The sequence below is a fragment of the Podarcis melisellensis genome (assembly GCF_964234715.1).
Source record: "Podarcis melisellensis genome assembly, chromosome: 2".
Lineage (NCBI taxonomy): Eukaryota > Metazoa > Chordata > Lepidosauria > Squamata > Lacertidae > Podarcis > Podarcis melisellensis.
The window spans coordinates 74,414,710-74,486,798 of record NC_138529.1 but is presented as its reverse complement, the minus strand read 5'-3'; the positions used below and the strand labels follow the sequence as shown (position 1 = coordinate 74,486,798).

At 41.3% G+C, this 72,089-nt stretch overlaps 1 protein-coding gene across 3 annotated transcripts; it reads left to right on the top strand.

The window, feature by feature from the left end:
• The first annotated feature begins 21,243 nt into the window (after positions 1-21,243).
• On the top strand, positions 21,244-48,822 carry RFT1 (RFT1 glycolipid translocator homolog). 3 transcript variants are annotated; one of them, XR_014165797.1, is made up of 14 exons: positions 21,244-21,377; positions 23,750-23,835; positions 24,731-24,847; positions 26,293-26,482; positions 27,779-27,880; positions 29,444-29,578; positions 33,056-33,134; positions 34,934-34,984; positions 35,761-35,891; positions 37,310-37,454; positions 39,904-40,009; positions 44,360-44,609; positions 45,265-47,002; positions 47,038-48,822. XR_014165797.1 is itself a non-coding variant. In XM_081901208.1 (13 exons), the coding sequence occupies exons 1-13, from the start codon at positions 21,315-21,317 to the stop codon at positions 45,430-45,432; spliced, it is 1,623 nt and encodes a 540-aa protein (XP_081757334.1). In that variant the 5' UTR covers positions 21,244-21,314; the 3' UTR covers positions 45,433-48,822. The 3 variants fall into 3 exon arrangements, 2 of the variants coding, with proteins under 2 accessions (XP_081757334.1, XP_081757335.1); XM_081901208.1 differs by having other exon boundaries at positions 45,265-48,822; XM_081901209.1 differs by having other exon boundaries at positions 21,319-21,377; positions 23,750-23,830; positions 45,265-48,822.
• Positions 48,823-72,089: the final 23,267 nt, after the last annotated feature.

The window sequence follows — 72,089 nt, the reverse complement described above, 5'->3', positions numbered from 1 at the left end:
GCTTTCAAAGTGCAGTGGGTGAAACAGACTTCTGTGTGCTTTAAAGGGAAAATGTGAAGATACTGTTGTGAGTTGAGGGGGGGTCAGTCTGCATGATTCTCTGAGTTCCTTCTACTTCCAGAAGGGTTAAAATCTAACGGGGGGGGGGATTCCATTGTTGTACTAGTCAGGCATGTTTTTTTGTGAGGTAATGGCTGCACTTGTCACCTAAGAAGTGCCACCTAAGTTAGCATTGTTAATATAACAAAATACGTTGCTCTGTGCCAGAGGGCAAATGGGTGGGCCCCTTCCCTTGCCTGGCTGGTACAGTGGTACCTTGGGTTACAGACACTTCAGGTTACAGATCCACTAACCCAAAAATACACCTCGGGTTAAGAACTTTGCTTCAGGATGTGAACAGAAATTGCATGGCGGCGGCAGTGGGAGGCCCCATTAACTAAAGTGGTGCTTCAGGTTAAGAACAGTTTGAGGTTCAGAACGGACCTCCAGAACGAATTAAGTTCTTAACACGAGGTACCATTGTAGTTAGAAGACAAAAGCAGAGGGTGTGAGAACTGAGCTGGGAGACAAAGGCCAGCCTTGATTTCTGCTTGATTCCAAGGCTGTGACTATGGGAGAAGCAAGACCCTTCAGGCTGTTGATGCTGTGAGCCCCTCCATCTTAGGCTCAGGTTGTTTGTTGTTATTGTTGTTGTTTAGTCATTTAGTCGTGTCCGACTCTTCGTGACCCCATGGACCAGAGCACGCCAGGCACTAAACCCTACATCAAGAAGACAACACAGGCTCTGCAAACTGAATCCTGGGTAAGTGACTGGAACCCCTGCAATCACTTGCCAATTGGAGATTGGGGTGGCGTGTAACAATACTCTCTGTTTGATTAATCACACTTGCATTGCCATAACTGCAGTGTTTCCCCTAAATGCTAGTGGAGGTTGAAACAGAAGTTAAGCCTAGGGTGGAGAAGGTACATATAGAAATCTATTTTTCTCCTTCTCTCATAATCCTCCAATTCAGCTGTAGCTACTGGGGGAGGGGGGTAGCTAGCTAGGGTTTTTGCCCCAGGTGAAGCCTCCATAGGGCCACCATTGAAGCTGCCAGCCTGTGTGTGTGTTCGCAAATGTGTGTGGGCGTGCCAAACTGGGTCTTTGTCCCAGTTGAAATAAAGTCCAGTTTCATCCCTGCTCAGGGCCTTCCAGTGAAGCTGAATGTTGGAAGATTCAAGACATACGAGAAGAGGTACCAAGTTATACTATGAAATTTGCATCCTCAAATCATGCTGGCTGGGGCTGATGGGAGGTTTGTAGGCTAAAATATCTGGACGGCATCAAGTTGGTATGAACATGCCCTTTTCTCCGCTATTTCATTCTGCGTCTTCTGTTTCAACATAAATTCAGTTGCCACCTGTAATCTTAAAGCCTATTAAGAGCAAGCCTATGAAAACCATAAGGACTACTCTGAAGTAAGAGGCTTGAGGATTGTGGCAATAGTTTAGAATGCAGCGAGGACTTTCAGGCAATCACATTTTGTGAGACTCATTTCCTGAGCCAACGCAGAACTCTGCAAATCTCAGATTCCGAGAATGGCAATCCACTGGGACCAATTACTCCCAGCCACTTTACCATTCATATCCACATAGTCGTGTCACTGGCTTAATAGCTCCTTCCCTTGCCATACGCATGCTGCTTTGTTTGATTTCACATATAGGCTTTATCAAACAGATAATCTGTTTGTTTTAGCAAGGCTATTGTTCAGGAATATTGTTCGGCCAATAAAGCAAGATGAGCGCCGCAACCCCAGAGTCGATCATGACTGGACCTAATGGTCAGGGGTCCCTTTACCTTTATTGTTCAGGAAGCTGCAGAAATAAAGGAAGGCTTCAGGGGTGTCAACTTTATCGGAGATATTTTTTTTTTTAATAGATATTTATTGGAGTTTTTAGAAAAGAAATACAATAATAATAAACAGTGTTGCTTTGTTTTTACAAAATTTCCTAACATCCTTAGACTTCCTCACGTCTCCCGCTCCCACTTGCATCATTAATAAATTTTTGTCAAGCAAATTATCATCTTATTTCCAAATTTATAACCACTTATTTAAATACAATAAAAAAAATTCTCCTACAAATTTTGTTTCTCTTAATCTCTCTTATCATCAAATTCTGATCTATTTTAATGATGGCCAATTATTTATAACCAAGCATCCTTCTTAACATTCCACTAAATCACAATGTTTTTGTAGATAAATCTTGAATTTCTTCCAATCTTCTTCAATCCTTTCTTCTCCCAGGTCTCGGATTCTGCCAGTCATCTCCGCCAATTGCATATAGTCCAAACTTTATCGGAGATAACTAGTCCAGCTTGAATTATGGGTTTTCTTATTTAATCAAACCCACTTCAAGTGACATGCTTGAACCCCCCCCCCCAACCCCCAAATCTTGGAACAAACCTCATTCTGTACCTCAGAGCATTTCTGTATCCATTAACTGGGAAATCAGAACAGAACACCACATAGACATCCAGCAGGATTTACTTACTACTGGCATTATATTACTGTGGTGTTAAGTCCTGTAACTGAAGAGAAGCAGATGTTGTTTGTTTAGCAAGCTGGACATGATGAGACATTGCCCTGAAAGCTTTAAACATGGTAGAAAAGTCTGCACAGCACGACACTGGAGCATTGTAAAACTACCCATGTGTAAAGTCTGCTATTGCTTTCCCAGGACACTTATTTCTGGACTCCTCCTCCCTCCTTTCAATTCGAAGAACAAATTGGACTTTTCTTTTTCCATTCAACCTCATAAATTTGTTTTCGTGAAACAGTTTAACCGAGTTTCAACAGCATTGTTTTAGAAGTATATAGTTTAATAAATGGCTGGCACATTTATTTCTGGTGTGCTGCTGTGGCCCAGCCGCTTCTTCTGAATCTGAATGGCTTCCAGGCAGCAGCTGGTTTCATTTTTAGCTGGGTCAGTGTGAGCCTAATTCACAAGGAACAGTATAAATGTTCTTTATAATTGTTTAGCTTTGGATTCTTTAGGAATACTGTGGGGTATGGTTGCTGTTTTTAGCTGCACGGTAATATTTAAAAGGGGACGCAGGTGGCGCTGTGGGTTAAAGCCTCAGCGCCTAGGACTTGCCGATCGAAAGGTCGGCGGTTCGAATCCCTGCGGCGGGGTGCGCTCCCGCTGCTCGGTCCCAGCGCCTGCCAACCTAGCAGTTCGAAAGCACCTCCGGGTGCAAGTAGATAAATAGGGACTGCTTACCAGCGGGAAGGTAAACGGCGTTTCCGTGTGCGGCTTTGGCTCGGCAGATGCAGCTTTGTCACGCTGGCCACGTGACCCGGAAGTGTCTCCGGACAGCGCTGGCCCCTGGCCTCTTAAGTGAGATGGGCGCACAACCCCAGAGTCTGTCAAGACTGGCCCGTACGGGCAGGGGTACCTTTACCTTTACCTTAATATTTAAAAGTGATGTGTATTTGTGTAATAGGATTATGTGACGGGAAAAGGGTTTCCCATGATTCTAACTTATGGGATTCATCACTGGGAGATTAGCACACATGCCCTCCTTTCCCCTTTGCCTGGATACCTTCAGAGGAAGAAGATCCAGCCACGATACCCTCCCTGGTTGCGTATGCTGCTCCACCCTGCTCCTCTTGAATAATGACATATACCATATACATGTCCATTAAAATGCAGGTCTTCAAAATTTGCTCGGCACAGTTCAATGAATATTATTACTCTAATGACTAGAGAACACAAATGCAAGGTCAAAGAGAGAGAAAACAGACAGAACTGATTTCTAATCCTATGTATTAAAATAAAATGACAAAACATCACAAAGTCTGTTCCTGAGCCCACGTTTGCTAACTTAACTTAAAGGTTCAGGGGAGGATTTGGGTGTGCGGGGCAGCTGTTTAACTTCTGGTCCTAAATCTATATATGTCGCTGGGGGTTAAACCACAGAGCCTAGGACTTGCCCATCAGAAGGTTGGCGGTTTGAATCCCCACGACGGGGTGAGCTCCCGTTGCTCGATCCCAGCTCCTGCCAACCTAGCAGTTCGAAAGCACGTCAAAGTGCAAGTAGATAAATACGTACTGCTCCAGCGGGAAGGTAAATGGCGCTTCCGTGTGCTGCTCTGGTTCGCCAGAAGTGGCTTAGTCATGCTGGCCACATGACCCAGAAGCTGTTCGCCGGCTCCCTCGGCCAATAAAGCGAGATGAGTGCCACAACCCCAGAGTCGGCCACAACTGGACCTAATGGTCAGGGGTCCCTTTACCTTTACCTTTACTATCTTTTACTGGTTTCAAGTTAAGTATGCTTAACACATAGTCACTACTAGGAGCTTTTGTACCCTCCACCAACTACAACTCCCATCAGCCCTAGACAGCACCACCGTAGGAGTCCAAAATTTTTGGAAGAAACCCAGTTGGAGAAAAGAATCTGTAGAGCTCACAGATTTCAACCCCTGTGTCTACCTGCCTGAAGTATTTATTTTCCTTGTTTTTAATTTGTGCTTTGATCAGCATTTTCCACAAGGTTCGCCTCATTCCAAATTGTATATATTGTCTGGTTGGCAGCCTAAGAACACACATTTTTGTTCTTTTTTTGTGTAATCCATAAATGTATGGTTGTACAGTGAAATGACACATGTTTGGCCAAGCACGACAGTAACAGTATATGTTGGGAGTACAGGTACAGTTCTGGTGTTACACATGGGACTGAATAGATGAGACAGTTTGTTTCATTTGGCCTCATGCTAAGCAGTTTCTGTCACACCAGAACTCATATAGAGCAAGAAACAACAAAGTATAACTCCCAGACGGGTAGCCATGTTGGCCTGTGGCAGCAAAAACAACAGTCCTGTAACATTTTAAAGACTTTTAAAAGACTTTAAAGATTTCTGAGACAAAGAATCTCTTTTATCCATTCGGAATTCTTTTAAGCATGACTAAAGAGGTCGTATGAATGACTTACCAGCAGGAGTGGGGACTTATTTGAGCCTGGGGGCTGCTGTACCTTCCGGGCATCATTCCAGGGGTCATGCCCTAGCAGTGTGTAGGGCCATAGACAAAAGCTAGCAGGCAACAAGTGTACATTTTACCTTTGTGCAATAGCCTATTTTGATGAGCCTCTGTAGAGCTTGCTCAGAGTGCGCTGTCAAGGCATACAGCATCTCTCCGATAAGGACCTGCCACACTTTTTTCTTGGTGTGTAGACGTGTCAGGTTGAGCAAACCCCCAATTCCTCTCTGGAATGGAGATACACTTAGTCTTCTGGCTAAGACAGGGAGAAGAACATGCCAAAGAGAGTTGGGGTAAGAACACAGCTCTGTTTTACATCGTTGAGAGTTATGAGTGCCAAGTAAACAAGGCTGGGAGGCTACCTGTGATCCCTGGGTCTAAGGTCCCCCTGCCCATTTAGAGATACACCAGTCCAGGATGCTATACAAGAACTTTATCATCTCTCTCTTATACAAGATTGGAGCAGCACCATGCTGCATCTACAGGAGGCACTGCCGGTCTCTTCCTACCCTTGCCCCCAGTGGAGATCTTAGCTCACCCTTCTTCCCTGGTCTGTGTGCCATTTCGTGGTTCACCTCAGGTGCCAAAATGTATTGGGTCAGCTCTGTGCATAAACATATTTAATCATACTTATCACCAAACTTAAAACCATGGAGAGACCTGGTCTGAACAAATACCTTGGATTCTTATCTCATTATACATGACAAAGCCATTTTTCACCTTCTCACCCCTTGCTTTTTCCTGTAAGACCTATTGCAGTCGTTAAGAGTCGTCAACAGGCTCATCACAGCTATCTGCCAATCACCCATTTCCACCACACTTCTGAGTAATACCCCTCCCCACCTTCTCACTATATAGAAGGGTCTGGAAACTTCTGTTTCAGTGTATCTGAAGAAGTGTGCATACACACGAAAGCTCATACCAAGAACTAACTTAGTTGGTCTTTAAGGTGCTACTGGAAGAATTTTTTTTTTTAATTATTTAATCATGTTCCTATATACAGGATTCCTATTGCATAGTTATAAAGGCTTTAGAATCCTCTCATGCTACCAAAAGCAACCTGAAGAATGAAGTTGCTTTTCCCCTTCACTTCCTTTGTTTCATGTTATTCATTTAAAGAGGAGAGGCCTTTTCCCAGAACATGCTCTCCAGGATGAGCGTCAGGCCTCACTGCTGTTAGAAATGTTGCAAAGCCTTTGAAAAGGGTTCTTCATTTTCAGCCTTTTGTTGGGGCAAAAGGCTCTTGTTGAATAAATCCGATCATCCCATTCAATTAGGCTGTTGCTGGCTATCTATTATTCATAAAGTGCTTGATTGCCTTTTCATTGTTGAATGTGTAAGGTTGGATAAGATACGATTTCTGACTGTATTCTTAGTCTAACATTGCCCAACTCCTCGGAGTGATGCAAAAAAGTCCCCTAGCTGGCTCCACATTAAGCTGTCATCACCTGCCTGCCCATTTACCAGTGATAATAGATACTGGATCATAGGAATGTTCACCATGTGCCATCAAACAAGTTCACCAAAAGCTTATCAGGTGGTAGCTTTCTCTCCTTGCTAATTTTGTGCTAAATCTGAATTAGGAAACAAGTTACTATGAGATATCAAGCAGAATAGGTTTTATGTGCACCTAATAGCATTCCTTTGGGGTTCAGTCACCTGTTCTGACACTGAGAGTTGCTGTCTACCACTGGCCCTTCAGATGTGGAGCACAGACCCAACAGTGCTGCAGGAGTTAAATGTACAGTGAATCACCATGTCTGACACTGAAAATCTTGAAAAGTGTGGCCCTCAAAATAGACTGAAGACCAGTTTAAATGTCACACTTGCCACACCCAAAGCACACATTTAACGGGTGCCATTTTGTCTGAACGCACCAGCCACTTACACTCAGGGCTGGCCCTCCCATGACGCATGGAGAGGTACACACCCATCTATTTTATTTGCCACATATTTTGAAAGCGTGTTCTCCCTAGCAGAGAGCACGTGTTGCGGTTGGGGAACAGGCCGACCTCCTATGACTAGGCAAATTAGCAGCAACCCTGGTCTTAAGGGTTAATTTGGGTTGCTGGGGGAATTTGATAGTTACCAATTTGTAGGTGGAGTCAGAAGCTATAAATAGATGAGCCGGACGTAGGGACGTCCTTCTTGGCCGTTTTGCATCGGATCACCCGCCCTCCCTCCCTTTAATAGGGGGGTTTGTTATTTAAGTTGATTGCTTGACCTTGCTATGCCTGTCATGGGGTCGTTCGCCTTGGAGCGGGGGCCCGGTAGGAATTTGGCCATCTGGCAGATTGGCTGGTGCCATTTGGTTTTTGCCTACTGCGTAGCAAATCGTCACAACTTGTAAGGTTGGCGGTTAGGCATTGGTTAATTGGTGCTTGGAGGGGTAAGTGCCTATCCCTCCAAATGATGCGGAAAGGGAATTCCGTTAAAGGAATCCAGGGGCTTGCCATTCTTTCGTCCTTGTCCGGGGAGCCGGACTTGGGCCGTGCAAGCCCCACCGGAACATGAGGGTGTGAAGCGAGGGTCTGTTTCCCAGCCTCGCTTCTCATCCAATACTTGTTTCCCACGCTGGCTTCCGGGGGAGTCCGGAAGAACCAGCTCTGTCCTTGAGGGCCAGGACAGATAGTCATAACCAATGCCTAAGCAACCACTCACAATTTTTGTATTTTGAATAAAAAAGTTGTGGCCAAAATTATGCCAAAAACCTTAAACAAAATTGATGTGTGAAGTGTGTAATTATTTGGGGGGTGGCACTGTGGAACTCAACACGCAACACACATTTTACATGCTAGTCTTCAGAATGATTTTTCAATGCATGACACTATATATACACGTTGGCCAGCATATTCCTAAAATAAAGGTTTTCCCTAGAGATGAAAAGTTTACAAGACAGGCATCGAGATTGAGACAGAGAAAAATGCCTTATTGGGAAAGAAAATAGCTGCAGTCATCAGATACATTAAGATAATATGTTTTTCTTGTGCAGGGACCTTTTCTGGATTTTATATCTGGAATTAAAGAGAAAAGCCTGAAGATGCAGCTTCACAACTAATATACACTAGTGTAATCATATTCAAGTCAATAGAACAACTCTATTTTCTTATCCTCCAACAGGCTTCAAATAGATATTAACTGGGTCAGAGTTCAGCAGAGAAGTAATGAGTATTAGCTTAAAAAAATGAGATGCACAAACTTCATGGGTTTGCTGAGTGGCATTCAATTTGTGGCAAGCCGTCCAGTTTTTCCAAACATGCTGAAAGGTGAGCCTTAGTTTGGAACAAACCATTGAGCTGTCTTTCTTGAACTACTAGCTGCAGTTCACTAAAGAGTCTAGATCCTTAACAAAACGATTGCCTTAGTTTTCAAGTGAAGTATAGCTGAGCTTCCCAAGTAAAGTCATGTGCAAGGCTTCATTTAAGCCAGCCTAGAACTGAGGATGTAAATCTGCTTGCAAATGGTTTGGATCCAGAACAGCCGCTCCTGCTGGTACATGGCCCTTCTAATTCACTCTGCTTCACAAGAGGAGCGGTGGGTGTAATCAAGATATTTTGCTTCTTGGGGTGATGGACAAGATGGCAGCCCACCCCATACCACAAAGAGAAGCTGATTTGACTGGCAGCTGAATCTTATCTCCTTGGTAGTGATGGGCCAGCATTGTCCACTGCTCCTGAGGGTAGCAAGCGAGTTTTAGGGGTGCAGGGCAGTCTACGTTACCCACACAGCACTGTCCTCACCTCAATGCTAAGTCCCCACAACACTCAATGCCTGAGGTGGCTGCCAGACGCTAGGTTCTTTCCCTGAAATTCCTTTTTTAGGGAGCCCCTTTTGACTATCTCTGAATTTTTAGAAAGGTTGCTATGGCCTTTTTAAAAAGAACAACAACAACAAACCAATACCATTTAGGATTCTGGGTTGTTTTATTGCACTGCTTGTTTTCCTTTTAGCAGCTGACTTTAAACAATAATCTTAGTGTTTAATTGCGTTTTTTATTGTACTGAAGTTATCTGATATATGCTGCTTTGAGTGATCCCATGGGCTAGTTAAGTGGGATGAACATGGTTTAATGAACAAATAAAGAGAACATTGCCTTGAAAATTAGAGAGAAAAGAATGTCTTTTTCTAGTCTTAGGGCTGGTTCACATATTCATATCAATTCATTTGGTAACTTCAGAATCATGTGTAGAAATTTGACTCTGGAGTTCTTACACATAGGGTGGCTCTCAACTGGAATTGTACTTCTGTGTTCAAAGCAGGAAGACAATAGAGCAGGGATGGGAGAATATGTGGCTCCTCCCACTGTTGTTGGGCTACAACTTCCATCATTCCTGATCTTTGGTCATGTTGGAGTCTTACTAACATTTGAAGGCCACAGGTTCCCCATACTTGCACTAGGCAGAAGAGCACAATCAAGAAACATTCAGGCAGTCTGAAATTACTCAGCAAAAAATGTGTAGAATGGCCAAAAGCAATTGAAACTGACAAGTCCTTGGCACTCAAATCACAAGCCCTATACTTCCCCGCTTATCAGTTTTGTTCAACTACTACTTCACTCAAGGTGCCGCTGCTTTCGAACAGCCGGCGACATCTGCATTGCTACAGATAGTGTTTATCTCTGTGTTGCAGAAGTAGCAGCACTAAGAGTAAGAAAACCTTCTGCCCTCTTGTTTTGAACAATTAAATGAGAAGGGGGCCAAGTACTACTCCACATTAACTCAATGCCATCCAAACATTTCTTTTACTGCCTTTTGAATCTGATAGACAAATTTCAAGACTTCTGCTGGGACCCACTATTTGCATTTCCCATACCTGTGACAGTTCATCAAAACATGGATTCCTTTAACTGGAGTGCAAATTAACATTGCCAACCATAACACTGATCTTTTGCACTAGCAATGTGAAGGCCAGGATTGGGGGAGTACATGTGTTCCCCCAATTTTTCCATTTTTTTCTGGGTCTATACCATGGTCCCTTTTAACAGGACTTCTTTGCAGGATCCTTTCTTAAAGGCAGGCTCTTTAAACACCACATGTGAGAACACACCTAATTATATACTTTGAGGATTGCTAGAGATACAAACGAAAGGAACAGTTCGCTGATTGGTGGTTCTGCTTATTATATTGCAGTCACTGTGTTCCTCTAACTGCAATACTAAAACTCCCATCATCCTTGACTATGGACCATGTTGGCTAAGGCTGATGGGAGTTGTAGTCCAAGAATATCTGGAGGACACCTCAGCTAACCAAGCTGTACTATTCTTAGAAATCCATGACACAATGAGGAGCTCGCTCCAATGAAATGGGAGTTTCCCAGTAGATTTTGAGGGAATCTTCATAATACACATGTTCTAAAGACAATAACTTGAAAAAAGCATATTTTTAAAAATTACAAATGAGAACCTTTATATGAAGGATATACAGATGAAATAGGCATCAAGTGGTGGAAGACATCAAGTAATTGAAGTTACAAAAATAACTACTAGAATGGAATTCAACTGAGCAGTTCACCAAGGGAACAGGAGAGCATCTGAGAAGGAGGGTAATTGGCAGGCATTCAAGCATTCCATTCCTTTCAAACAACCACCAGTCCCAGCATGCCTTTTTTGGAAAATGGAGTGTTTTTTGTTTCCTTATTTGCATGAATTGATCCATTCCCATCATTTTGTGTAAATGCTGAACCAATGGTGTTGACATTGCAAACGTGCCATGAATCAAAATAAATATTTTTTCTCACAAAAATATAGATACTAGAAACAAATTATATTTTATTTTTCCCTTTACACAGATTGAAGTCTGATTCACACAATTGCTTCTTGCGCCAAATCTATGACCACACAGTATGTATGTATTTCTATATTTTGGTATGCACAGATGACTAATCTGTGTTCAGGTACCTAAACAAATCATACAACTACTGGATCACAGTACTCCAGAATGGACTGTGGCTCTGTACACATTAAAGGCATAAAACACAGCGAGTTTGCTCCCACCCCCATTGCATTTTAACTTGAATTTGCAGTGTTGTGCACATCAGAGAGGGGCAGGGATGTCTTCACCCAATGCTCATGGCCTGTTTTGTTTCCCTGCCCCACCAATGCTCCAGAACTCATGAAGTTCTTGTCTGTGCATGTGCACTCCTCTGCACATGTGTGGCAGCTGTCTCAAATGTACATGCTCAGCTTAAGTACAAAGTGAATGTGACTTAAGTTTTCTAGTCAGATTGAAGCTCCCTTGAGCGGAAAAAACTTCAAAGAGCAAGAAACTACAGGATGAGTGTGGATTGGGGCTAATGTTGTGTGTATGTGGCTTCAAAAACTAGCAGTTGAAGTGCGCCGGAGTAAGCAATAATGTATACAAGGCCTGAAAATAAGCCCAAGAGCTGCTTGAGTGAATTATCCCTAAATTATGATTTCATTTGTGTGATGCGTAAAATATTAAGCTTTAGAATAAGTATCAATCTTCTCCAGGACCTGAAAACCTGACTACAGCATAGTTTAGGGTCAAAACACAAAAAGCACCCCCCAATTTTCCTGTTCAGATTAATGATTTTCTTGGGGTGGGAGGGATGACTAATAATTTCCAAACTTAGTGCTTGGAAACATTACTAGCTATCCATTGCAGAAATGAACTTGGCTCAGTTATTATCCAGCTGCTACAGACTGGAGATTGAACAAAGGGGAAGGCTTTTGCATCTAGTATTTCAAGAACAGAATAGCTGGCCTAAAGTCAGCTCTCTTGGGGAGAATCTTTCTGCTCCCCTTTGAAACTAAAACTCCTCAAACAAAGAACTGTTCTCTCATGCAGTTTTTTCCTTCTTGATGGAGAAATGAAACTTCTTGGATCTTTTGCTTGCTTTTTCTTTATGCACCAGCAGTTTCTTACTAAATATTTTAGTGCAATTTCTGTACAAGTCACTTATTATTAATTGTATTATTAATTGCAAATTTAATTGCATATATGTATAGCCCACATTTTGAACCAAAAGTGATCCCCATTCCAGACTTATTGGAAAATAAAACTCCAAGGTGGCTCTCACCTTTGGAAGCTAAGGCCCGAAAAAGACCCAATATGGAAGCCTACTGGCCAAAATATTGGGAACTGCTAGAAAAAGATGGAAATAATTGGAAATTGCAGAGTATGGAGAAAATGAAGGATAAAGTGCGAGACTGGTTACACTACGCTCAGATTAAAGAAATTTTTAAAAGTGACAAAAAGTTAGGGTTCCAGGTGGAGAAATCGAAGTTGGAAACAGAATTGTTAGAACCTAAGACTAAGGTACTTTCAAGAATGTATAACTTGCTGTTGAAATGGAATACACAAGACGAAATGGTTAAGTCGGCTATGATAAGATGGGCACAGGATTTTGGGCATAACATTATGTTTGAGGACTGGGAAAGGTTGTGGACCACTGGGCTGAACTTTACTGCATGTAATGCTTTGAAGGAAAATGTAATGAAAATGATATACAGATGGTACATGACCCCAGTTAAACTTGCCAAAATATACCATTTGTCTGATAATAAATGCTGGAAATGTAAAGAAAATGAAGGAACATTCTTTCACCTCTGGTGGACCTGCCCTAAAGTGAAGGTCTTCTGGGAAATGATATATAATGAGTTGAAAAAGGTATTTAAGTATACCTTCACTAAGAAACCAGAGGCCTTTCTTCTGGGTATTGTCGACCAGAAGGTGTTAAAGAAGGATAGAACATTTTTCATGTATGCAACAACAGCAGCAAGGATACTTGTCGCTAAGAACTGGAAAACTCAAGATCTACCCACACTGGAAGAATGGCAGATGAAACTGATGGACTATATGCAACTGGCGGAGATGACTGGCAGAATTCGAGACCTGGGAGAAGAAAGGATCGAAGAAGATTGGAAGAAATTCAAGATTTACCTACAGAAATATTGTGATTTAGTGGAATGTTAAGAAGGATGCTTGGTTATAAATAATTGGCCATCACTAAAATGGATCAGAATTTGATGATAAGAGAGATTAAGAGAAACAAAATTTGTAAGAGAACTATTATATTGTATTTAAATGAGTGGTTATAAAATTGCAAATAAGATGATAATTTGCTTGAAAAAATTTATCAATGATGTAAGTGGGAGCGGGAAACGCGAGGAAGTCTAAAGATGTTATGAAATCTTGTAAAAACAAAGCAATGCTGTTTATTATTTTTGTATTTCTTTTATTAAAAACTCCAATAAATATTTATAAAAAAAACCCAAAAGTGATCCCCATTCCAAGATTCTTCACAAATTTAAAGTCCAAATACATACATACATACAGAAACTACCACAAAAAAAATGATAGCAAAACAGAAACAGACTTCTTCTTTGGCGATCCGTTGAGACTAAATTACTGCAATGCACTTGCTATGGGGCTGCCCTTTGTCCTGGTTCAGAAGCTTCACCTGGTGCAGAATACGATGGCTAGGTAGCTGACAGCATGTGACACCTCTGCTAAAATATCTGTGATAGAAAGAAAATTTACATACCAAGTTTATTTGGTGTCATTTCACTATAAATTATTACCTAAGCTCTTTTAAGTTTGACTCAACATAAACGCGGTGGCGCTGTGGGTTAAAGCCTCAGCGCCTAGGACTTGCCGATCAAAAGGTCGGCGGTTCGAATCCCTGCGGCGGGGTGCGCTCCCGCTGCTCGGTCCCAGCGCCTGCCAACCTAGCAGTTCGAAAGCACCTCCGGGTGCAAGTAGATAAATAGGGACCGCTTACCAGCGGGAAGGTAAACGGCGTTTCCGTGTGCGGCTCTGGCTCGCCAGAGCAGCGATGTCACGCTGGCCACGTGACCCGGAAGTGTCTCCGGACAGCGCTGGCCCCTGGCCTCTTAAGTGAGATGGGCGCACAACCCCAGAGTCTGTCAAGACTGGCCCGTACGGGCAGGGGTACCTTTACCTTTACAACATAAAATTAGACACTGTAGAATGCAAATAAGTCAAATTAGGGAAGACATATTTATGGTGTCTTTGTTGATTATTTTTCATTCTAGTCATATAGTTCAGGGATGGCAGAACCACCATCTGAAAGCAGATCTTATTTTTAAATCTCTCTAGTTTGAATAAAGACACAGGTTTGAATAGATGATCTGCATCAAGCAAAAGGGTATGTCTTTTTTCCCCCTGAGCTGGCAAATTCACCTAATCTGTCGAAGAGAATTTTTTCCTTTTATCATTTAGCAATCTGGACTACTTACCACATGAAACAGTTCCCTGTTATTTGAGCTGCGTGATCTAACCAAAGAAAGAGTCATCGCTGACTTATCATTTTTATTTGTTCATGTACTACCTAAGAAAGTATTGGAAATAAATTTATTGTGCCATGGCACCATGAGCATTTTCCAAAGGGGTATTATACATTTGCTGCTGATTAAACTCACCGAGCATGGCTACTTTAAAAAGAAAAGAAAAAGACCAGTGTTTTGATATCCAGTGCCCCAAGAGCTTCAAAAGATTACATCGTAGTTAAATGAAGGTACAGAACTCAAACAAAGGCAATGTTTGTTTGACTACATTCAAACTGGCTCAGTTTCAGCTCCTGTTCTTGTTCAGCACACTGCATGTTTTCAGTAACCAGATAGAAAATCTATGTAAAAATGAAGAAAGAATGGATGAAGGTTATAGTTAATCATCTTTTTACTCTGGCTTTAGGCACCTGAGGTGTATATTTTTAGGACCCACCTTATTTTTGTGACTGTAACTTGTTTTTAAACTGTTTATTATTATTTAATGTTGAAACCTGCCCTGGGACCTTAGGGTGAATGGTGGGTAATTAACAACAACAACAAATGTCCAAATGCCTGAACTATCCTGAAGTAGATTATGAAATTACTCTTAGTATATAATATGCAACTTCTTACTTGTTCCCCCATGAAAAATGGGAAACCATCTTTCTTTTGTACATATGGCCAAAATCGCCCACTGCTTCTGTACATTGTCAATCCAAGTATCATAGCTAAACAAGGAAGAAAGGTGCTTCAGAGTGGTGAACAACTCGGCATGAGGCTAGGAGGTGCATTAAAGAGCTAAAGCCTGCGAAATCTCCAGCACAAAAGCAAAGTCCATGCTTCAGAATTATCATGGGTTTTAAATCCAATCTCAGAGCAATGCCCTGATTAGAATGTTTTATAATTAAATATGTCCCCATTAATTGACTAGACTAATGCGCTATTGTGTTCATTACTTTGAGCTGTGAATGGATAAAAGGGCTTTCTGTTTTTGTAATCCAGTAATGCCCTTGGATTTATTGTGTACAAAAGCATAAAACGAAGGGATTAAAGCACTGCAAAGCAGAATTATGTGCCACTTGCTACAATTTGTTCCACTGATAACCTTCTTTTAATAGGCACTTTACAAAAGAAATTTATTTTATTATCATCCATTTGCTGTGCCAAGCAGGGTTTTAAAAACACTCAGATGTCCTTGCTGAGTACCTTGATGTGTGTTAACCACGAAATAAGATGTGGCTTTTAAACAGGACGTTAATTAGTGCATTTGGAGGAAATCTTCAGCGTTGATAGCTTAGCTGTCAATGATCATTGTCTGTCTCTTGATTCATGTCATCCATTTCTATTTTCCAGAGGAAAGAAAAGTAGTTTACGGTAAGGATGCTTACAAATATATAGTTTTATAAGTGAATCCTCTGCAGATACTGCAATTTGGGAAAATAAACTTTGCCCCCTGTATATAGGGAAATACAGTCTTTAGGTTTTAAGCACAAGACAGAATTTCACAGTGAGGCACATTCGATGAACTTTGCATCAAATGTGAACTGACTTTGTCAGAAGGCACTGTGTTGTGATGAGACTATTTTGTACCTGGTATGTGAACAAGTTGGTCTTTCTCCCTGTGCTCTGCTTTATCTATTTCCTGTAGAGTTGGACTAAGTCCTGATTCATTCATGACCACAGCAGGTGTACCACGCCTTCAACTCGTTCCCAAGTGACATGATAGTAATGGCTGTGTGGAGAAACTGTATGGGTAGGATGCGTGATATGGTTCCTTCCCACACAAGCATTACCCATCTGCCCAGAAGAGTGACACTTGCAAGGCAAGGAACTATGTAATTTGCCTGGCTCATGCAGAGATGTTTCCTGGAGCAGTGTGGGAGTGGATCACAGGGAATCAGCTCACACACTTCTCCAGTGTTGCAGGAATCACATCTAGCATAAAACACTAACACAAACCCTCTATACATTTACACAAGACGGTCACACTGAACTTAACAGAATTTATTTTTCAAATAAACAGAGTGTTGGGCTATATGACTTGCCCCTACAACGTACCATGTGTTGGAACTATTCACCTGACCTGCTGCCCTGTTTAACTGTAAGTCGTTATTTATTTTGAACAATTAAAAAGTAGGACTTGCAGTGATAAGAAGGCATCCCTGTATTTAAGGTTGCAATCCTAAACACATTTACTTGGAATTACTCTCCACAGAAATACAGAGCAGATATATTTGTGTGGCTACCCATGTTCTGTGGAACAGCATTTCCACTGAGATACAACAAGGGCTCACTATCTGCAGTTTATAGAAACAGTTGAAGACATTTTTTTGTTCTGGAAGGCTTTCCCAATGGGACAAACGAGTCTTTAACATGAGGGTCTATTTGTTAGTTGTATACGTTGTTTTTCTGTTTTTTAACTGTTTTAAATTATTTTATGTGTAAATTGCCACAGCAGCAGCAGCAGCAGCAACAGCTTTCTTCCTTGATACAAGCGTGAAATTAACATACAACAGGAAAGAAGGGTATGCCATGTATATGTCTGCCCTTTCCGTACCATGTTATATATGTGTATATCTATTTTTGTATCTACAGGCCAGTTGAAGACAATACTTCATCTATGTTTGTGCCCATGCAATCGGATGTAGTGGGTTTTAGTCCACAAAGTCTTCTACCACAATGAATCGCTTGGCCTTTTAAGGTGAAACTCTTGAAACTATAAAAAAGGAACTGCAAAAATGATTTGGTTACAAAGTTGACTATTTCTATACTGGGATTAATATAGCTCAGCAAATAAAGCAAATCCTGACTAGCCCAGTAATTAGACTTCCGGCATGTGATTGTTTGGAGAACATGGTGACTTCCTTTGCCTTAGCAATGAGATCCTGGCCATGAGTACAGTCCATAATCATCATCCTGACTAAGGAGGTTGTGGAAGGCGGAATTGCACAGCTGAGGTTTTCCTGATGGGTGGATGTATTTTAGGTTATCTTCATCTTTTATTCTCGAAAAGGCAGCATCCACTTAGCTCTGCTTTAAAAATAAAACAAGGCATTCTGAACAAGTGTCTCCAAGTGCCGACTGCCACAGGGCCTTCTTGAAAGTTCTCAGTAGAGATACCCCAGGCCTAGAGGGAGCTATACAAAACCTTGTTAATAATCCTGTATTGGTGAAGTCACTTTTCTGCTGTTTGCAAATGTGTCCACAGGCCCCAAAAGTTTGTTGTCAGGGTAGGATGACATCCCCAGAGAACTGTAACACAAGCAATGGTTTTCTATGGTTTTTGAAACTGGAAATATTGTAGAGAACTGGTCTATATAACACAGGTGGCTATTGAGAAGTACAGTGTGCAGCTTCTGGGATTCCAGAGCAGGTGCCACCATTATTACTCCAATGGAAGACGAGAAATTTGAGACACCAAAGCCCACCACTGTAGATGAACTCAGCATGTGAAGAGGTTTCAGCTGGTTGCTCCAGTTTAGCTGCATGGCTCTCACAAACCATGCTTGCGTTCCTATACCAATACAGTGGTACCTCAGGTTACAGACGCTTCAGGTTACAGATTCCGCTAACCCAGAAATAGTACCTCGGGTTAAGAACTTTGCTTCAGGACGAGAACAGAAATCGCGCGGCGCTGGTGGTAGGCCCCATTAGCTAAAGTGGTACCTCAGGTTAAGAACAGACCTCCAGAATGAATTAAGTTCTTAACCCGAGGTACCACTGTACTTCCATGCTTTACTTTGCTACATATTACATGGTTTAAATCTCTGCTGGGGTTCTCTCACCAAAAGAGTAGTTGCAAAACTAGGATCTTGGCATCCAGGAATTCTCCTTTCTATATTTTCATTTGCGCCAACAGAAGCAAGCTGGGCCCTGAATCCAGCACTTGGCTGCTTGGTCATACACTACTGAGTAATTTGTGAGGTTGAGGCTCAAAAGATAGTGAGTGGACACTTTGGCTCCTGACTCTGCGAATTTCAGGGTCACCCAGAAACAATCTGAGAAACAATCCTGGCTCAGGATTGGGGGACTACAGGGCTGGTGGCTGTACCCCCAGGCAGAGTTGGTTTTCTTTGGGTTATTATTAATTATAAAAATATTTATTTATAGCCTGCCTTTTTCGCTTACAGACACTCAATGCGGCTTACAGACAAAACAGAAACAGCTAAAAACATGGGGGGGGGGTGAAACTATCACACACACACACACAATATTATATTTAATATTATATTATATTATATTATATTATATTATATTATATTATATTATATTATATTATATTATATTATTATTATATAAAACATAATCCAGGTCACTACAATAAAAACATCACAGTACCATCCCTTTCCTTAAATACGATCAGTTCCCAAAAGGCTGTTGGAAAAAGAAAGTCTTCTTCTGCTGAAGGAAGGATAACAAAGAAGGAGCCAGTCTATCTTCTCTAGGAAAGGTGTTCCAAAGTCTGGGAGTGGCCACCACGAAGTGTTATCACACATGGTTTATAGCCCAAGCAGAATTCTTTATACATTGGCCATGATGAGATGGAAAAATAAATCACAAACCCTTTACAAGGTGTCAGCATGGAATAACACAGGCTGTTCATGCTGCTAGTTTTGGATATGAGGCACAAATTCATTACATGTTGTGGAATGTCCTCTCTGCTGAAATGCAAAAGGACCCATGCCCCATACTACAACTTTCCCATTTACAGGTCGTTGCATTTAGTTAAAACACAATTTCAAAATAAAACACAATTACAATGATATGATAGAGGGTCACAAAAGAAAAGATGATGCTAGGATACAAGGTTGAAATAAGGCTGAGGCAGCAATTTTTCCTACTCATTGCCTTGAGGAATGCTTGCCATCTAGTGGATCCAACAGATAAAAACATGTTGAGGAAAAGACCCCTTAATGCCAACTGAAAGAAGTGAATTTAGGTTCTTAACTGTTCCAGTTATTCGTTTATCTTATTATTCATTTTTTTCTGTACTTTTAGAAAGTGTATGATGTGATACAGGACTATAAATCAGTGATCATAAAAGTACATTTGCTCTTAGCACCAATAGCTTTAGATGTCACAGGTTTTTTCCATTAAACTATCTGTTGTGACCATTTCTACCTGTTACGCTAAGCCAGAAAGTAAGGTTTATTAAGTCATGCTGTGCTAGTTAATGCAGCCTGAGCACTTCTGCCTTGCTCCCTTCTTTGGTGAGTAGAAAAACAAAACACACAGTCACCAGTTTAGCATAATGTGACATCCAAACACACAAAAAGTCCTAACTGCTAAGCTAATTCTTGCTTACCATTAGATTCTTCCATTCTGTGTATGTGACCAAGCTAGTGTAGGTGTCACTGAGAAAGAAGGGTGAACATACTGGGAATGTGGGCTTGGGAGAGCAACTTCGGGGTGCCCAAAATCGTCCTGACACAGCACCTATGGAAGGCATTGATGCGTCGCTCCTCGTGGGTGTAAGCTCCCCACAGCTTGCTTCCATAAAGCAGTGTGCTCAACAGACAAGCCTGGTAGACCTTTATCTTGGTATTGGGTGCTAGCATCACATTATTTAGATCCGTTCTTTTAACTACAAGTACCAGCATTCAGGGTAGAGCTTCACATGCAGTGGAGCTATTCCATAAATGCAATCAAGCAAAGTCACTGCTGCAGGGTGATGGCATTCTCTACATTAAAAACGTGGTAGTAATAATTTCATTCCCATAGAAATCAATACTATAGCTGGAGAAAAATATTGATCATTAAAAAAAACACACACAGAAATGGTTACATTGTAGAGATAGCGAGTTAACATGAAGATATCAGTTAACATGGGACCAAGTCTGACTGAAGAATTGACTAAACATAGATTTAGTCTTAAGGAAATCAGCCCTGAGTGCTCACTGGAAGGACAGATCCTGAAGCTGAGGCTCCAACACTTTGGCCACCTCATGAGAAGAGAAGACTCCCTGGAGAAGACCCTGATGTTGGGAAAGATGGAGGGCACAAGGAGAAGGGGATGACAGAGGACGAGATGGTTGGACAGTGTTCTTGAAGCTACCAGCATGAGTTTGACCAAACTGCAGGAGGCCGTGGAAGAAAGGAGTGCCTGGCGTGCTCTGGTCCATGGGGTCACGAAGAGTTGGACATGACTAAACGAATAAACAACAACATTTAAGGGTTGCATATGGAAAAAACAAGAGACTTTTGGGACGTTAAAGCTGTGAACTCCTCCCTCGTAGGTTCAGGTTGCATATAGTGTAAATAAACCATGTATCATAAAGGCACCACAGTCGCTGCTGTGCCTCATTTCCAAAAGGAAACATGAACCCTGGGTCTTTCAGCCACATTATCAGGGCACCTTGCAATACTAAACTCCCGACCCTCTCCATAGGGATGACTGGCAGTCACTTGGGGGTGCAAGGCTGTTCAAATAAATCCCTGCTCCTTAACCCGGCTGCACCTGCACTTGTGTGTTCGATAAGGAAATACAGAACGAGCAGGGAACTGGCAAACAACTTGACCCCCGTCCCGAAACTGTGGTGAGGCAGAGAAAGGTTGCCCAGCCGACCTCCCGTGCCAGAAAGCACCAGCACAGCGTGGAGGGAGGGGGAGAGGCGCTACTGCAGGCGACACACGGGGTTTTTGCGCGCCAAGAGCCTTCAGAAAGATGGGGCGGCAGCGGGAGGGGGGCTCATTTCCAGCTTTGCCAGCGTGGCTCCTCGCATTCCCCAGTTATGGCAGACGAGCAGCAGGCAGAGCATTCCTGCCTCACCCCATCCCGGCTAGTCGAAGCTGTAACTAAGCCGAGCGGCCGCCTCTTTCTCGTCCTCCCCTTTTGGGCTGACGCGCTCGGAGCGCGACGGGGAGGAGCCATGTTGGGCTTCGCCCTCTGACTAGGAAGCGGCGCTCGCCGGGTAGCAGGACAGGGAGAGAGGAAGAGGAAGGGAGGAAAAGAGGCTGGCGGGGCCACGGGGAGCGCCTTCCCCTTGTGCACGCGCCAGCTGAGGCGGCGGCGGAGGGCTTGTCTGTGGAGGCGGCAAAGGCAAAGATGGGCTCTGAGGACGTGCTTCGGCAGACCAGCCGGCTGGCCTCTTCCAGCGCCCTCTTGCAGGTATCCGTCGTGGCAGAGGACGGAGGCGAGGCGGTGCTCGCTCAGCCCTAGCCTCGTCCCTTTCCCTGGCTTCTCTTCGGTGACTCGTTTGCAGAAACGCCCTCTCGACCCAGTCAGGGATGCCTCTTCCCGCAGTTTGAATTGCTTGCCTCCTCCCTGCAAGAGGTTTGCGCAACGGACTCACTGGCCACCCCTCTGGCTTGGTTGCATTTGGTTTGCTTGCTTGCTTTTGCACCCTGTCACCTGTTTCCAGCTCCAAACTATTAGATGTGCGTGTGAGAGAGACATCCACATATCTTTATTCCCTCGCATAAAAGACCCTTCGCCGGCGATGGCACATTACCTTGCTCAGTGGGTACTCAGCTGTTGTTGGACCTCAGCTCCCATCATCCCGGACCGCTGGCGCAGCCAGCTAGGGATGATGGGAGTTGTAGTGCAACAACAGCTGGGTCCTCGAGTTTGAGAAACACTCTGGTAGAGCATGAGACTCTTAATCTCATGGTCGTGGGTTTGAGCCCCACATTGGGAAGAGGATTCCTGGCAGGGGTTGGACTAGAAGTCCCTTGTATGATCCTGGGATATGAGTGCAATAATAAAGTGACTTCCATTTCAGGAATGTGGTTTTAGAAGCCTCCGGTCACAACTATATATATGCACACAGTGGAGACCATTTTCCCCAGGACTAATGGCATCCAGTGGATCCAGGAGAGAGCTGTTTATCAACAACACAAAATCATGTGATTTTAGGACTGTTCCTTATATTCATGTTTGCGTTCTTTGCTTTCTGTATGTCTCAGCATAAATAGATTGTTTATTTAGTGTTTGGTTCCCTGTGTCTGAGTAAGACCTAGGTTCAAATTCCCACTAGGCCAATAACGCTCACTGGGTGACCTTGACTTAAGTCACCTTTCAGCCAGACCTACCTTACAAGGTTGTTATGATGTTAATAAGGAGAGCCACGTACATCACTTTGAACTCCTTGAATGAAAGTTGGGATATGAGTGCAATAATAAAGTGACTTCCATTTCAGGAATGTGGTTTTAGAAGCCTCCGGTCACAACTATATATATGCACACAGTGGAGACCATTTTCCCCAGGACTAATGGCATCCGGTGGATTTTCACTGGGATTGTTGCTGGACAGGGAAGGAACAAATTTCTCCCTACACTCTTCAGTCCTGAGGAAAATCTGTTCTTTCCTCACCTACTCTAAATTAAAATCAAACAAACCCTGATGTACTTTCAAGTGATGATCTAAGTGTCCTGCCTAGCATGGTACTGAGAGGAACCTGCATAGAATCTTTGTAGTTGTGTAGTCTACATGGCTGTCTTCCCATGCTCAAAATTATTATACAAGATAAAAGGTGTCTATGTTTTCCTAAGTTTGAGTTATGCTGCTGGTTATACTCTAGGTTGGAGCATGGGCAGACAGGGCCAAGTTCACACGAAATGCTAAATCATGATTTAAAGTTGTGGATCATGTCCCGCTTCCTCCCATGTGGCTGGGAGGACGAATTTTGATTTTAGTTTGGTTTTGAAGAATCTTCACTTAGTGTTACCTATGAACCAGAGCTTGGTTTCAAACAAACCATGTTTGTTTAAGAAGCCAACTTCATAACCCTTGGTTTGAGAGTCTTTTAAAGGAAAGCTAAATTGGCAGATGGAGAGTGGAAGTGTAAGAGCAAAGCTTTGTCATGCTCCTGATGGCTTGTCTTCTTCCTGCTAAACCATGGTTTAGTCTTTTGTGTGAACTATGGTGAGGAATCCCGTGAATGTCATAGAAGAGAAAACTGAGGTCAGAAACAATCTGCATATATAAAAATGATAGGTAAAGCTACAAATACTGTAAGGGATTGGTCTACAAATTTGCAGATGGGAAGCAAACAATGGCATCGAAGAAGGGAATGGTTTGCCAGCTAGCTGAATAACCAGGATCCAGAAAAGTTGAGCAACTAGTATAAAAGCAACAATAATGAAAATATTTAAAGATTCCATATATATTGCAATTAAGTATTGCACACTACAAATGATAAATTAGAAGTTTATTATAAGTACTAGTCATTTAATACTAAATAAAATAGAAGTTAGCTTCATTCTGTTCAGTTGGGCTTGCTTTCACATAACTGCAGTTAGGAGTATAATACTACAATGCTATACAGGCCAAGAAGTAAGCTGTGTTAACTTCAGTGGGCCTGATGTAAATCTATCATATTGCAGCCTTAGTGAGTATGGCTGAGGTGAAATTTGTATTCAAGACTTCCAGTTTACATAATTAATAAGTTGCTCCTTGAATCTGATTTTGCTTACATGAGTTGAAAGCTGGTGTAAATTTATTTCCTGTTTCACTCTATTTTTTAATTATTTTTTTTACAGATACTGTTCCGCCTAATTACATTTGGGTTAAATGCTTTTACCCTACGATATGTTTCAAAGGAAATCATTGGCATTGTGAATGTAAGGTAATAAATAGTAATCTGTTTCTTTTAAGGTATGAGTGATTCATGATTCCAAATTATGGCAGTTTGTCTCATTATATTCTGTTCTATTTGATTTCTTTTTAAACCTGGGCAGTGACAAAGTAAATTACTCCACTTAACTTTTTGCTTGTCAGGGATGCTGCAAAGAGACATTTTGAATGGTTTAGTTGAATTAATGTCTGCTGTGTTGTCTAAATGCAAATCTGAATTTGTGATTCAGTTTCTTGGACAAATGAATTTCCATCCTCTAGTATGCAAATCTATAGTACTATTGAGAGTGCTGTGTTTATGCACTAGTTTATGACTTGGGTGGAGATTCAGTAATTTTTAGTCTTTCTTCAAATATGATGTGTGGTGTGTACCTCTCTGATTTTTATTATATTCTCATGGTGTTCTTCTGGGGCGGGCATTCCCATTCCACCGAATGTTAGTTTTGAAACATATATCTATTTTTATTGAAAATCTCATCTGTCTTCTGGACTGCAAAGTTCTTTGGTTTTTCTTTTCTTTTTGCTAGCAGTGAAATGAAATATTGAAGTTGCTTGCATGCTGTACTGTTCTTATGTTGCTGCTGCTGTTTTATCTTGTTGGTACTGTTATAACAATGCCAGTAACAATGTTAACATATAAAAATAATTGATACAAAATATACTGCTGAAACATTTGTCTGTCTGAGGCAGCAGTATAGTTTTGCATTTGGTGATATGTTACTGTAACTGTTGGCATTCCCTGCCCCCAACCACTTATATGGGGACAAACAAAATTTGGATTGGTTGGTTAACCCAACCTTCTGTGCTGTTTATTATTGGAAGTTTTTGTCTCGTTGACAGTTCATCTTGTACTGAAATTACTCATTTTCCTTTTTTAAAACGTTTAGGCTGATGCTGCTTTATTCTACAGTTGTTTTCTTAGCCAGAGAGGCATTCCGAAGAGCTTGTCTGAGTGGAAGTACAAGGAGAAACTGGACCAAAACATTTAATCTTTTGTGGACAATGTATGTTTAAATAAGACATTGGAATCCTCAAATTAATTACTCATATTAGCTCGCTCAGTTAACCCTTCCCCCATTTCACCTCTTATGTTTAAGTACATAGTAAAACCAAAAAACTACCATCCTAATTTATTTTCTCTGGCAAGGGTTTCACCTGTCATCCTGGAGCTCATACTTGCATTTTCAAAGATTCAAAGCAGATGCTCCACTTGCTGTAGGAAGCTTTATTCTACAGCAGGCAGTGAAGTAATATAGGATACATTGGCTCATTTGGCTCCCTACATTTTAAGGGAACAGGTAGGATACCTGGAATGACAGGTGGCCATCCTAGTTTCACTTTGTAGCACTTCTGATAATCTCAGAAAGGTTAAATCCTTTCGAAGTGCCCGTTTAATTTATCTGAGTTTTACGTGTACTTTTGAAAAGGTAAGGCAGCCTCTTGCTTTCAAACCATGAATGAATAAAAGAGTGAGCAGTTTAGTTTTTTGGTTTAGTTAAGGTAGAAAATGGAATAAAGGTAAAGGGACGCCTGACCATTAGGTCCAGTCGTGGCCGACTCTGGGGTTGCGGCGCTCATCTCACTTTACTGGCTGAGGTAGCCGGTGTACAGCTTCCGGGTCAGGTGGCCAGCATGACTGTGCCGCTTCTGGTGATCCAGAGCAGCGCACGGAAACGCCGTTTACCTTCCTGCCAGAGCGGTACCTATTTATCTACTTGCACTTTGACATGCTTCCGAACTGCTAGGTTGGCAGGAGCAGGGACCGAACAACAGGAGCTCACCCCGTGGCGGGGATTCGAACCACCGACCTTCTGATTGGCAAGTCCTAGGCTCTGTGGTTTAACCCACAGCGCTACTCAGTCCCCAGAAAATGGAATACTTACCGGTAAATAACTCAGTACCTATCTAAACTGCAAATGAAATATTTGAGCTTATCTGCGGTGCTGCGTTTATGGGGATTTAACTCTTTTTTCATGAGAATCTAATGCATATATTAACTACCATGTCTACATGAAGCACAGCTGGGGGTTGATGTAGCTTCTAAGTCAGTGTGCAGAAAGCTGCCCTAGATTGATGTAGGGGTTGGGGTTTTGTCAAATGGAAAAGTGTAGATTTCTTGAGGAATCAAGTATTTTTATCGGAAAGTTTTTAATGTTCTATGATGTTTTTATGTTTGTTGTAAGCCACCCAGAGTGGCTGGGGCAACCCAGCCAGATGGGCAGGGTATAAATAATAAGATGGCTGATGAATTACCCATGCATTCTAAGGGGTAGTGTAAGTAACTTAGAACTGGCCTATAAATACAGATGTACAGAAAACAGATGCACATATTTTTGATGTTGATTTTATTTGGACTCCTGGCTTGCAAAACCAGCTCATTTATAAAAATTGCAGAGAAAAGGACAACATGTGATACTATCTAAAGGATTCATCTTTTCAACTTTCATAGAGTCCCCTTGGGCGTGTGTTGGTCTGTATTCCTGGGCTGGGTCTGGCTAGATATACTTGAAGTTCCTGATGAAAATGCTGTTCCTTACTACAACTTTGGAGTGGTTGCCTTTGGTCTTTCCGCTGTAATTGAACTTCTAGGTGAACCTTTTTGGGTTTTAGCCCAAGTACACTTATTTGTAAGGCTAAAGGTTAGTAAGATGCATGCAGCGTTGTTCTTGTTTGGGTTTTTATTAATGTGACATATATATATATATATTTATATGGACTGATGAATGAAGCAGTGAATCGTTTTTTAAAAAAAAGCTGTTTAGTGTTTGTTTTTTTAAAAGAGCCAGTTTCACTCTAAATTTGGAGAGCGTGATGTACAACAATAAAACATTTTTTTCATTGTCTTATATTAAGTATTGATTTAGGAGCTGATATAAATACTGTATTTTTCGCCCTATAGGACGCTCTTTTTCCCCTAAAAAAATGAAGGAGAAATGTGTGTGCGTCCTATGGGGCGAATGCAGGCTTTCGCTGAAGCCTGGAGAGCGAGAGGGGTCGGTGCGCACAGACCCCTCTAGCTCTCCAGGCTTCGCGGACCTCTCCGCAAGCTGGGGGAGCGCTCCCGCTGCTTGCGGAGAGGTGCCTGCATGCGGAAGCCTGGGCGCGCTGAGCTCAGCTCGTCCAGGCTTCGCGGACCTCTCCGCAAGCGGGGGGAGCGCTCCCGTCGTTTGCGGAGAGGTGCCTGCATGCGGAAGCCTGGGCGCGCTGAGCTCAGCACGTCCAGGCTTCGCGGACCTCTCCGCAAGCGGGGGGAGCGCTCCCGCCGCTTGCGGAGAGGTGCCTGCATGCGGAAGCCTGGGCGCGCTGAGCTCAGCGCGTCCAGGCTTCGCGGACCTCTCCGCAAGCGGGGGGAGCGCTCCCGCTGCTTGCGAAGAGGTGCGTGCATGCGGAAGCCTGGGCGCGCTGAGCTCAGCGCATCCAAGCTTCGCGCACCTCTCCGCAAGCGGCGGGAGCCAGCCCTGGGCTCCCCCGGCTTGCAGAGAGCTGTCTGTTTGGGGGCTGGGGTCAGGGGAAGCTCCGGCGGGCCTCCCCCACCCCAGCCCCGCGCCTGGGGGGAAAATAATTTTTTCCCCTTTATTACCCCCCAAAAAAACTAGGTGCGCCTTATGGGACGGTGCGTCCTATAGGGCGAAAAATACGGTACTTTGTCTGACTTGTACACAATGCTAAACCATGGTTTATTTAACCATGGTTTAGTGTTGTATTCAAACCTTGCTCAGCAGCTTAAGTATGGCTTGTACATGCCATACTAAACTTTACCTCTTATGAAAATAGGCTTAATTGCAGAGACTATTTGTCACTATTACAATTAAACATTCTTAAAGATGTTTAAAATGCAAAATCTGATCACAGGATTTTTGAAGCCAACACATGTAAGAATTACCATTAGGAACATAGTGTCTATGTCTAACATGCTTTTTGTATATTCTTTGTAGGTAATTGCTGAAAGTCTCTCAATCATTTGCAAATGCTTTTTGACAGTTATTTTAGTAGTTACATATCCTCACTGGGGGCTTTACATCTTTTCTTTGGCCCAGGTATGATTTCTGCAATTTTTACTATTGTCTCTTTGATCTGATATAATAATTTTTAGTTGAAGAAATTAACATTATTTTTGCTATAGCTTCCATGCTTTGGTCCCTTCAGTTTTTCATGGATAAAAGCAATGTTGCAGTCCACACTATTAGTACCTGTATCCCAATATTAGGCTAGCTTAAGATAATGTCAGATCAGGGGCATAGGTAAGGTAAAGGTACCCCTGCCCGTACGGGCCAGTCTTGCCAGACTCTGGGGTTGTGCGCCCATCTCACTCAAGAGGCCAGGGGCCAGCGCTGTCCGGAGACACTTCCGGGTCACATGGCCAGTGTGACATCGCTGCTCTGGCGAGCCAGAGCTGCACACGGAAACGCCGTTTACCTTCCCGCTGGTAAGCGGTCCCTATTTATCTACTTGCACCCGGAGGTGCTTTCGAACTGCTAGGTTGGCAGGCGCTGGGACCGAGCAGCGGGAGCGCACCCCGCAGCAGGGATTCGAACCGCCGACCTTTCGATCAGCAAGTCCTAGGCGCTGAGGCTTTAACCCACAGCGCCACCTGTGTCCCAGATCAGGGGCATAGTCATACACAAATGCACTTTTATTCAACAAATGTTTACTTAAAATCGACCCATTATACATGGTTCATAAGGCTGTTGGGTAGATCAGTTTAAAGTCAGTTGTATTTCAGTTAAGCATATAAAGAAAATATTATTTTGGACTGTTAGGCTTCAACGCTTTACTTGCATACTTTGGCGTAAGCCCCAGTGAACTGAGTAGACATATATAGAATTGTGTTGTTAATTTAGGAGGAAAAAACTATAAGAAGTTGACCTTTTTCTGGTCCATTTAAGTCCCCCACAAAAACTGGTGTGGAAAGGATCAGGAATGAACTTGAAATAGAACTCATGAAAACCCTGGCTCTAATTTTTGAGAATTTTCTTAATTGTATTAATTTAGATTAATGGTAAGGATAAAAGTGCAAGAAGTAACTACAGAGCCTGGATAGCTCAGCTCTTTAGAGCATGGTGCTGATTATGCCAAGGTCGCAGGTTCGATCTCCGTATGGGACAGCTATATATTCTTGCAATGCTGGGATTTGGACTAGCTGATACTCAGGGTACAATTCTATGATTCTATGAATTGCAATACATAAACTGAGCATCATAATACCAGATTGTTCCTTGAGCATCTTTGTGATAACAGTCAACAGCATGTTAAGCTCCTCTACAACTGCTTGTATCTCAGTGCTTTGATTTAGGACTGCACGTCCTTAAAGGCCTTGTGAGAACTGCACAGTCACCTGTGTTCTGTTGATGAGGTTTCTGCAGTTCCAGCCGTCTGAAAAAGGCCCACTGCAATTGCAGTTTAGGCAATCCCCACATGGAGGCGCTGGTTCATGCAAACAGTGCCAGTGCTGTGAGGCCTTAAGCCTGGGAGATGCCATCATGTCTGAACTGGAGCTGAGTACTTGGCAATTGAATTTTACTGGTATTTATTTTGTTGCTGAAGTGGAAATGCTGCAATAAATGGTATGCTGTGTAGCTAATGAGGTTTTGTTCTTGCAGCTTCTATATACCAGCGTTCTGGTTTTGTGCTATATAATGTATTTCATGATGTTTCTGGGTTCTCCTGAAGCAACCAAAAAATCATTTCCAGTTACGCGTATGATATCTGTTTTACCTAATTTTGGACAAGATGGGGTAAGTAAAACAGCTTTATGTTAAAAACCAACTATCCATAAATAATGGGTGTGAGGGGTTACTTGTGCGTAACCTTACTTCAGTTCAGTTATTTTGCTTGCCCAACCATGCTTAGGGTCGGAGCTCGCCCTCCGTGACCTGTTAGTCACTTGCAGAATCCGAGAGTGGGCGTCTCTTGAATCTCTTCCAGCATAGAAGCTGTTTGACCCCGAGTCTCCGCCTATGTTCTCTGCGCGGAACGCGTCTGCGCAAGTAAGGGGAAGGCAGGGGCGTCCCAGCGCTCTCTCCACTAGATTCGGGGGAAGGGTCTTGGAGCCCTTTCACCAATTCCTCCATCTCCCTCTCTGCTCTATGGGTGTTACGTTGAAATCCTTCCCCCCTGCTCGTCCCCTCTCCGGCATCGCTCGGGAGCCCTGCCTCCGTTTCTTGCTCTGATGGCAATTCCCTGACACCATAATTTTGACACAAGAAAATATGATGATCATGTACAGCCATTATCCCAAGTTAATTCTTATAGTGAATCTCATTATAGGCAGTGGCGTAGCGTGGGGGGTGCAGGGGGGGCGGCCGCACCGGGCGCAACATCTGGGGGGTAGGGTTAGGGGGTGCAAACCCACGGGTTAGGGGGCACAAATCCACGGGTTAGGGGGCACAAATTACTTGCCTTGCCCCGGGTGCTGACAACCCACGCTACGCCACTGATTATAGGTGGCTTGCTTAGTGGCAATCAAATCAGTGGCATGCTGCCATTTTCAAAGTCTCTTTTCCCCTGTTGCATTTCCCCTGTTGTTGCTTTCATTCATACAACAAATACATTTCTGAATGTAGCACCAGTTATAGAAAAGTGGAAACCCCCCCTCAAATTATAGAAAAGTGGAAAAAACCCCTCAAATGGTCTATAGACAGACTTTCTGACTTTCATTTAGAAGCTATTATTCCGGTATATTTCTATTTCCAATAGAGTAGCCTCTGTTCACCAGCTACTCACAATTTCCCATATATAATTTAACAAAAACCTGTGGATTTTAACAACATTTATAATTTAACAAAAACATGTGTGGATCCCAGTATTTCTTGCATTACATTTATAAGTCTCTACATAATTTATATTAGTGTGTATTTTCACTTTGTATGGTCTTCTTTTTAGCATAGCATAGCTTTTAAATATATGCATTTATATTTCCAAATTTCTCTAGATATTAAATTTCCATGTAATTGTTGTTTTAAAAATGTTTTCTTAGAATGTTGGATATAGTGGCTATTTTGATTTCCCTACATCTTTTGCTATATCTTGCTGCCATTTTACCACAGGTAGTGTAATTTCTTCTGACAAATTCCATAATAATACATTATTTCTGTGAGTCAAAGCAAAAATGTTTAAAAGAAGCCAACACTCTGGATGAAATAAGGTTTTTCTATATACACGTTTTTACTCCATTACGTTAAGCCAAAATATTATCTCAAAAGGAGCTTTACAAACCTTTATGCTTAAATTAATATTTCAGCTAAAAAAATACAGTATCATCCCCAGTATTTTGATTATATGTGCCAGATACATTGATAAAAGACGACTTGCATGAATTGAAGATGCTGACTCGTCTGGTGCACAATACATTCAATAAATTGTGGAGCAGAGATTAAATTTAATATAGTTAAGAAATCCATGCATGAAAAGAAATAAAGGTCCCATTTTTCAGCCTCTGTATCATTGAATATATTAAGGTGAAAACAGACCTTCTAACTTTAATGGAACTTGACATTGCTCGGTTTGCATAAAGTTTGTAAAACTACTCTGAAATATTTCAGAGAGGAAAGGGCTGAGGTGGAATGAACTACTGTAAACCAGCCTTATTAAGTAAGAATACAGTTTCAGCTACTCTAATATTAGATTTAAATTTTTCCTCCATAGAATTCCTATTTACATAACCAAAGTATTACATTTAAATCTCCAGAGACTATTCTTGTCTCATAGCACAGTAGATATAGTTGACCCGCTTTTGTCTATAGCTGATCCTAGCTAAATCTTCCTTAGTGGGGATGGTATTGCAGGGAAGTGAAAGAAAATATTAACACTGTATTGTGATAAAAAGCAGCACACTTGACTTTTATGAAAAAGCATAAATTAGCTTAAATGGCAGTGAAGTATAGCTGCTTTGGTTGTTCTGTTAGGAATTTTGAAAAACAGCTTACATACTTGTGAAGGAAACTAACAGTGCAGTAGCCATAACATAAGGAGGAATTTCCATATTCTGTACGGAAATATTTATAATGAGTATTTATAAGAATACATTTCTGAGACCAAGCTGCCTGGATTACTTTACTAGCAAAATATTAATTGCAGTTCAGAATAAGAGAATGAGAGTACAGGTTTACATAGCATATTAGATTGTATTCTTGAATTTAATATTTGATTAGTTATAAGATTAATTGTACCTAACCAGATCTGTAATATCATGCAGCAGAAAGTTTCCAGTCAAAACTCTAAATAGCAACAATTTGCCTTTTTTCTTTCTGCAAATAATATTTCTAATAATTGCATGCTTCTCCCTTTCATGTACTTACTCAATTACAGTTGATATAATAAAATGCAAGCTTCATCGAAACTGTTTTTCAGAGTAAAGCTTAATGGTCACAAAAATATTGAGAGTGATCAAATACCAACAAGCAATTATCATTTCGAAAAGCATACTTGGCTAGAAACCACTTCGAGCAGACTTTAATATCAATAGTTTTTTGCATCCTGCCATGGCATCAAGGTATAATTAGGCAACTGAAATAATTTAAATACCTTTCACTTCAAAAGGCCTTGTCTTACAAATGTCTGTCTGCTTTGCTTATCAGAAAGCTGAAGCTTGCTGTTCTGAGATATGTGCTTGAGGAGTATGTAACTGTTCCTATCTACAAAGTCAAGTGAATTTTTTGTTTGTATTCTTGGTGCAAAAATGTATGCTATGTCTGATTTGGATGATGGAGCGCTGGAGTTGGAGCTGAACCAACCATGTCTTTGTGGCGGTTAACTATCGCCTGCCCTAATTGTGCAGGGAATTTTGTGGCAGCCTGGAGGGCCACAGTGTAACAACCTGTGGGCTACATGAAACTTGTACAGTCCTGAGCAGAGTACCAAAAGGTTATTGGGTTTGTAATTCTGAGTAGCCAGTTACAGAGTTCTCACGGATGATAGTATTGTATGAACTGATGCTCCATGGATGCAGTTCTGCTGCAGTTGCCGTGATGTAGCATCTCCCAAAGTGCTGTGACTGTAGAAATCATGATAGGAATTATATGTGAAGCCATTTCAACATAATCCTTGCACCTAGAATACGTCTCAGGGTGCCATGTCAAGGTTGTTCACCTGTGCGAACCAGCAATAGATAGTATTACGTGCATCTTGTACACAGTGTACAGGTCATATTGATGTCTTAGGAGTAATGCTTCCTTCAATACTTCACAGTAATTTTATATCTATTTAACTTTCAGGAATTTGTTAACTGGGAAGAGGCTAAATTGACTTGGAGTTTCTTTAAGCAATCATTCTTGAAGCAAGTTTTAACAGAGGGTGAGTATGATAGCCTCTTCAACATCAATTTAGCCCCTCTCTGCAAACACCTACCCCCAATATTTTGCGGTTTCCAGAATTGTTTGTTTTTATAGCTTGGGCTTAGACAGCTAGGAGAAACGTGTTTGTTGTTGAAAGATACCAATTTGGTTTTGCATATTCATCGGAATGTGAAAGTTGTAGATAAAATATTTAGGAAGGCATATACTTACTTTGGGTTTTCTCCTTAGTCCTTCATGCTGTGGTTTCATTGTTAAATATTCCGATATGCACTGAATGCTTAGTGGAATTGTGTCACTATGGTGAAATGATGCCATGGTGTGTATATAATATCTCTTTATTCATATGGACCAAAAATTGTACAATTGGCACTTGTAACCTTCGGTAAAAGTTTATTAGCAGCTCATAATCATTATTGGACTTGGCTCTGAGCTGATGTTGAAATAATAATTGATCAGATGTCTCTAACAAAAGCTGTCTCTCCCTCCCTTTCCCCTCTCAAGTATCTATCACCTGAGATACCTCTCAGATCATTCCTAGGGTTCTACTGTAGTTCCACAGCTTCAGAAGTTTTGTCGTAGTAAAGTCGTTACATTATTCACTTTGCTTAGATCTTATTTTTCAACTTATTTTATTTCCTTACGCGGTTAGCAATACGTTTACAAATATCTATTGCTCCAAAATGCAGGGCTGTAACAAATGCAGGGATGGAACTGCTGAGAAGCAGATTTTGGCAAAGCATTAGAAAAAGTCTGCTAATGGTAAGAGCTCTTTGACAGGGGAACCCACTGCCTTAGGAGGTGGTGAACTCTCCTATACTAGAGATAATTAAGCAGAAACTAGATAGTTATCTTTCAAGGATGCTGCAGTTGCATCCTCCTGAAAAATCCTCCTTTTAAAAACAATTTTCCACCAATTAATAAGAGAAGGAACCGCATTTGGAAATTATGTTAAGAAGGTTTAGTAAAGTAGATTTGAAAAAAATAAACAAAAGAAAAGAAAAGAAAAGGGAGATAAATCCTTACAGGTAGAACACAGGCTTTTGTTGCAGGTATCTATCTTCTGAGATGGTCAAGGTGTGCTTTATTAGCATCCGTCCTTTCATTCTATATTTTGCAGCCTTCTCAAGTGCCTGTACTTCCTAAAAGTTCATTTGATTTCCACAGCTGGGCTTCCTTCTAAGAGCAAGCGGGTGGGGAGACTGCCTACTGTGTGCCTGAAAACTGTTTGTTTTTAAAGTGATGCCTTTTTTACTTCTAAAGAAAGAATCAGTACAGAGAGATTTTTTTTAAGATTAGAGGAAGCTCTTCCATTAAAGACAAAATCAGGAAGTGTACTGATCTCTGCAGCCAACTTCCCCAGCTTCACAAATGTCAGTTAAAAGCTATGGGGAAGATATCATGTAGTAACGTCTCCTATGAGATATTTTGGGGTCAGGAAATGGAGGCTTCAGAATCCTGGAGAAATCTACAAAAATCCTAAAGAAATTCTGAAGTACCTTGAGAACGATGCAGGGGAAAAAATGGAAGCCTCTTTCGCAGGAGAAAGGAAATTTTCGAGAAATTGGAATACAAGATTCAGCATAGTGCTATCCTGCGCTGCGGATTCTGCATTGAGCAAGCTGGGAGTAAATGACCTCCAAGATGGATACCAGCTCTTTGATTTTGTGATACTGAATAGCAGTCACTGGGTCCGACATCTCTTGTGCTCAGGATAAGTTTGAAATTTCTTGTTGTGCAACCGCTTGTAAGTATAATGGAAAGATAAATAAATACTAATATAAAGTATTACTTTTGTAGGTGAACGGTATGTCATGACGTTCCTGAACGTGTTAAATTTTGGAGACCAGGGTAAGCAAGACATTTTTTTATATTACCTTGGTTCTTGAAATTGGAAGAAGCGTTCTTGGCTTACTTACTGTGGTTTGTTTGCACCAACCAGCATGCTTTCATGCTCTCCTTTAAACCACAGTTTATTCATGTGAATAAGGCCAGTAAATGGTAATCTGATTTCACATTCATTTAGAAATGTGGCAAGTCTGCAGATGAATGGCTATAAAATAAGTGCAAAGGTGGCAGCTTTCTTTTTAATTTGAATATGGAAATGCATTTAATTATGTTTGGAACTTTAAAAGTGATTTACCTCTTCTGCTGGTGCAGGGCTGTCCAACTTCCAAGAAACTGGCAGTGATCTATCCATTGTTGAGCTTTTTTTGGAAAAGCTTCATCAAAGTTGTTGAGCTATTTGGGGAGAGGATGAGCCAAAGTTGTTGGATCGACCAAGGGCACCCCACGATCGACCGGTAGATTGACCTCTTGGACACCCCTGTGCTAGTGGAAGCCAGCACAAGGACTCTTTCTAGTGCAATAGGACTTTCCACCATTCTACCCCCATGTACCCTTCACACCACCCTCAACTCCACTCTGGAGGGCCAGGAAAACCCTCAAAACAATGCATGGGGGGGGGGAAAGAGTGGGGAAATTGTTCCGTTGAGCAAGCAGAAATGTTTGTACTGGAACGGTTGCCTTAAGTTCTGCATCCATTTAATTTTTTTCCTCCTTCTTTTAAACCAAGCAATAATTTTACTATTAAACACTTAATTAGATGTTTCTGTTTATTTATAAAGGAGTGTATGACATAGTGAACAACCTTGGTTCTCTGACGGCTCGATTTATATTTTTGCCAATAGAGGAGAGTTTTTATGTTTACTTTGCTAAGGTTCTGGAACGCGGAAAAGATACCAGGTTTCAAAAACAGGTAAATTAGTCTTATTGTTCCGTAGTCTGAAAATGTACATTTAAAGCGAAGGATAAATATCGTTTACTGATTTAAAATAAGTATATGCCAACTTTCACTGGGCATTTTACACAAATAGAATAATTCCTGGGGTTGGAGCCAATGTTGTTGATGGGGAGAAGGCTATTTTCACCTGCCTGCCCCTTTTCTTCACTTCCAAAACATCCCACACTGCCCCAATGGGTCCTCTCTACCAGATTTGGGGAAGTGATGTGGGCTGCAGAGGGGAGGGTGAATATATGGGGGGGGGACCTTTTGTTTTCTGCTGACAGAAGCCTCCTCTAAACCAATAAGTTTTCTGTTATCAGGGTACCATTGGATAAAATCCTTTCAAAATACTAGGCTTAACAGATAATTATGGGGGATGAAGTGAGAATAAAAGTTAATTGTGCAGGCATTATCAGAGATAAATAGATGATAAGATTATAGCTGTTGTCTTATTTGTTTCATTTTTTTAAGAATGGTTTTTAATACTATTTTTTCTTCATAAGTAGCCTTGAGTAAGATTTATCATAGAACGAGTATGCATGTTGAAATAAATAAATAAAAATAATGGGTTGTATTCAGCGAATATCTACTCACAGTAGAACTGTTGAAATTAAATGTTGGTTGAGTACAAACCAGTAAATTTAAATAATGCTGTGGTCCTGGTGTGTATATTTGTTAATCTACTGAAATTATATGGTTGGGGGGGTCTATGGTTTAAAAGAAGGACTTGGGGCAACTGAAGAATGTGTATTTGAATGGGACTTACTGTGGTTAGGAGTGAGCTATTAGTGTCTAAAGAGGTGCTGTGCCTATTTTTAGTAGAGAAGCTAAGGTATGCTCATATATCTCACAGGAGGGTATTGTAAATAAAGTATTAGATGAGTTCAGGATCAAATGCTCTAGTTAAGCATAGTTTTAGTGCAGGAACTATATTCTATATCATACAGTACGATCTCTTATTTTTTATTTTTTATTATTTTCTGCAGAGGTAGAAGTTGCATACTGTTGTGTAATTTACCAGAAGTGTTAGTGTTCTTGGTCTTCTCTGATGCATTAGAAGCTAGTTTTTGTCAACCTGTTTCCTTTGTCACAGCAGATTCTCAGGCATTTCCTGATCTTCTATTTAATGAAGGGTTTTGTGCAGATTAATTAAGTTCTGTCTGGAACTTGCAGCACATTTGATATATAAATATGGCTGCTATTGAATATGTTCATACTTCTAGACACAAATAGTCTACAATTATTATTGAAAATTATTATAATTTGCCATTAAGTAGCCAAGTAAAAATAGTGAATTGTAAAATCTAATTATTCCATATATAAATTTAACACAGTAATCTGGCATATGTTGTTTTGTTTTGCCTATTAAATAAATGCAATTCTTTTTTTAGGATGATATCTCCATGGCAGCAGCTGTATTAGAATCACTGTTGAAACTTGTGCTTCTGATTGGCCTGACTATTACAGTTTTTGGTTATGCATATTCCCAGTTGGCACTGGATCTTTATGGAGGTTCAATGCTCAGTTTGGGATCAGGTAATGTCACATCGCAGCTGCCTTTCTGAAAAGTAGCTTCATTTTGTGAAAGCTTCCTCAGTTTGCTTTTCATATATAAAAGTACTATATCCACATGGAAGAACTAACACAGAGAATCCGATCCATTCACATTGCATGCCCTACGATGTCTGTTTCAGAAATGGTGCTTTTCCTTGTGTTCGGAAATTTCATTATGTACCGTTTTTTTCGCTCTATAAGACGCACCAGACCACAAGACGCACCTAGTTTTTGGAGGAGGAAAACAAGAAAAAAAAAATCTGAATCTCAGAAGCCAGAACAGCAAGAGGGATCGCTGCGCAGTGAAAGCTGCAATCCCTCTTGCTATTCTGGCTTCTGGGATAGCTGCGCAGCCTGCATTCGCTCCATAAGATGCACACACATTTCCCCTTACCTTTTAGGAAAGAAAAAGTGAGTCTTATAGAGCAAAAAATACGGTATACCTTATGGAAGAGCAATCTAGGATGGTTGCAGTATAACATTTTGCATGTCGCTTTTAGTGCTGAGAGAAACAGGACATCTCTTTTCAGCAGTGTTAATCATTGTATTCTTGAGTACTTAGCCCTCTTGAAGATAGTAATCACTACAATATTGGGATATAAATGTTTAAAAGCTCTAAAAAGAAGATAAGATGGATTCCTCAAAAAATTGATCCAATACTGATTAATAGAGGAACATTAATTTTCTATATTATAAGCTGCTTCTCAGCAGAACTGGACTTAGATCAGGCTTCCTGGCATGCAGTTTGAACTTTGTGGTTTTAAAAATTATCAGTTAGAACAGTTAACTGGAAATAATCAGCAGCTACATTCATTTATTTATCTAGATAAACATGCATAAGATCAATCTGTATTAGCAAAGCTGCTATACTGTCTTCAAAAAGGCCTTTGAAACTGTGTGGCAGGGTTCCTAGTAAGAATTGTTGTCCTGTTCCAGTTAGGGACGTGAACTCACTTCAGAGAAATTGTGAACCCAGACTGAATCAGGCTGCTTTGGAGAGATTTGGTAGCTGTTTGAAGCAAAGCAGAAGCCCTTCAGATTGGTTTTAAGCTAATCAGACTGTTCCTGAACATCCAGGCCTAATTCAGAGGCACATAGACACTGGGTCTTTTAAAATTCATACTTTCCTCCCAGCTCTCCATATAAGCAAAATGCCAGGGAGGGAAGGAGGAGGAGCTTTGAGATTGATAGCACTATCAAAAAATAGAGAAGTAAATAAAATTTCTATTTCACCCTTATTCCCAATGGAGCAGATCTCATCTTCACTCTTCCAATATCAAATTTAAATGTGACTACTCATCCCCTGTGCATTTCACCAATTTCCCCATGACATATCTCTCCTCTCTCTCTCACACACACACATGCGCGCGCTCGCGCGCGCACACACACACACACACACACACTCACTCTCTCTTAAGTAAACTCAAAACTTAAAGTCTACTTGCACAAACATCCCTGCACCTATTTTTTCCTGATATTTTGTAGGCTTCATCCACTCACAAACTGCTCCTGTTTCTGTCAAGTTCATCCAATTCTGTAAAAAAGCAAATAAGCTGTCACTGCTTATTGATTCTCCCGTTATAGTCAATGGGGTGGCATGAAGCTTCACATTTTCTAAAGTGAAGTTCTGATTCAGTCACAAAGTGAAAAGTGTCCTCCAAAGCAGTCTGAACTGAATTGACTCACTTCTTGAAGTGGCATTGAAATTGAATTTTGTATTTGGTGCATGCCCCTAGTTTTCAGTCAGAATTGGGTACAGTGGTATATTTCAATAAAGTCCCCATATAGAAGTGATAATTCATCATGGTTGAAGTGAAAAGGGAGGAGGCCATATGTCCATTTGAATTGTGAGACCAGGTGACTGAGTGGAAGGTAACAAAGCAGAAGAAAGGAAGGTCTTCTTCCTCTCTTGAATATATATTGAATTTTGCAGATGCCAAGAGTGATCTGGGGGTGGGGAAAGAAATCAAGGAGCTCTCCAAAGTATTGTGGTAATAAATTACCTCAGTCTCCCTCATATTGGTTGGATCAATGCAACAAAAAAGGGCAACATTTTCTAGACTGGGTCTTATAACTGCTTGTCATAGGCCCACCAGAAGAGTGGCAACAACCCTGGACTAAATTCTAAATGTTGTCCGTGACTTAGTACAAAATGTTTTACTGTAGGTGATTTCCGACTAAGTCATGCTCAGAGTATGAAAACAAATGGAACTTCTCAGAGTATTACTAGCATTGGATATTGGCCATTGTGTCTTGCTGCTCAAGTAACAGTAGGGATATATTTTGTTCTGAACATGATTTTTTTTTTATTGCAAGTTGACAGTCTGATGCTGTTATAATTCACTAATGACATGTTAAATTGCGTTAATGCACAGATCTCAGCAATGTGGGGTTTCATTTTACTAATCTTCTTGTCATAATATTTTCACAGGGCCAAGTCTCCTGCGTTGCTATAGTTTATATGTCTTGCTGCTTGCTGTTAATGGGGTAACAGAATGTTTTACATTTGCTTCTATGTGTAAAGAAGAAGTGGACAGGTGAGTTTAAAAAGGGCGTAGTTCCATACTATGATTTAGCTTTTCTTTGATTTCTTTGATTTCTTTGATTGCATGTAACTTTGTATGAGGATATTTTATACAATACACACCTCAGAATAATGTGCCTGATAACTGCTTGATGTGTCCCATTGCTAGAAAATGTAATGATATGAGGAATAAGCGCTTACATTTGAATATCTTATGTTGTTGGGAATCCTGGGAACCTTCTGAAGGGTGTGGGTTATAATGATTCTTGAATAGGTATTTCTTTGAAATCGAATGCATATATTCTGTTCTTTCTGTTTCAGAGCTATTCATCTTTCTTCTGACTAGACTCTCCCATTCCTGCTTAGCTGATAGTTTAGACTTGTTCACTGTCATAGGAAATGGGATTTAAAGTGGTGCATTCTATAAAAAGCATTGAAAGAATTCAGTAGGTACTAAAAAAAATTCCTATGTTCAAATAATAATATACTTTTAAGTATATGTACTTACGGATCTAGATGTGTGCTTATTATTACAAGAGAGAATGCTGTTGCACTCAGGTCCTGTTTGTAGGTTTGCCATAGTTGGCCACTGTGAGAACAGAGTCTTGGATTAAATGGGTCTCCGCTCTGATCCAGCGGATTCTCCTTACGTGCTTAGATTATTATTATTATTTATTGAATTTGTATACTGCCCTATACCCGGAGGTCTCAGTGCGGTTCACAAAATAAAATCAAAATATAAAACCACAAAACACATAATCAAAATCAAAATAAAAACAACCAACCCAATTGTAATGATCTATGGCAGGCAAGCAAGCCCAATAAGTAATGTACGTTTATTAACAAAAAGACACATCCAGAACATGGTTTCTTGCCTGCTCGCACTGATGATAGTTGGTCAGTCTGAATCATTGGCCATCCCACAACAGGAAGGATGCCAAACTCCCACCTTTCCCCTCTTCCCCTTCCGTTGCCCTCTTATCCAGTCTCCTAGAAAAGGGACTGAGTGGCTGCCCTCTGCACTTTCACTCGACACAGTCTCAGACCTCTGCTTATCTGCTGATTGCCTAGCAATTCTCTGGCTGCCTTCCAACTCTTCCTCTTCTTGAGAGCTAACACTGTCTTCCTCTGGAAGGGGAGTCGAACTACTCTATCTCAACTGTCAGCCAGTTCTCATCTGCAGTCTGTCCCTCCTTCTACTTAGCTCAAGTTCTGAGTCTGACTCTTCTTCTGTGCACTGGTGAGCCACCAATAAAGCCCCCCCCCAACCCACCACATTTTAAAAGGGCATAGGATGTCAATCAAATCAACCAAAGGCCTGGTTAAAAAGGAACATTTTTGCCAGGTGCTTAAAGGTGTATAATGAAGGCACCAGGCGAACTTCTCTGGGGAGAGCATACCACAGATGGAGCCACTGCAGAGTAGGCCCATTCTTGTGTTGCCACCTTCTGAACCTCTTGAGGAGGAGGCACGCAAATAAGAGCTTCAGAAGATGATCTCAGGGTCTGGGTAGGTTCATATGGAAAGAGGTGGTCCTTGAGTTAGCTTCTATCTGACACAGCTGCATATTACTGGAGGGCACAGGTAGATAAGAGCACCTATAAAGCTTGTGACAGAGTTTCCTGGAGAGCCAGTGTGGTGTAGTGGTTAAGAGTGGTGGACTCGTAATCTGGTGAACCGGGTTTGTTTCCCCGCTCCTCCACATGCAGCTGCTGGGTGACCTTGGGCTAGTCACACTTCTCTGAAGTCTCTCAGCCTCACTCACCTCACAGAGTGTTTATTGTGGGGGAGGAAGGGAAAGGAGAATGTTAGCCACTTTGAGACTACTTAGGGTACTGATAAAGTGGGATATCAAATCCAAACTCTTCTTCTTCTTGTGGTTGGCCTCATGGTGAGCCATCTCTTCAGTGCAGCTCTTCAGTGTGTAGATTCTAATGCCATGTGCTCCACAGACGTCTGTGCTTGCTTGGGGTACCTTCTGTGTTGCAGTAGCTGAAGGATCTTTTCAGTCCTATCTTTATAGAAATGTCACATTGCTGAAAACAAATGTTGAGCTCGATGCTGTTTTGAGATTTTGAGTTACATATTTAGGGTAATGCAATTGCTGGCCACTGTCACTGCGACTGAGAGAGTGAGAGAGAGTTTTTTTTTGTTATTTCATTTTAAATTTGCTTTTTTCCAAGTACAATGCACTTTTAAGGCTGTGGATTTGTAAGATGTGATTAATTGGAAACTACAGCACCAGCAAATGTATCCTCTAGTGAAAGAGAGCATCCTTGAAGATGCTCATTACAGCATTCTAGACGAAGATCAGTACAATGTTGACTTATCCTCATTTATCATTTTCATGAATTAGTTATTAGCTCACATTTCCTTTACATGTGTGTCTTTGTGAACTAATGAAGCCGTCTGACATAGTACAACTGTGTGTCAAATAGAGATATGAACTCATTTGGAATAAAGTTTGGGATAATATGCAGGGATCTTGTGTCTTAGGAAAATATTTCTGCAAGTTAAATGTAAATGGAGAGGGGGAAGACGATGTTCTGAACTATCATAGAATTGTAGAGTTGGCAGGGACCCAGAGGGGCATCTAGTTCCACCCCCTTGCAATGCAGGAATCTGAACTAAAGCATCCCCGACAGATGGTCATCCAACCTCTGCTTACTTTCGTTTTGGGACATCCCAAGATACCATTATAAGCCTGCAACCACAGAGCAGAAAAATAAATCTTGAGAGACAATAATTTTAAGACCCTTGTCCTGCTCTTCAGCATAATTGATGTTATTTTGATACTAGCTGCTCTAGTTATCACATGAGTAATCTCACTAATAAACAATGTTCTCAAGAATTTATGAGCATTTCCTTTTAGAAATAAAACTTTGTAGCTATTTAACTGAAGAAACCTTTAATGCTGAGATGAGAAGAGATACCAAATAACCATTTAAATATACACTTGAGGTGTACATTTTTAGGCTCCAACAGATGTATTTATGTGATTAGGAGTTGTTTCAAATTGTTTTTCATATTGGGTTTTTAATGTTGTTCGTGGTGAGTGCTGTGGCCTGGACAGATTCCCAGGAACCTGACAGAGTTCCCTGAAGGGCCACAGTCAGACTCCAGGCCTAGGGTTCCACAACCTTGGTTTAGAGTTACATACCCCAGGTTTATGTGCCTACCCATCTTTCTTTCAGGTAGGCAGGAGGAGATCAGAACTTATTGCTTTCTTTTTCAGTTTAAAATAGTTTGTTTTCTCTAAACTCAAAATCATGTTTAATCTTAACAATGGTATGTTTACCTGTCATTCACCTGATGTCACATAACGTCAAGTGATTCAGCTTGAAAGGAGTGCACAAGCATGTATTCCCAGTTCTTCCTTTCTAGCTATAATGCAGCACTTTTAAAGTTGGCAAGTCTTTCTGTGGCAGCAGGTGCCCAAATTTACCTCTGCTCTGAAAGAACAACTACCAAGTTGGGGAGTGCAGTAATATATATATATATATATATATATATATATATATATATATATATCAGTGTACTCATGTTTATAAAGCACATTTTGTAACAACATAATTATATTTAAAAACAGCTTATTGTGTCACTAAAATAAACATGAAGTCCTTTGTAACAATATTAGATGTGTTTTGACCATTACTTTTTAATCTACATCTCCAGTGTCACAATAATCACAATTTCATATATAAAAATATTGAAAGTAATATCCTGCCTCTTTGCCCAGTATAGTATAATAACATCAATGGTATAATAGTGGTTATATTTGTAAAGTAGACAGAAACGGAATGTTCAAGGTATTATGATTATGAAGAGCAGGCGGAAGAGATTGAATCTCTCTCTTTCTCTCTTACTATGTCTGGAGCACTCCTGCTTTTGCTCAGATGGATAAGTTGTCTGGTTAAAGAGGCTAGGGGAGAAAGTGGACAACTTTTGAATGTCATATTAGTTCAGAAAATAAGCCAATCTATTTCTAATTTGGGGGTGGGGGTGGGTGGGAGGTAGCTCAGCTTACTTTCTGAGCCAGTGGTTGGGAGTTGATCCATCTCTATTGCTATTCTCATATTACAGATAGGAAGCTGGTATATAGTAGCTCATCTATGGCTATCTATTGAGTTAATAGATACGGGAAGATTTTCATTGGTGACTTGCTGATGAGTCATAAACAAATCTCTTAACTACTAACAATTGAGCCTTAACATATATGCTACCAGATATGGGTCTGCTGCACTTTACCATTGATAATGATTTTTCCTCCTCCATCTCATTCATCTTAGAAAGCAACTTGTCAAGCTCGTAAAAGACGAATACTGAAACCATACGAACTGTTCCTTTTTTGTTTTGTTTTTAGGTACAATTTTGTCATGCTCGCTTTGTCCTTGGTTTTTCTGTGCATGTCCTATTTCTTGACCTATTGGCAAGGCAGCATAGGATTCATCTTTGCAAACTGCTTCAACATGGGGATCCGAATCGCACACAGCATCCGCTACATCCACAACTATTTTGCACAGAGCCCTTACAAGCCTTTAAAGGGCCTCCTTATATCACCGTTGCTGTTGGTTGTTTATGTCATCTGTGGAGTGGCCACGGGCTTTTCAGAGGTGGGTAGTGCTTTTTCTTTGTGCTTTTGTTCTGCCAGAACAAGTTAATAGTCCCTTTTTTTGCTAGTAAGTAACCTGCAAGTTAGTTCCGGTTTATGATGTACACAGAGCATATCTACAGATATGCATAAGATATTGAAACATACCCACATGTAGAGAATTAATTTTTTAACGCTTTGAAATGTTATTTCTTTCTTTGTGTTAATTATTTATTTTAAAAGTTTCTCCAGCGCTTCTCACTCAGTTTATCATAGCAGTGCACAACTTATTTTTATGCACACACAAAAATATAAAACTCATAAAGGTGCAGCAATCAGTAGACATGAATGAGTGAGCTGATGATTCAAATGCTTGGGTGAATAAAATTGCTGGTGGAAACATGAATGAAGGTGCTAATGAACAGTCTCTGAGGGAACACCATTCCCTAAAACAGAGTGACAGAAGTTTGCAGAACCTAAACTAGCTTTTATGTGATTGTTTGGCCTACCTAAACTATCTTATAAACACAGGGAGGCTTTACTGGGTTTTAGTTTTCACATTACTGTGAAGAGAATTACCGGGTCTGTCTTATCTCTGAATCGGAGCATGAACCGTAACTTAAAATAATATATTTCTTAAAACAGTAAGTTAACATTCTGTCTTTCTTTCTTCGTAGGTGTTCCTGTGCTGTGATAAAGGGTGGCTGGCCAGGTTAATTCACATTGCTGTGGGAGCACTGTGTTTTACAGCAACTCTTGCCACTATATTCTTCACAGAGACCAAGCTGATCCATTTTGTTAGGAAACACATTTTGTCAAGATATAACAAAGAAGTGCTAAAATAATCATGTACAGGCTAATTTCTGTACAGTGGTACCTCTAGATGCGAATGGGATCCGTTCCGGAGTCCCATTCGCATCTAGAAGCAAATGTAACCCATGTTTGTGCTTCTGCGCGTGTGCGGGTCACGTTTCGGTGCTTCTGTGCAGGCGCATGATGTCATTTTGAGAGTCTGTGCATGCGCAAGTGGTGAAACCCAGAAGTAATGTGCTCTGTTACTTCTGGGTTGCCGTGGAGCACAACTCGAACGCGCTCATCCCGAAGCACATTCAACCCGAGGTATGGCTGTATATGAAATGTATATATTTGCTATGGAGGAGATATACGGAGAATTAAATACGTAACTACTATAATATACAGGTGATACTGTCCATGAAAGGTACACAACTGGTAACAAGGTAATTCACAGCAATTTAAGCTGATACATTTGTTCAAAACACCAAAATGACACCCGTGGCAAGCAACTTGGTAAGTTTACAGCGGAAGGTTGCTGCTGCCCGGTATATGAATGCAAATATTACGCTTAATTCTCACTTGTGGAAGCCAGTAGCTGGAAAGTACTGGGCATTACTCTTGTGATGCTACACTAATGTCACATTGAACTGTACTATAGTTTAGAGATTGGAGGTGCACATCTCCTGACTGCTTCTTAACTCTTGACAGTTAGTTTACTCCCAAATTTTATTCTAATCCCAAGACACAAAAATAGTTAAGTACACTGGAGTCCAGCTATTTGCACTGGCCAGGGCGGAAGGTTTTTTTTGGGGGGGGAGGGAGGTGGATTTTGCTGTGGCAGCATGAGGCTGGTGCAGCAGAGAGATTGGATTAGGCCTATTTCTGGTAACAAACCAGAATGCCCCATTTGGGAGGTATCTGCTGCTGGTATCTTTTGCTTACCTGCAGTTTAGGTGGGCCCAGCCAGGAGTTTGACAGAGGTGGCGGCCCCCATGCCAGGACAACCATGCAGAACTTGGTGGATGGGATAGCTCTGCCTCATCAAAACATCCTTCAGCTTGGTGAATTGCTGTGTTTAATAGGTAGTTTGTCTGAAATGTCCTGTAGCCATGCAAAATTGTTTTTGGACTATGGCGCATTTTAGAATTGAATTGCTTTACTTTATTGTGCCTGAGCCTGGAAGGCACTATAAAAGAATTTAAATTATTTTTTTTGCTGCCCTTATAAGATTATTGTAATCTAGACAAGCATCTCTGGCCCCTGTAAAAAGTGCTATTTGTAGCACATAGCAGTAAACCCCTTAACTACATTGGGACCTCTGAAGAAAATGAGATATTTTTTTCCATGTATTCTATATATCATGATTTACCAGTAATTCTTAAAACAGTTGTTAGTAAAAATGGATAGAAGAGGCATAAAATAAGCATAGGAGAGTTTTCCTCGTTTAAAATCAGGATTTTCATATATTGATGCCTTAACTATTTTAAAAATAATTTTGAGGGCTGCTGTAAGCTAATGTTTTGAAAGCCTTATAGGGGAACAGGAAGATTATCTGGAGAATTGGTAAAAACAAAAGCCAGGATACAGTATTACAAGAATATATATGGACAAATAAGGTTTGTTGTCAGTAAAACTGAAACTTGAAAAGTATTAAGAACATAACTGTTTACTATAAACATCTCTTATTTTGTTTAACGCAAACAAATCAAGCCTAAAAGCGACTGTTCCTATTTCCTTCAGCTTGAGGTATTGCAATGTATAGGATTGCACTATAAAGGCCTCATCACACCTAAATTTTGAGCAAGACTGTAACAAGTGTGTGTGTGTGAGATATGGTAAGAGTCTCAGCTGACTCATATTATGCAGTATAATGAGACTATGGTTGAGGAAGTATGTTCTATGATTTACAATTAGAAAATGGTTCAGCTGTCTGTTTTGAAAACTGGACATGTAGGAGACATAATTTGAGGGTGGTCCATACAAAATTTGGGGGAAATTATTATTATTATGAATGAGTTAAACATTTGCTAAGAGAGTAGCATGTTGACAGATGCTGTGCATTTTTCTTTTATGGACTATGCCAGGGTATTTTTTTTAAAATAGCCATTTTTACCGCATCTTGTACTGGGGAAATGGTTTGTTGTGTTAGTTTAAGGGGCACATCTAGTATGTGCTGTTTTGACAAATAGTACTTTTGGTATGTAGTTTTTTTTCTTATTGAAGAGACATTTTTCTGGCCAATGTTAGTCAATAGACTTGATTATTCTGCTGTTGCCAGGTAACAGTTTTTGACCAATCCTAGCCTCAGGAAGTACAGAAGCTTGCTGTTGCTAGGCAAGATTCACACAGACCAGGCCTCAGCCTTGATGAGTTGTCCAAAATGTTAACAGTTAAACCAAAAGGTTGTTTAATTGAATGTATTTTTTATAATATATGTTTTCTAGTATGTTCATGAAATGTTCTGTGGAATCAGGATTGACTTCTGTTCTCTGCTCATAAGCATGCATACATTGCCAATTCACTGTTTCAAAAAAATGTCAGAAACAAATTAAAAGGTTTCTATAGAGTCAATGCCTTTTTTTAGTTAAATGTATAATTTGTCTCCAGAGTTTGCAACTGTTTGTTATCTGTATGGCAGGGATATACATTTAATAATGCAGTAAAGTTGTAGGGGGCCAAAACATACCTGTGATTTTAAGCTGTGATTAATGAAAGCGAATGGGTCTGTTCCTTTTCTTGTTGTTAGTTAAAATTGTCTGTCTATTGGATTGCTGCATTTTAGAAATTCTGCATTCCTTTCACTGTAATGCTAAACACACTACTGAGCAGGCTTTGTTGAATGCCATGGGATATACCTCTGGAGAAACGTACTTAAGACTGTGATGCAGGACCCAAAATGAGTAAAAATTTTTTTTAAAAAAATAATGTTAAAATTAAATAAGTCCTTAAATTTGTGCTTCTGAAAGAAAAACATCTTTGGTGTGTGTGAATGTAAAAGTGCTAGTGGAAAGCACACTCGGTAGCAAATGTCAATCAACTTGTGAGGCAGTTGCTAAATGTATTGTGTTGAAACATGCTTTCTTCATTGTTATCTTTGACCCAATGACTCATTGCAGGCACACTCTTGATTCTGCCTTGTAGGGTCATGTGTAGGCACTGCACGAGTTGTAATTTTGATTAATTTTCACATGTAATCTTACCTACAAAAATTCATACCACAGCAAATACGTATCCTACAAGATAGACTAAACAACACAAACTGCCTCTCTGGAATTAGTTTTAACATTTCTCCAAAGTTTGATATAATCTGAATATGTATTATTGAAGCTCTGCCTTATAAAACAAAAAGTTGGAATATTTTATATTCCGAAAGTGAAGGCAAGTCTGGTTCTATTTTCTTTCCTGTCTTAATTTTATTATAATAAAAAAAGCAAATCTTACTCTGTTTTGATAACTCTTTGTAGTTCATATAGATCTCCTTCTCCAAAGATTGCAACTGTGGTCTATAAAGGAACTATGGTCTCTTAATTCCTTAAAATGGGAATCAGGCCAGATGTTGTTGAACTACAACTTACATCACCCCTGGCTATTGTTACTGGGGCTGGTGGGATTGTAGTTCAGCAGCATCTGGAGGGTCACATTTGTGGCGTTCGTACGGGGCCCCCGGTCGTCTCACGGACTATTGACCCGTACACCACTAATCTGCTGCCACTAACCAGGTCCTCCCTGGTAAAATCACTTCAGTCTCAGTCAGCTTTTCAATTAATAAAGAATAGTGTATTTTATTTCAGACACAAAGAAACTTTTACAGCATTCCAAATGTTTGATAGATCCACTGACTCCACACCCCTGGGTCCTGTCTGTGCAACCTATTTAACTATTTCCCCTCCAGCACTCTCTCATATATGTTAACGTCACAACATTTCCCCCACTCTTGCTGTAAACTATGGGAGGCATTCACCTACCACACCCTATTAGCATTAAGGTTTCCAGTTGTGTAGTAGGACTTCCCCCCCTCCTCCCCATGCATGTGACTTGCATCCTCTGAAAATCTGCCCCAGAGGGTTGGGGGTCCCCAGAAAAGATTTAGGGAGAGGAGATGTGAGAAGAACATGCAATTGCACAAGGAGAAATCCTTGCACTGATGGAAGCAGAGACTGTATTGAATCCCCCCCCCCTTTGGAGTGTTGAAAGAAGAAGAAGAGTTTGGATTTGATATCCTGCTTTATCACTACCCAAAGGAGTCTCAAAGCGGCTAACATTCTCCTTTCCCTTCCTCCCCCACAACAAATACTCTGTGAGGTGAGTGGGGCTGAGAGACTTCAGAGAAGTGTGACTGGCCCAAGGTCACCCAGCAGCTGCATGTGGAGGAGCGGGGAAGTGAACCCGGTTCCCCAGATTACGAGTCCACCGCTCTTAACCACTACACCATGCTGGCTCTCCAGTGTGAAACTGGCTCTTCAGTTTAAACTGAAAAACAGTTTAAACAGTTTGGGGGAGGGCTGTGAAGTATTTATCCTGTGGGCAGCTATGGAACTGAGGCTAAAGTTCTAAATGGAAAGAACATGAAATAACACAGAGCAGATACTGGGTTGAAAGGCAAAGAGCTTAGATAAACAAGAGTGAAAGGAAACTGAGGAAAGAGGAAAAGACTGCCTGCAGTCAGGACAATGGAAGTGAGTTGGTAAAGGAGTTTGAAGGCTGTAGACCAAGGAGGGGATGAGGGACGAGCATTGAATTTCATGTATTTTGTTTCCAGACCTGTAAAACATGATTATCAGACTTTTCTCTGTGCCATATGTCTGAAAAGAAATTTGGGCTTAATAATAATAATAATAATAATTAATATTATTATAAAAATTGAATGTTGGACAGAAGGAAATGTGTTTCAATGAAACTGAGAGGTGAGAAGGTTCCTATTATTAATTTGCTTCATCTGTCACTGTTCAGTTATTTCATGGCCATCAGTTCCATCATTTTATCTAATTTTTCAATCAAAAAGCCATGGAATATGAAGAGGAATGCAGCAATAATTGAGCAAATGGGTTAATTAACAAAATGCTGTTCTGATAGCTACATTAAGAAGTTTGCATTAAAGCCCTTCAAAATGACGGAAATTGGCTCAAATACTGTCCATTGTTTATATGTCTCTGTTTTTACATGGTCAATTCATGAAGATGTTTACATTCTACTGACTTTGCCCTTGGCAAATGTTGTTCTTGGAGCAGTGAGCTGATTTGCAAATAGAAACCATCTGGCTATGCTTTGTGGATGAATGGGTGTTAAGGAACAACCCCTACCGTTAATTTTAAAAGGCCTTTTGATTTTAAAAGAACTTTCAAGGTAACAATGCCTTTTTGAAAGGCTGATTCTGGACCTGAACTAAAGTTGGTGGAGCAAAAATTGCACCACCTGGATAGACTGGTGCTAAGAGATTAGAGATGGGGTTGGGAGAAAGTTATTGATCAGTGTTGGTTTTGTGATCACTCCTGTATTTTCAAGGTTGAATAGACCTACCAACTAACTGCACTTGTAAAGGCAGGAGGGTACTGGATAGACAGGATCCTACTTGCAAATGGTTTGTATGAGTCTAGGAGCCACTGTTACAGCTAACAACAACGAGATCTTAAATGATTTGAGCTTATGGCAACAAATGGATTAAAATATTAGAGGCCAGAGGCTCAGGTCAAGTCTAAAAGCAACAACAAGATTTGAAAGGGCCAGAGGTAGACACCAAGACAGGCCACTGGTTGGGCTCTAAGGTAGGGGGCCAGACTTTGGTATAAATTATCCTCATGATTATTCTTTCTTGGGCAGTTTTGATGACTAGAAAAGAAAGAGCAACCAGGATTTTATTCTTGGTGTACAGCTCAGGCACTCAGTTTCCAAGACATCATGGACCTTATATTATGGCCATACTTATTTTCCAGTCCTCTTTATATCAGGCCTAAACGTCAAAACATTGGGATTAGACAACAAAATATGTAACAGCAATGGGGTTGGTATAAGTTATAAATGCCCTTAGAAAGGACATCAAGCCCACTGGAGGTATTCTTCACAAATGTTCCCTGAATATTTTCATGTGCAAATTCTGGTGGATTGTGGAAAGTAGAAATAAAAAATGAATGCTTTTCAAAATTTTAATAAACTTTGCACGGATGGCTTACGTGCTTTCAGTTTTGATGCCAAGTTGAAACCTCTACATTCCAAATTCTGTTTAATTACTCTCTTGTATGTGACGGACTCACTAATCCTTCTGTGTTCCGAAACTGTTCACTAGGAGAAAATGCGTTACAAATGCAGCCCTTTGTTCTGTCGAACTGTCAGCTGAAGTGAGGCTGAGTACAGCTAGAAGCAGAACATGTGCTAGTTGAGAGCTAATTACTAATGAGAACGAGAAGTGTTTTTTTTAAATAAAGAAATAACAATGAACCTTGCTGCCTGGAAGTGTTAACAAGAGAAAACAAATAATTTCTTACAAGGTGAAAGGAATTGGCTTAATTTGTGGGAAGCAAGGGCCTCTTTTGCTACCCTTATGTAGCAGCATTAGGGTATGTGTGGTCAACATGCAATGTGTTCTTCCACCGGGAGGAAAGAAAAGCCCTGCTGAATCAGATGAAAGGCCCATCTCCTCCAGCATCCTATTCCCAGTTTTCCACACTGGCCAACCAGGTGCCTATGGGAAGGCCCGAAAAGGACATGAGCACAACATCACTCTCTTTGTTCATGTTCCCCACAACTGGCATTTCGAAGCATACCACTTACATTACTAGCAGTAGTACATAGCTATCATGACTTAATAGCTACTAAAAGACAGATTATTGGAGCATAAGGCTAACCTTTGAAAACGAACCATGTTGGTGGCTCTCACTCCACCTTGTGGTAGGGAATTCCATATAGTTCAGGCATAAGCAAACTTGGCCCTCCAGATGTTTTGGGGCCCAGTGGTCAGGGATGATGGGAGTTGTAGTCCCAAAACATCTGGAGGACCAAGTTTGCCTATGACTGGTATAGTTTATCCACTGTATAAAATACTGCTTTTGTGAATTCTTGAGTCTTACAACATTCAGTGTCCTTGGCTGGCCCCGAGCTCTATCAGCATGAGAGAGGGAGAAAAAAACTTGCCCTCCACCTACTTTTTGGAAAAAATTATAGATTTCTATCACATCCCTCCTTACTTGCCTTTTTTCTGAACTAGAAAGTTCCAAACATTGCTCGTTTTGGTTACCTTTTCTGAACCTTTTCCTCTTCTTTGGCATAGTAGGCCCTACACCTATTTCTGTTTCCTGTGTTCATAGAGAACACAGGAAACAGAAATAGGTGTAGGGCCTACTATGCCAAAGAAGAGAGTGTGTGAGTTAGGCCCTCACAAACACCCATTTTATATCTCACTGCCCTTCCATCCTCATCTGATTCACACACAGACTGCTGTCTCTACAAAGTATCTTGTCTTCCAGCTTGCTCACAGAGGTGAAGAATCACATCTCTCACACAGTATGATGGAAATGGCACCTGAGCAGACTCACATCAGCAGCATTATGCAGCATACAGGTCCGTGATAATATTTATCTATCTGAGTCACGATTCAGGAGTAGGAGGGAAAGTTCAGAACTGGATGGAAATGGAAGATATCCCAACAGTTTCCTCACCCCCCCCGCCTCCCGCTGCCCAGTGGCATGCTCGCTTATGAGGCTCGCCTCGTGGGAATGCTGAGATAGCGAGCGTCTGCTCTTGTCAGGACCAGTGAGTTTGCTTCCATCTGAGGAAGCAGTACCTGCTTTCAGGCACCTGGGTGACACCCTACAGTTCTGGCTCTGGTTCCGACATTGCTTTCTGTTCAGCTTCCCCCCCTCACTTGTCAAAGGCCTTCCCAAAATCCACTGAGGCTCTGTGCTCTGCAGGAAGGTTTGAAGGGCAGCCAGCATCCCTGCTCTCCCCCAAAGCGACTGAAGTCAAGGTGGAAAGGAGAGATCCTTCTTCCTCCAACTTGGGTTTCCACACTTCCATCCCAGTCTGTTTCTTCCTCCTGTAAACCCAGTCCCAGTCCCTAGAGCGCTGCAGGCTCAATTCTGCATCCAGCGGCCATTTCTAAGGTTTATTGATTTTCAGATTTAGGTCCTGTGTTCCTGCTGTTCTAAGCAGTCAACCAATTTGGCTCTTTTTTTTTATTTCTTGCAAGCTGGCGTTGGTTTTTAGGTGCTATCTTTCAACATGAGTGAGCCTGCTTGTTCAGAAAATAGAAGAGAAAATTGAACGGGCACGTCAATGTCTCACAAGCATTTATCTAATGCTAGTGTGAATTCCAGTGTGTGATTTTTACTTGACATGGTAAAGTTTATATAATGATTGAAACACAGGACATGAAAATGATGCGCTGTGAAATCACAGGGCACTAAGCAAAAACACTGTTCTGGAAACAAATTGCTTCAGCCACCAGAATTGGGGCTGGGATGCTTAAGAATGTTTGCCTAATCATTTTCATCAGTTTCGTAAATTGCTTCGGCGGGTTTGTTTAGGTTTTCCTGCAGCTGTGAATTAGGCTTTAGAGGGCTGGGGAGAGAAATGCAGCAACCAAATATAATGTTGCTTTGTCACTAAAGCACTCACAGTTGCCCATGAATGCGGCTTGGAAAAAGAAGAAAGAAGGCAATGACACCATATCTGGTTTGAGGAGAATATAGATAGCTATATTAGCGCCATGTAATTTGGGAAAACTGGAGTGCAACAATGACTCCCAGACTGATAATGGTACCTTTTAGAGCACTGATCATATTGCAGGGTTTTGTTAGCCAACTCAAGTCACGGGAGTGGAGGAAGACCACAGTGCTTCAGGCAATGGATGAAGGGCTGGGAGGACTATTAGGTAGAGTGAGGCAGCCACATCAAGTGTGGATGCTGAGGGGTTGGGAGCAATGGCAAGGTGTTGGGGAATGGAGCTGTGGGACCAGGCAGTCACCAAGCCTGCTGCCCTCCAGCTATGGAGGATGTCCCCTCTCCAGGATCAAAATTAGAGTCAGCTGCTGGTCCAGTTGGCCTTATATGGGAGCAGGTTGCTGCCTTGACTCTTGTATCAGGCAGAGAAATGTCTTAGGCTGGCTCTGGTTCACACACACTAGTTCATTACTTGATGGGGTGGGGCTGAGCCAAGGGTGAGGGGGCCTGACTGATTCATTTGCAGGGTTGGTTCATGCAAGGTGTGCCTGTGTGAAACAAAATGCAGAGTGTGCTGGGACCATTCCAGTCAAACAACCCAACTATCCGGGGTTAGATACTGAAGTAAAATATGTCAATGCTCTCAAATATTCAGGCAATATTTTCAGTCGAGGTCAGACAGGCCCGTCCTGACTGAACTTCTGGTGTCTACCAAAGGCACCTGCTTCTATTTCAATTGCAACAGTTGAAGTTTAATTTTATATTTTTATTTTAAGCATCTTTCTAGATGGCTTAGAGACTATTGCAGTTAAGTGATATATAAATGGTTTAAATTAAAAACAACAACAATATCCACACATTCAGAGAATGTTGTTGTTTAGTTGTTAAGTTGTGTCTGACTCTTCATGACCCCATGGACCAGAGCACGCCAGGCACTCCTGTCTTCCACTGCCTCCCACAGTTTGGTCAAACTCATGCTGGTAGCTTCGAGAACACTGTCCAACCACCTCGTCCTCTGTCGTCCCCTTCTCCTTGTGCCCTCCATCTTTCCTAACATCAGGGTCTTTTCCAGGGAGTCTTCTCTTCTCATGAGGTGGCCAAAGTATTGGAGTCTCAGCTTCAGGATCTGTCCTTCCAATGAGCACTCAGGGCAGACTTCCTTAAGAATGGATAGGTTTGATCTTTTTGCAGTCCATGGGACTCTCAAGAGTCTCCTCCAGACCATAATTCAAAAGCATCAATTCTTTGGCGATCAGCCTTCTTTATGGTCCAGCTCTCACTTCCATACATCACTACTGGGAAAACCATAGCTTTAACTATACGGACCTTTGTTGGCAAGGTGATGTCTCTGCTTTTTAAGATGCTGTCATCGTCTTGTAAGGTTTGCCATTGCCTTTCTCCCAAGAAGCAGGCGTCTTTTAATTTCGTGACTGCTGTCACCATCTGCAGTGATCATGGAGCCCAAGAAAGTAAAATCTCTCGCTGCCTCCATTTTGTCCCCTTCTATTTGCCAGGAGGTGATGGAACCAGTGGCCATGATCTTTGTTTTTTTGATGTTGAGCTTCAGACCATATTTTGCGCTCTCCTCTTTCACCTCATTAAAAGGTCCTTTAATTCCTCCTCACTTTCTGCCATCAAGGTTGTGTCATCTGCATATCTGAGGTTGTTGATATTTCTTCCGGCAGTCTTAATTCCGGCTTGGGATTCATCCAGCCCAGCATTTTGCATGATGAATTCTGCATATAAGTTAAATAAGCAGTGGGATAATATACAGCCTTGTTGTACTCCTTTCCCAATTTTGAACCAATCAGTTGTTTCATATCCAGTTCTAACTGTAGCTTCTTGTCCCACATAGAGATTTCTCAGGAGACAGATGAGGTGATCAGGCACTCCTTTTTCTTTAAGAACTTGCTATAGTTTGCTGTGGTTGACACAGTCAAAGGGTTTTGCATAGTCAATGAAGCAGAAGTAGATGTTTTTCTGGAACTTTCTGGCTTTCTTCATAATCCAGCACATGTTTGCAATTTGGTCTCTGGTTCCTCTGCTGCTTCGAGATCCAGCTTGCCCTTCTGGGAGTTCTTGGTCCACATACTGCTTAAGCCTGCCTTGTAGAATTTTAAGCATTGCAAAAATAAAAATATCAGAAGTGACTTTTGAAAGAACCCTTTAGAACAAATTCATTTTAATCGATTATTCTTCAACCCACTTTGTGTGTTTTCTGGGCAATGAGAATTCATTCCCTTGGTTAGCCCAATCATGGCAGAAAAATGTTTGCTGTTTTAAGGGATTGGACTATTTCATTGTTTTAATGGTAAAGGTCTCTCCTTTAATTTAACCTGTCATCTATAGTTGCTTTGCATCTTCTTTCCAACTGTGTTTCACTGACATAAGATGAACAGTTCTTCTTCATCTCCAATTCTGTTTTTGGCAGCAGTGTAAATACGTATTGATTAAAGTCATGGCTTTCTCTTTAAAGTCAATAACCTTTGAATAACATTAGCTGGAAACTGTAACAAATGTGTCTGATGATGATGGATTGTATTTTGAGGTGAAGCGTTTTCTGTGCTGGAAGAGGAACCTTTTGCAGAAATCTTCATAAGTAAATTTGGGACAGTTGTGTATCAGGCAGCAGCAGCCTTCAGGTCTAACTAGCTCCAGGCAGCATGAAGGGATCCTGTGGAGGTGTGGGTAGCCTAGTGGCAGTGCAGCAGAACACAAAACAATACCCATGTAACTGAATTTGCTGATGCAGCAGCCATTAAGTCCCCCACAACGCAAGTCACACTATGCATACAGTGAAATGGCTGCCACACCCAGGAAGTCCAGTTGTACTGGATTGGCTTTCCTTTCAGTGTTGCTGTTAGGGAGGCAGCCTAGTGGGCAATAGGGCAGCAGCAATGGTCTGGACAAAAGGCCTGGATTGCCATTTTAAATTCCCCACAGTGCAGTCTCTGTGACAGGAGACATTGCATTGTGGGGGAAATAAAATGCCGGTTGTGCCAGAAAATCTAACTATGCTATAATTCAAATGATGTTCTCGGGCTTTGTGTCAGCAGCAGACCATTCATGGGCTGCAGCATTTGCCAGGGTATGTCATGTATTGATGTTGACCCTACTAAACTCAATGCACTGGAGATCAAAAAGGGAACCAAATTCAGTCTCCAGCTTGTGTAGCTTCCACTCATTTGGGTGGAAGGACCGTAGCTCAGTGGTAGAACATCTGCTTGGTACGCAGAAGTTGTCAGTTGTGATAGGGTTGGGGGAGGCCCCAGTTTGAGCTCCTGGGGAGCTACTGCCAGTCAGTGTACACATACCATAGTGATGAAGAGATAGTTTCATATGTTTCATTTCAGTAGTGCTCATCACGCAGGACAAAGTTTACCACTACATTTTGGCCAATTTCTTGAAAGTCCCCCCCGCCCTAAATTTTAGAATCTGAAATGATAGTGGCTGATACACAGGACTGTCTGCAATAGACCAGGCACCCCCAACCTTCAGCCCTCCAGATGTTTTGGACTACAAGTCCCATCACCCCTGACCACTGATCCTGTTAGCTAGGGATCATGGGAGTTGTAGGCCAAAACATCTTGTTGGGGATCCTGCAATAGACTACTGAGCATTTCTGCAATTCTATGAGCCTCAGATTTCAAATCCCCCTGAAGCTCATGTGTGTGTGGGATAGTACAGATTTGTGAAGCCTCCTGAGAAATATGACTGTAATCATGTTGAAACCTCTTTCGCGTCCCTCAGAACTGGCAAACCCATTCTAAATTTTGTTTTAGGAAGATATTGGCATCTTCCCTAGAGCAGCCAAGCAAAATGCATCCTGGCATTCAGAGAACCAGTAATGGCATGATGCTTAGAGTACTGGACCTGGACTAAGAAGATCTGGATTCAAATCCCTGCTCAGCCACAGACCTTAGCCTATCAGGGCCAGCCATGGGCGGAATCTGGAAAGAGTCGGGACTCAAGGGAAAAGGCAGGACTGGGAAACAAGTAGAGGTCACAACAAAGCACCACCAGCGTCAGACAGCAAATGCTAACACTCACATACACCTCCTTGCTCAACCTCACCTGGAAAAGGAAGCCATGTAGATCCTTTCCAGTCCAGCAGGAGCCAATGTTCAGCTTAGGTGCAGCCAGGATGATCTGGAAGGTTATTCCCTGATAGGTCGCAGCTATGCAGTTAACCACACGGGGCAGTGACTAGCAGTTCCCGACACTAACCTAACTCTAAAACAGGGGTGGCCAGCTCCCAAGAGACTGCGATCTACCCGCAGAGTTAAAAACTGGCAGTGATCTACCCTCTTTTTGGGGGGTTCAGGTCAAAGTTGTTGAGCTTTATTTCGAGACGAGGAAAGCCCCATTTTTAAGGGGTGCAGGGTGATATTGTTGAGCCAAAGTTGTTGAGCTTCTTTGGGGGGAGCCAGTGATGTACCACAGGCATCCAGTGATCTACCTGTTGGACGTGCCTGCTCTTAAGCAGTTGTGAGGATGAAGGGAAACTGCAGCGAGGAGCTCTTTAGAGAAAGGTCAGGATAAAAAAGCATGTGAGAGAATTTTTCATGTACATTTTCCCTTCCTTGGTTCACCTCTGGCTGAGCGACAGTACATCCCTCCCCACTGGCCATTGCTGCATATACTCTTCTAGTCAAAACTTCTCTCCTATTGACTGTACTGTGAGTGGATGCACATGAATGATCTAGATGCTTTCTTGCTCCTCTTGACAAAGGATATAGAATTTGCATCTTGGAACCATTTTAAACACTCCCTTTACATTCATTTCTGTACTTTTATGTTTAATTGTTTTTCCAGTTCTGTTGGTTCACATATGCAGAGTTCAAAGTTAACTCTGAGAAAGAAATGGAGCATTGTGTCTGTTCCTTCCCTTCCCCATCCTTCAATTCGCCAAAGATCATTTGTTTCATTAGTTTACTCCATAAAGCAACTACATAAGTTACCACAATAGAAGTGGAATAAATTATATTTACTGAAAATAACTATGCAATTAATTTTCAAATGATTTGCCTGCAGTGTTCTCCCACATATAATAGAATTATTCAAATGCCTGCAAACATTTTACATGCAGTACTGGAGTGAATTAGATCAATCAAAAATTAATTGCTTCCAAGGCATCAGCATAGTCTTCTGGGATTTGCTGAACTCCAATAAGTCACAATAAAGTCATAATAATTGATGTAGCATGGAATGTTACAAGTGCCACTTCCTCATAATGGAGGTTTTATTAGCTAAGCACACTGGGTAGAAAAAATGAAATAAAAAGATAAACAAAAAATAAGTTAAATATCAGGAAGAGGCCATTAATATTAATTTTATTGTGTGGTAACATATTCAATCATATCGGTACTTTGCTTTAGCTAACCTGTCGCTTTTTGGCTGATTCACATGGGAGAGCAAGAATGAATCTTTACATGGTCAGAAATCTCTGGGTGACTGTAGCACATATTTGAACAACTGGCAGAGCTTTATAGCCTTGGCTGGGTGGTCTGAAGGAAACCTCTTTCCCCTGAATGTGGCATCTGGCCAATGAAAGGACTAGTGACATTTCCTGCAGCTAGTTGCTTTTTCTAGGCAGTGGAGACTGCTTTGGGAAGAATCTTCTCAGTGTTTACAGACCCTCTGAGAAGTCAGTGTTCCAGAAGACATCAGAGTCAACTAACAGATGTGTTCAGGGGATGTAGAAGATGTACATGGGAGGGATTGGGAATGGCCCCATCTCCTTAGGTCAGGGGTCAGCAAACTTTTTCAGCAAGGGGCCAGTCCACTGTTCCTCAGACCTTGTGGGGGGCCGGACTATATTTTGGAAAAAAATATGAACGAATTCCTATGCCCCACAAATAACCCAGAGAAGCGTTTTAAATAAAAGCACACACTCCACTCATGTAAAAACGCACTGATTCCCGGACCATCCGCGGGCTGGATTTCTAAGGTGATTGGGCTGAATCCGGCCCCTGGACCCTAGTTTGCCTACTCATGCCTTAGGTCTTCTTTTGTCTGCCAAATACATGGCAGTGGTGCTTCACATCATTCCAAAGAAACATTACACTAAACATGGTAAGAACAGGCTGTCAGAAATGCTTCCTTTATGACATGGGCTGCCTTCTCACATGCCAGCTTATTCATCTGTTACACATTGTGCTATTTTCCAGTTCTTCTGTGGACTCAAAGTCTGAGGAGCCATAGCCATCCCCATCAGCATATGGTTAGGTCATAGGAGAAAACTCCTAGGTCCTTTTGCTCCCCCTAACATATTTGAGGGGGTGGGTCCCCCCAAAGTTGATGGGCATTGCTGATAAAATGGTGTTTGTGTGTGTGCATGTGCGCGCCCTGCGTCTTGGGATCGATTATACAGGGCGGGGCTTCCCTGCCCCCCTCCAATATTTTATTCAGGATGGCACCCTGGGATGGGGTAGCCGGGTGGAGCTGCCACTGCATGGGGATGAGATAGTTATTCAGCCCAAAGGAGCTTTCTTTTCCAAACCAGGAAACCCAATGTCAGGTTCCTTTCCTAGATCTCAGGAACAAGCTTATTCCTTCTCATCAATGTGTCACACCTTTTCTGGCCCTCGACATGCTCCACCTAATCGTAGCCCACAGCTAACAGAATCATTGAGCTAAAGTGACATTTTGAGCCAAATATAAAAGAGCAGGGAGCAGATAGCTGATCGCTTTGTCACCTGTAGGCTCCAATGGAGTTAGGTGGATTGTCTGTCACCGCAGGCTAACTGCATATGCATATTTGTGTGTGAGTATCTATATCTATATCATCTATAGCTATATGTGAACATACACACACATATTCAGTTCCTTCATCTTTTGAAATAGTTTCTTCCTGCTTTCTGCTAGGAGCTGCTCTTTGAAAAGATAGAATAGCTTTAGTTTTAAAGTTATCCAATGCTAATAATAATAATAACAATAACAACAACAACAACAACTCAGAAGCCATGACTTGTCATACACGTGTTAACACCACATGTTCATTAATTACTTGGCTTATGACTTTGTATCCATTTGTACTTGTTCTGTTAATTAGTCTTGCAATGATTTTGGTTGCAGTAGTAAAAAATAAAATGAAATAAACATAAAACCCAGCTATCTTATTGCTGGAAATTGATCTAAAAATATCTTGCAGGGATATCTCTTGTTTTCCTTCTAAATTATTGCAGATCATGCTTCCCTTTTCCCTCCATTCATTTACCCACCCATTCTTTCAGACATGAATATCCTTTCTCATTCTGCACTGGAGACAGCTTTAAATCATATTTAAAATCACAACAGCTACACTAATGAAACCAGTTGTGGCAAAATTATAAACAATTGCATATTGTTTCTGCCCATTAAAACTTGTGCTTCAACTCTGAGGGATAGTAAAGGGAATGTTAGCAGGAAAGCTCCCCACCAAACTTTCCAATACTACTCACTCACCCCCTGAGTTCAGCACTGGACAGCTGCTCATCAAGTCTTCTAGGAAGCAGATGGTCTTGGATCGGCTGGTGTGATGGTTGTTGTCCACACCAATAGGTGCTTGTAGACCTAAAACAAATTCCACATAGCAATGGTAACTCTAACAGCAGTAGCTGCACAATTTATTTATTTGCAGGAGGACGGGAGTGGAGAATTAATATGTCTTACATATAACATGTAGTGCTGGCAGTGCTTGAAAATACAAATGAAGGCCTTCTGTATCAAATACCCGGATCTCCTCTGTCAAAACCACACACCCAGAGCAACAACAACAACAACAACAACAACAACACAACAACAACAACAAAGTTACATGGAATTCCCCCCATCCGAAATCTACAATTGTATCTACAATGTGGGCATGGATTTTAAGAATAACAATGATATGAAAGAATTGCAAAAATTTCTCACTGAGCGTCAATAATTTTACATTAAAAGAACCTTCAAGCTTACTCTTATACATATTGTCAGGAGGTCAGCTGTGTTTATGAAGCCTGTTCAAAATTAAGAGTGGGAGGGATTCTTTGAAAGCAGAGACACTGTATGTACCCGTATTTTTCGCTCTATAACATGCACCCGACCATAACACGCACGTAGTTTTTAGAGGAGGAAAATCCGTAGGCATACCACCCGTAGGCATTCCCTCCATAACACGCACAGACATTTCCCCTTACTTTTTAGGAGGAAAAAAGTGAGTGTTATGGTGCAAAAAATATGGTACTTTTGTTACCAAAAAAAGTCAATAAAAATAATTTGAAAGAAAAAAAGAAAGAAAGAAAGAAAGCTATAGAGATAGAAAAATAGATAGGGTTAGATATAGTTTTAATTTTATCAATATGAGCAAATTGTTTTCATTTGCATTTTAATACAGAACTACTTAAGTAATAAAAATAAAAAGATTTAATATTATATATATATTTTCTATTGAATGGGCTTCTATGTTGTTATTCAATAAGTATTTCCAGGGGGCTTACAAAAGAATAGAATACAATGGTGATATAATCATAAAAACATTGAAACAAACCAACCAGGAAAACAAAATAGGAGCATTAAAAACTCAGAACGTGTTAAAAGCTCAACAAATGTTTAAATGCCTGGTAAACAAAAAGTTATCAACTTAGGTGAGTACCCCTGAAGAACAAATTCGATAGGGAAATCATCACTAAGAAGGCCACTTTTCTAGTTCAGATAGCAGCAATGCCTGGAGATCTCTAAAGGTCTCAGTCCGCAGACAGATGTGAACACAGTGTTGGAAGAAGACATTCCTTCCTCGGCTCCTTGGGCCCAAAGGCATTTGTTGTTGTTGTTGTTTAGTCGTTTAGTCGTGTCCGACTCTTCGTGACCCCATGGACCAGAGAACGCCAGGCACCTCTGTCCTCCACTGCCTCCCGCAGTTTGGTCAAACTCATGCTGGTAACCTCGAAAACACTATCCAACCATCTCGTCCTCTGCCGTCCCCTTCTCCTTGTGCCCTCCATCTTTCCCAACATCAGGGTCTTCTCCAGGGAGTCTTCTCTTCTCATGAGGTGGCCAAAGTACTGGAGCCTCAGCTTCACAATCTGTCCTTCCAGTGAGCACTCAGGGTTGATTTCCTTCAGTATGGAGAGGTTTGATCTTCTTGCAGTCCATGGGACTCTCAAGAGTCTCCTCCAGCACCATAATTCAAAAGCATCAATTCTTCGGCGATCAGCCTTCTTTATGGTCCAGCTCTCACTTCCATACATCACTACTGGGAAAACCATAGCTTTAACTATACGAACCTTTGTTGGCAAGGTGATGTCTCTACTTCTCAAGATGCTGTCTAGGCCTGTCATTGCCCTTCTCCCAAGAAGCAGGCGTCTTTTAATTTCGTGACTGCTGTCACCATCTGCAGTGATCATGGCATACAGGATCTTAAAGGTAAGCATGAACTGTTTTGAGTTGTGTTCAGAAACATCAGGAGCCACTGAAGCTCTTGAAGCACCAGGATGACGTGTTCTCAAAGACTGGTCCCAGCTGGTAATCTGGCAGCTGTATTTATCCTAACCGAAGTTTCCAAAAGTCTTCAAAGGCAGCCCCACGTATGATGCATTGTGGAATGTGGAAGTTTGCTAGAGCAGGGATAACGTGGGCCAGGCTAGAGAATGGTAGCAACTGCTAAATGTTCCCAGTGCTGGACCAGAGAAGAAAAAGTGTCACAGAAGTATCCCAAGTGGTCAGCCTGTTGTCAGTCCTTCATATTTGTTAAAGTGAATGCACCAGGGCCTCAAGATACATCACACGTCCATATACTTTGGCAAGGAAGAGTATTATGTGGGGCTCAAAACTCACCTTGCAGGTGCTTAATTTATTACTAGCCTGGTGCAGTCTCTGCCTGCTTTGGGTGGTTTCAAGGAGGGAACTCTCCTTTCTGAGCCTTCCCTGCTGCTGTCTTCTCCATCTGATCATCGTCCCACATATCCCAGCAGAGAAAGATCATTGTGTATTTGCATAGCAAGAAGTCCCACACCATCCAGACCTAATTCCAGGGACTGAGGTTTGCCTACATGCATTGAGGCTTTTGTTCATCGCTGTGAGTGCTGGATCATGGAACTGCTGGGTAGGAATGGCGTTTCCTCTAGGAGACAGTGTGCAGGCTGGCTAGCTGCTGGCTTCAATATGTATAATAGAATAGATCTCCTGTTAATAAGTTCAAAGAATGATCTGAAGTACATGAAACAGGTTAATTGTTGAGCCTAAGCACCTGGCCCCATGAAACTGCTCAGATGGGAGATCACCCAAGAATCATTTGTCAATCTCCTCTTCCCCTTGCGGCATCTATATAATAAATAAATACAGTTAAAATCATCCTATATAATTGTAAAAAAAAAGCACTCATTATATTCACACAATAAAAAAAAAATCAGACATGTCTTTTGGTGTTTAAATATTTCATTACTTACCTAGAGGTACATTTACCAGGGAAAAGATAGCATAAAGGTGCTTGACTTATATTAAATTTTAATGGAAAGTAGTCCCTCTCTAGTTGTGTTTGAAAACCCCTCCCCATAGTCATGTAGGTTTTCTTTTTTTATTATTTACATTTCCAAATGATCTGTATGTCCACAAATAGTACAGAATGTCTGCATAGCATAAGGAGTTTGTGTGTTTGGAATAATTTGCAGCCCAATTTTGAGACTTGCTGTGTTAGCAGATAAGTGCTTAGGCTGAGGCATACTAACTGCTGTGCCTTTGCAATGCAAGTAACAAGCTATGATGCTATGATGATATTGCAGAGACGTTGCACTGACATTGCAGGCAAATAATTATCATGCAAATGCTTAGGATTAGGATGGCAGTCTGTTTCTTTGAAGCACGAATAACAGTTTTTCTTTTTTTACCAGTGAAACCGGTTAAGAGTTTTGAGACTGACTTCTCTTATCATGGGGTTTGAAGTGTGAGATTTGCAAGATTTTATGGTAAGGCACACATTTTTTATTATTAATTTGCTCATTCTTGCCTCCATAGCAACAGTCAGCGCATTTTAGCTGGCAGTATCACTGATGCATCATTTTGTACCTAAAGGAAGTTCCTGGTTGTACAAACAGATCAAACTGCATTTCAGCCCCTATAGGAGACTGTTCATCAACATATATAACATGGCATAAAACAAGGCCCCCGGTGCAACTGAAATAATATAGTTTTTTCACTGATTTTAGTGCGGTTTCCCATGAGAATTAAGTGTTTGTTTCTGTGGATTTGGGGCTTACAGATGAAACCTGCAAATAGAATAAAAATGAGCTATGAAAACACTCTGTTTGATGCATTTCTCCATATGAAATGTTTTTCTAGTCCCTTATTGTTGCTTTTTAAAAAATTTATTCAATTTAACAGAGGCGTACTTTTTTCAATCTTGATGAACTCTTCTTTTTTTTTTAATTGTGTGAATGATTCTTCAAGCTGTCAGTGCAGATGCCTTTCTAATGGGCGTGCAAGACCTTTGTACAAAAAATTATCTTCAGCCATTAAAATGCTAAAAATAGTTTGGCATCTTTGCTTTTACAAGGATTTTTTTTTACAATATGGGCTTTAACATGTTTCACTGCTGTTCTTTTACAGCTAATGAATTAATTGCAAACACAAAACGAAAGCTTGTAAAAGGCTAATGGCAAATCATTTACAACATGGTTCCCTTTAGTTTCTTCTAGTAATGGTTTGCTCTTCCTTAATGTGTGTCTGGCTCAGCTGTTTTCCATGAGTGGGGCAACTCCAAGCAAGAAGAAGCTAGAACAGGTAGCCACTGCTGTTCTCAAGCAGCTTCATTAATTATGAGCCCCAAAATTTGGGATGCCCTCCAAACTGGTGCCAAAGTCTTGCAATAGTTTTGCAGTGAAAGCTTTATGCTAATAATAATAATAATAATAATAATAATAATAATAATAATAATAATATATTTATACTCCACCCATCTGGCTGGATTTCCCCAGCCACACTGGGTGGCTCCCAGCAGAATATTAGTAATAATAAAAAAGCGATACAACATCAAACATTAAAAAACTGCCTTCTAAAAGTCAGATAGTTGTTTATTTCCTTGACATCTTGTGGGAGGGCGTTCCACAGGGCGGGCGCCACTACCGAGAAGGCCCTCTGCCTGGTTATATAATAATGTAATAATAATAATTTATTATTTATACCCCGCCCATCTGGCTGGGTTTCCTCTGTAACCTCACTTCTCGCAGTGAGGGAACCACCAGAAGGCCCTCGGAGCTGGACCTCAGTGTCTGGGCTGAACGATGGGGGTGTTTTGCAGTGCCCCCCTCCGAACTGTGTAATTGGCAATGGTTTGGAAGGAATCCCAAATTTGGGGGTTCGTAGTTAATGAAGCTATCCCAAGCCCTGCCCCAATGGGTACCATGCTCAAGTTTCTTTACTGGAAATGAATACAGTGGTACTTCGGGTTACAAACACTTCGGGTTACAGACTCCACTAACACGAAAGTAGTACCTCAGGTTAAGAACTTTACCTTAGGATGAGAACAGAAACCTTGCGGTGGTGGCAGCGGGAGGCCCAGTTAGCTAAAGTGGTACCTCAGGTTAAGAATGGTTTCAGGTTAAGAACGGACCTCCGGAACGAATTAAGTTCAGAACCAGAGGTACCACTGTATATGCTAATTTTTCCACAACATGACTCTTGCAGTGTTTGGACAAACACTTGAAAGGTTCTTCATCTTTAAAGGCAGGCTGCAGATTGGGATTCTTAGGGCATCAACCCTTCCGTAAACCTATTCTAGAGAAAGTACGGCAATCCTTTTTTATAGCATTTATATCCCACCTTTGTCTCCAAGGAGCTCAAGGTTCTCCTGCTCTTCATTTAATCCCCACAACAAGCCTGTGAAGTAGATAAGGCTTGGAGGCCGTGACCAGCCCAAGGTTACCCAGTAAGCTTAATGGCAAAGTAATGCAGCACAAAAGCAAAATTAGAAAACCAGGACCGAAGCACCAGCGTTATAGCTAGGAAAACACAATAAATACCATCTATGAATGCACACTTAGACTAGAACCAGACCTTCCCAATACACAGAATGGATATTGTTTGCCATGTCCTATGAAGAGCAGGCAAATCAGAATCTATATAAAGAACAATAGTTGGACTGTGGCATCATTTGAGATCCCCAAGTGAAGAGGTGGGGTGTCAACATAGAAACTCCAAAATAACCTCCACAAATAAATACAACTGGAAGAGGAAGAGGAGAAAACTGTTCCAGTTATTCTGAGGGGCTGGAGAAAGGAAAAGGGTTGCCAGGTTTATATTATAATTCTTAACCCCATCAAATCTCTTAAACCTGGGCTTGTGATGGCTTGGGGGGCTCCTTCCACTTCCATAGGATCTGTCGCACCACATTTTTACAGTCCATCAGAACATCTGCTTCTCTATGTGGGCTGACAATGTATGTGAGAAGAAAGAAAATAAAGATACACAATTTGTAATCTAGTTTCATCTAGATTGCAACCCATATTATTGTTATGGTTCTGAAATGGCTGAGGGCTCAGTGGAACATGGATACAAGTCAGGTGGAGATTACCTCACAGAACTCTCGACATTCTTTGCAATATCTGAATTTATTTCAGTGAATTCTGTTTGTACTTTCTGATTTGGCTGAGATGAATAACTGTTGTATCTAAGACCCAAAATTATTCAGTCAGAATATTTTGCCATTTTCAAAACCAACAGTGGAAACATTGATCCTTACAGGTCATGTGGACAAGACTTTGAGTTTATGGAGTGCACTTTTATTGCAAGTTGAGAGAAGAAGTAAGAATAAACATAATGGAATTGCACTTCTCTCATGACAGTAGGGGGAGCAAGTGATCTGCAAAAGATGCTATGTAGTTCACTGGTTCCATAAAGGAAGCCTTTTGTTGTGACACAGAAATTGTGTTTTTTCTGTTTCCTTATGCTGTACCTAATATAATGAGACAAGTCTTCTTAATGAAGTGGCCAAATTGATTGCTGACAAATGGGATCAGGAGAAGGAGCATGTAATCTATAGCTTCGTTTTAAATTATTTTGGATGCATTTGTGGAAAAAGCACCTTCAAGGATAGCTCTCTTTCAGGAGGGAGACACACTTGTTGCTGAAGAGAATAAAATGGCTTTTCTGTATGCCTGGGGATTTAGTTTGTTTTCTCTATTTCTAAAAAGCAGTTTGCCATGAGTGGGTCAAATCAGTTCACTGTAAGACAGTAGCATGTGGTTTTATTTTTGGATTATGGGATTTGTCTTTAATAGCAAACAGTTATAATCCCCCAGGCAAACAAGCCCAAGGGGAAATAAAATATAATTTTACATGTTTAAAACCACATTTTTTATATGTTTAAAAGCATTTTAGACAAGTTATGCTGAATGCTGTGTTTTCACTGACTTGAAAATTGGTTTGTGTGCAGCAGGTGTATTGGAAATTAGATAACATGTTTTCCACTGCAACCTACCTACTTACCTTCCTTCCTTCCTCTCTCTTCCTCTCCCCATTTTGGATTTTTTCAGAGCTGCACATAGGACTTCAGCAAGCAAGGGTTTGTGGGGCAGGATTGAATGAAAGTCATAAGCTGCCTCCTCTCATCACCTGTTGACATCAGGTACATGGCACTCCCTTTTGCTGACGAGGATGATCTAATTACTCCAGCCAGCTGTGTCAAAAGCTGCAACATAATTGTGGAGTCCTCTAGAATGGTAGACATGTGTCACACTGAGAACTCAAAGCACAAGGAAAACAAATGGTCCTGTAACCTGTAGGATTTTATCATCAAAATAAAATAGTCGTATACAACAAAAGCAAGAGGAAAATCAGAAGCAAACAATCTTTTTCATAATGAAAAAGAAGCTTTCTCACTTCTATTTTAAATATGGGCATGTCACTTGAAATGTCCATATACTAGCAGAGATTAGCTGGGGCTGTTCAGGAATTTGAAGAAACTGAAAAATGTTTGTGATTTTTAAATAGATTGGGCGCTGTGTGTGCACACACATATACATACCAAACCCAGGGCTCTGATCCGATCCAGGGAACAACTGACTTAGTCCTGAATCAATTCTTTTTCTGTAGGGGAGGGAACTAAGGTTTAATTAATTTAATTTTGCCCACCATCTTGATTCAGAATGGCGCCTAGCATCCAAATGTAGCGAAGACCTCTACCTTGGGAACACTCAAGTGAGGTTTTGTGACAATATCTTGAGAGATATCCAAATCAGTGCAGGTTAGAACCATCCTGCCAAACTGAGCAGGATGCCCAGAGCTGTCCAAATTGGTGTAGTTTAGACCTGTTGTGCCCCCAAAAGGGTGAAATCACACCAAAGTCACATTTTGTTCCACCATCTTGATTCAAAATGGAGCCTGTTGTTTAAATGTTGACAAGCACCTTGGGAACCCTCATGCTGAGTTTGGTGATGATATCTTGAGAGGTGACTGAACCTATACAGAACAAATTGACTTTCCAAAATATTTAGTAGGTATGCATTTGAAGGCACCTATTCAGGATCAGAACCCAAAGGAGAAACACTTCTGTTTGTGCTTAATACCAGAGGAATGTAGAGCTGTAAAAATATGAATTAATTCCATCCTACTTTTTCAGTGCAAATCTATACCAGCCTAATCATAAGGTTAGGTCTTCAGAATGGTGTTTGCACATGAAGCCATGAGCTTTCTGAACCTAAGTAGGTCTGGACCTGGATGAATGACCACCTGGGAACCCAGGTTTCCATGACAGAAGAAAGGTGTGTCAATTAATTCAAAGACAGAACCACAACATTGTTTGAATTGCTGCTGCAGTTCAGTCGAGAAGGTCCATAGAACACTGGTCTTCACTGTAAATATTAAGTTGTGGGTGAACATATCAGACGACACAGCGATTCTTCCAAAGCAGCTCTTTATTTGTAAGCTGAAACAGAACTGAACTGAAGAGCTCAGTCAGCCTGCTTATATAGAGCGCCAGAACAGCGTAACTGTAGCAACTTTCTAAAACTATCCAATCACTGAATGTCACCTTCGATCCTTCATTTGCATACAAACTATCCAATCACTGAACGTCACTTTCGATCCTTCATTTGCCTAACTATCTACAGTATCCCCCTGCTGGCCCAGGGTGAGAACTTCAGTACATAACAGTAAACATATATTGTTTTCAAGAATACTTAAATAATTTACTGTACTTTTCCGTCTATAAGACACCCCCATGGATAACACGCCCCCTAATTTTCAGGACTCAATATTAAGAAAATGGGGGGAGATAGTCCAGAATGGGAGGAATGCCAAAAAACCTCACGTACATTCCAAACGTTTGTGATTGAACGCAACGCAGAAGCCTCCTATCGGATTTCCGATCGACACCAGCAGTCACCAATTACACACTCAATTGTCGCAGCAGAGCCCAATCACCAGCAGCCATAGTTGTAGCAGCGGACAATCTCGCAGCAGCAACCAATCGCAAGCGGACATTGCCACAGCAATGCCCAATCACAAGCGGACATTGTCGCAGCAGCCCAACACTCACAATAACACCAGTGACAATCTACTACTCAAGACAGAAATCATTTCCACCGTTCCCCCTCTGCACTACCCATGTATAAACTAACCCATTTTTTAAGCGTTGATTTAAGGTAAAAAACCCGTCTTATAGACGGAAAAGTACGGTAATATCAAATTGTCGATCTACCAACAAACAATATGCAAATTCTTATCAAGATTTGCCTTCCTTTACTGGACGATTAAAATATTTGAATTGTAAATATTTGGATTGAAACCAAATACCGATTTTTAATAATAAGGACATTTCAGACTAGAGAGTGTAACAGATATCCCAAGTAAATTGGTGGAAATAATGACTAAAGTTGGAACTAGTCAACTTATAGAAGAACAAGTCTTGTTAAGAATCAGCATGGTTTCTCAAAAGGAAAGATCTACCTTATCAGCCTTTGGATTTTTTGGAGAGTGTGAACAAGCATTTGTATGATTTTGTATGATTTTTAATTGCATTTTTACAGACACTCTGAAGGAAGCTAGTGAAACACTGGTGGCATATGAATCAGTTTGGGAACCCCTGCAGTACACATCTTCTGACAAAGTCTGTGACAGAGGACTTCTTACATAGCTAAGTGGCCATGGAAGAAAAGGACAGGATCCCTTCTTGCCTGCTAATTCATTAAAGAGAAGGTGAAAGTAAATACATATTCTCACAATGGAAGGACGTATGCACTGGGATCCCTCAAGGATCTGTATTGGTGCGCTTTGTTCAGGGAAGTTTTTAATCTGTGATATTTTAGTGTATTTTTGGTTTCTATGGAAGCCGCCCAGAGTGGCTAGGGAAACCCAGCCAGATGGACAGGGTACAAATAATAAATTATTATTATTATTATTACTAAGCACCCTGAGGTCGGGAGTAAGCAGCGACACGGCCAAGTTTCTCAATAGCATAAAAATTATTCAGGATTGTGAAAACTGAAGCAGACTGCAGACAATCATAAGGGGGAAGGGGAAAACTGGGAGAGCAGAAATAGGGATTTGATGTGAGTGTATGTATTTGTGTGTTTGTGGGGGGCGGGGCTGGCAAGCAGGAATTATTATTATTATTGATTAATTAAATTTTGATATCATCCTTCATCAAAAGATCATTGGATGTTTCACAATATAAAAATACAAAAATGTATATCATTATAACCCTGCCCACACCGAATCAGTTATTATTATTTAATAGTAATAGTAATGCAAGGCTGTCTTAAGCATATGCGGTGCCGGGGTGCAAAGATCCGCCCAGCGCCCCTTCCTGGTTGCCCAGTCCCAGGCACACAGGAGGGCGGAGCTGGCCGCTGCCTCAGCGTCTCGCAGGCTTGGTTGCTCCCGAACTCGCGGCGCAGAGCCACCCGCAGCAGAAGAGCCCGCCGCGGCATTCTGACTGACGGGTGGGCTCTTCCCCGGACTCAACTCTCAGGCCCCAGACTCTCGGCCTGGCACCCCTGGTGCCTGGGTGCCCTGCACCCCTAGTGCTTATGGGTAAGAAGGCCCTGTAGTAATCTAATAGTAATAGTAATAAGAGCTACCGGGACCTAGTGATAGCCTCTCC

Coding starts and splice junctions, on each gene's coding strand:
- RFT1 (XM_081901208.1), top strand. CDS start 21,315: ATGGGCTCTGAGGACGTGCTTCGGCAGACCAGCCGGCTGGCCTCTTCC. Junction 21,378..23,749: donor CTTCCAGCGCCCTCTTGCAG/GTATCCGTCGTG, acceptor TTTTTTTTACAG/ATACTGTTCCGCCTAATTAC. Junction 40,010..44,359: donor TGTAAAGAAGAAGTGGACAG/GTGAGTTTAAAA, acceptor TTTTGTTTTTAG/GTACAATTTTGTCATGCTCG.